The sequence below is a fragment of the Neophocaena asiaeorientalis genome, unplaced genomic scaffold (genome assembly GCF_003031525.2).
Source record: "Neophocaena asiaeorientalis asiaeorientalis breed wild unplaced genomic scaffold, Neophocaena_asiaeorientalis_V1.1 scaffold481, whole genome shotgun sequence".
Lineage (NCBI taxonomy): Eukaryota > Metazoa > Chordata > Mammalia > Artiodactyla > Phocoenidae > Neophocaena > Neophocaena asiaeorientalis.
In genome coordinates, this window is record NW_020174559.1 from 499,500 (window position 1) to 562,273 (window position 62,774).

Consider the following 62,774-nt stretch of genomic DNA (forward strand, 5'->3'; position numbering starts at 1 on the left):
TCAAGAGAAACAGAAATCCCAATCAGTGCCAAATGCATATGGAGGTTTAAATTTACCTGTATGTGCAGACAGCTAGTGAGATAAATTAACAGAAAAATTGGTCCAGACCTTAAAATTCTTAGGTTAGGGCTGAAGTAAGACCTATTAAAATTCTTAGGTTTAGGCTGAAGTGAATTCAAAATAGCTCTGCAGGGATGTTTACCAATCCAGAGCTTGCAGAATCCACTAGAAGAAACAATCCCTGATGAAGCTGCTCCTGAAAAGTATCAAACCACATGAGGAAAGAAATGAGCAAAATGGAGAGTCAACCAACACAACAAACTAGAGAGAAGAAGGGTTAAAATAGAACCATTTAAAAGAGGCTGTGGGTGGGAGGGAGTGTCAAGAGGGAGGGGATATGTGGATATATGTATACATATAGCTGATTCACTTTGTTATACAGCATAAACTAACACAACATCATAAAGCAATTATACTCCAATAAAGATATAAAAAAATTAAATTAAACCTCTTTTCTATTCAACTATAAATAAATAAATAGAGACTGTGGGGACTTCCCTGGTGGTGCAGTGGTTAAGAATCCACCTGCCAATGCAGGGGACACGGGTTCGAGCCCTGGTCCAGGAAGATCCCACATGCCACGGAGCAACTAAGCCCGTGTGCCACAACTACTGAGCCTGTGCTCTGGAGCCCGCGAGCCACAACTACTGAGCCTGTGTGCCACAACTACTGAAGCCCACGCGCCTAGAGCCTGTGCTCCACAACAAGAGAAGCCACCACAATCACACCGCAACGAAGAGTAGCCCCTGCTCACCGCAATGAGAGAAAGTCCGTGCACAGCAGAGAAGACCCAACTCAGCCAAAAATTGTTTCTTTAATTAATTATTTTTAAAAAAGGAAAAAGAAAATTCAATCTAGAAAAATAAGTTAGATGTAAGGAGGGGGACGCAAGTGAGGTGCTAGAGTCAGCTCTTATCAGCCCAAAGAGCGACTGTTAAATTTTAAGGAATTTTGAGAACTGGTTGTAAAACACAGTCATTGCTAAAAATTAAATTATACAAACTTGCAATTAAACGAATTACTTTTAAAATAAAGGTAAAAAATCCTCACAGTGCATCATTTCTTAATTATTTTACTACAATTTTTCTATTATCTATGCACTTGAGGTTATTATCTCCCACATCTATATGGTAGAAATACTATAGAATGGTGTGCTGCCGTGCATCCTTTTCCTTCTCTATATTTCAGTGATGTCACGTTGGTAACTTGAGTATTTGCACCTCAGAGCTCAACAAATGCTACAAGCCAGGGCTCCCTTACTCCTACTACATGAGAACTGGTTGTTAAACATCTAAACACCACTGAATATAAGAAATAATGGTTTACACTGCTAGGTATATATCCAAGAGAACTGAAAACATATGTCCACAAAAATACTTGTACACAAATGTACGTAGCAGCCTTACGTATAATACCAAAAAGTGGAGCTAACTCAAAAGTCCACCAACTAATGAATAGATAAATAAAATATGGTTTATCCATGAAAGGGAATATTATTCAGGCATAAGAAGGAATGAAGGACTTATACATGTTCCAACATGGATGAACATTGAAAACATTGTGCTAAGTGAAAGAAGCCAGACACAAAAAGCCATATATTACATGATTCCATTTATATGAAACACCCAGAATAGGTAAATCCATGGAGACAGAAAGTAGATTAATGGTTGCCAGGGGTTAGGGATAGGAGGAATGGGGAGATTTCTTTTGGGGATAATGAAAATGTTCTAAAATTAGATAGTGGTGATGGTTGCACAATTTTGTGAATATGCTAAAAACTATTGAATTGTATCTTTAAAATGATGAATTTTATTGTACACAAACTATATTTCAATAAAAAGAAAGGACTAAAGAAAGGTAGGCAGAGAAATTGGTATGCGTGTTTGTAAATATAAATAAATTCTGGTTGTTAAAACATCTAATGGAGGGGGGGGTGAGTAGTTAAAAGTCAGTTGGAACTAAAATACTAAAAACCGAATTAAGTGGAAGATAGAGGGGGTGGAGAACAGAATTAAAGAACTCTAAAGTTCCTGAAATGTTCACAGTGTGCTAAAGATAGTGATTAACGTAACAATGTTAGGTTTGAGTGTGCACATTGATAACATAAGAACACCCACCGAAGGAATGTAATTAGAATGTATAACTTCCAAACCACTAGTGAGGCAAAAAAGGGAGTAAAGAAAACCACCAAAGTAAAAGAGGGCAGGGTAAGAGAATAAAGCAAATAAAACACATGGCGAAGGACAAAACAAAGGGGGAAAATATCCACAATGGGTCATAAGTAGAAGAAATGTAAACACCCTTAAGGAAAGACAAAGATTCTCAGATTGGATTTTTAAAAATCCAGCTGTATGTTGGTTACAAGAATGCATTCGGGCTTCCCTCGTGGCGCAGTGGTTGAGAGTCCGCCCGCCGATGCAGGGGACGCGGGCTCGTGCCCCGGTCTGGGAGGATCCCACATGCCGCGGAGCGGCTGGGCCCTTGAGCCATGGCCGCTGAGCCTGCGCGTCCGGAGCCTGTGCTCCGCAACGGGAGAGGCCACAACAGTGAGAGGCCCGCGTACCGCAAAAAAAAAAAAAAAAAAAGCATTAAGAATGCATTCAAAAGATAATGACACAGAAATGTTAAAAGGATGGGGGAAATATATTAGGCAAATAAAAAATGAAATAATGCAACAGTAATAGATTTTAGGCCAAAAAGCATTATTAGGGATGGATATAAGATATGATAAAAGAGACAGTTTCATCAGGAAGATATAATGAGCAGCACATATTTGTACCAACTGGAAACATTGCCTCCAAATATATAAGACAGAATTAAAAGGAGAAATGGACAAATCCACATAGTGGGAGATTTTGACACATCTTCCTCAGTAACAGATAGAGGAAGAAGACAAACTATTTGTAAAGCTATAGAAAATTTGAACAACGCAAAGATCATTTTTTCTTTCCATCTTTCCATACATCCATTCCTGGGCATTGAAAGTTCCTCCTCCCTGTAGCTATACACTGAGTAAATTGCCAAGCCTTGTGGATTCTCACTGTGCAGTGGGCTTGTTCCCTGCCAGTACACTCTCATCCTGGAGTTAGTTCTTTGGCTCAGGCTATAGTTGTCTTGCCTGAACCATTGTAATTGGTTCCTAATTGACCACCCTATATTTATGGAGAACTGCCCGAATGACAAGTGGTTCAGTAGTTTTATGTTGACACTATACATTTTATCGTTGGATTAAGCCAGACCAAAGGTACTACAATATTTCAGGCCCAGTGGAGTCACTTTTACTGAACGGAGCTCTGGTGTGAAGCTATCAGCTATTTGGAGGGATGGTAAAGACAAAATCCTGGGAAACTCCCTCTGGCTGGTATATTATTCCAGGCACACACAGTATCCTCTTTATGAGGAAACATTGGGAGGAAACATTCTGAAATCTGTACTTTGCTTATACAAGAGTTCGTATATATTTTATGGACACTAAATCATGTAACCAATATTTCCTCTTTGCTAAGGTCACTAGAGGACTCACAGCCAAATTTGCTGGCTACTTTTAACAAGTACATAGTCCCCCCCTTATCCGCTGTTTTGCTTTCTACAGTTTTAGATACCTGTGGTCAACTATGGTCAGAAAATATTCAATGGAAAATTCTAGAAATAAACAATTCATAAGTTTTTTTTAAAGTAATTTAATATTTTATTTATTTATTTATTTTTGTCTGGGTTGGGTCTTTGTTGCTGCGTGCAGGCTTTCTCTAGTTGCGGCGAGCAGGGGCTACTTTTCGTTGCGGTGCGCAGGCTTCTCATTGCAGCGGCTTCTCTTGTTGTGGAGCTCAGGCTCCAGGCACGCGGGCTTCAGTAGTTGCAGTACGGTGGGCTCAGTAGTTGTGGCTCGTGGGCTCTAGGGCACAGGCTCTGTAGTTGTGGCACACGGATTTAGTTGCTCTGCAGCAAGTGGGATCATCCTGGACCAGGGCTCGAACCCGTGTCCCTGCATTGGCAGGTGGATTCTTAACCACTGCGCCACCAGGGAAGCCCAACAACTCATAAGTTTTAAATTGCACACTATTCTGAGTAGCTTGATGAAATCTTGTGCCGCCTGCTCTAGTTCACCCAGGATCCCCGACCATTAATGTCATCCACTCCTTACATCCAACCATCAACATTGTCATGATCTCAATGATCATCTCAATAATCCAGTATCACCTGGAGCAGATGATCCTCATCAATACATCAGAAGGTCAATAGTAGCCTAACAATGCATCACAATGTCAACTTTATTCACCTCACTTCATCTCATCACATAGAGGTTTCATCATCTCACATCATCGTAAGAAGTGGGGTGAGCACAGTACAACAGGATATTTTGACAGAGACCACAGGTACATAATTTTTATTCTAGTATATCATTATAATTGTTCTATTTTGTTATTGGTCATTGTTGTTCATCTCTTACTGTGCCTAATTTATTAAAGTTTATCACAAGTATGTATATATAGGTAAACAGTACATATAGGGTTTAGTATTATCCATGGTTTCAAGCATCCAGTGGGGGTCTTGGAATGTATCCCCTGTGAGTAAGAGGGGGAGACTATTGTATTCAGAATAGTAATAGCCAATATTTATTGAATGCTTGCTCCGAACCAAGCACTGTTCCAAATGCTTTACATGTTAATCTATTTAACCCTCATCTCATTCCAATGAGATAGGACCATTATGATCCCCATTTAAAGATGAGGAAATTGAGGCCCAGAAAGATTACACAACTGGTCAAGGGTTTATAGCTAGTAAGATGGAAAGCTAGAATTTGAATCCAGGCAGTCTTTTTTCCAGAGTCCATACTCTTAACCACTATATGATATTACCTCTTTAAGTTTTATGATATGCATGCCTGTGTTCTAATCATAACCCCTAGCTCTATTAATTTTCTATGCTTATACTGTTGCTTCTGGCCCAGATGTAGTAATAGGGTTTGGACTTACCTCTGGACAAAACATATGAAACAACAGTTTTTAAGACATTGGATATCAGACAACTAAAGATAGTGATTCCTAAGAGACAGGAAATAAGTGAAGTAAGCCCTATGATTGTCCCTGCTTACCTCCTGGAGAGGATTTCCAGGCCATGGTACCAAGAGAGTAAACCGAGGCAGAGCCCAGTAGTTTCCCTGAGTTCAGGAGATGGAGTTAGGAATCTGGGCAGGTCAAGGTGGTGAGTTCACAGGGAAGAATGCCTAAGGGAAGAGAGGTGCACAAAAAGGAAGCTGTGGCTATCTGCTGAGGGTCCCCCTTGAGTCTTCAGCATGCATGTGAGGAAACTACCTGAAGCCAGAAAAAGAACCATCCAAAAGAATTAGAAGGAACAATTCTTGGAGATCACACAGGTCCAGTTCCTGTTCCCAGCATTCAGAGTGGCAAGGCATATTTCACAAGGCATCAGATCGGCTTTGCCACAATAGTGGGGCAAAATTAGCCCTAGGCTAATTTAGTACTTTAGTTCCAACTAACAAAGCTTAAAAGCTCTTTCCAAAAAGCCAGAGGGCCCATATAGAAGGAACCATGATGACAGTGAAAAAATCAGTCACTTTAAACTGACCAAGATAGGTAGAATGGATAGATAAGGACATTAAAATAGTTATAACTATATTCCACATGATCAAGAAGCTAGAGAAAAGAGTGAGCTTGTTAAATAGAGACGTAGGCAATATAAAAAAGACCCAGGGACTTCCCTGGCAGTCCAGTGGTTAAGACTCCGTGCTTCCACTGTAGGGGGCATGCGTTCTATCCCTGGTTGGGGAACTAAGATCCTGCATACCACATGGCATGGCCAAAAATTTGAAAAAAAAAGACCCAACTTCCAGTAGTAACAAACACAGCCAGTGTCCATGTCCTGGTTTCTAAATACCATTCTCCAATAAAAGGAACCAACGTTCTTTAGAGAAATGGTTGATTGCAGATCTGGAACAGGGAAAACGCAAGATGATCCTAGAGCATAATGTAATAGTAGAAAGTAAGGAAGTGTTCAGAAAATGAAAGGATGGAGCATGTCAAAGAGACACAGAAATCAACCTGAAAAGGCATCCAATGGCCAAAGCTGGAACAATTTGACCAATAAAATAAATAACATAGTATTGGATTATAATCCAAAATATTAAATAAATATACGTGAGTCCAAACTGATATTAACAAATAAATTGGGGAGAAAAGACAACTATTCCATATAGGAGAATTCTGAATAATATATGCAGATACTCCCCTTCATAGGAGGTAGAAGTTAATCGCTCCCCTCTCCTTGAGTGTGGCCTGAACTCAGTGATTTGCTTCTAAAGAACAGAGTATGGAAAGGGAAGAATAGTAACTTTACAGTAGGAAAATCTAGCAAAACTACCTTAACCAAGTGTTTAAAGATAACATCACCAATGATGTTGTGTGGATATCATGTGCCCTCTAATTTGATGTAATAAGGACCCTTCACCTCTATGTTATTCTTTCCCCAAACCCATAACCCCAGTCGAATCATGAGGAAAACATCAGACAAACCCAAATTAAGGATATTCTATAAAATACATGACCAGTGCTCTTCAAAACTTTCAAAGTCATTAAAGACAAGAAAAGAGTTAGAAACTGTAATGGGTCAGAAGAGAACGGCGACATAACAACTAAGTGAAATGTGATATCTTTAACTGGTTCCTGGAACAGAAAAAAAGACATTAATGGAAAACTGTTGAAATGTGAATAAAATGTGAAGTTTAGTTACTATTAATGTACCAATGTTGATATCAGTTTTGATAAGTGTACTATGGTAATGTAAGAAAATAACATTAGAAGAAACTGAAACTGGATGAGAGGCATATGGAATACTTTGAAAATTTTCTATGAATCTAAAATTATTCCAAAATTGAAAAGCTACTTAAGAAAACCCAAATCAAAATTCTAGGGATAGAAACTACAATGTTTGATATAAAAAAATACATAAAATGGGATAAAAATAGATTAGATATTTCAGAAGAAAGGATTAGTAATTTGGAGACACAGCAATAAAAGCTACACAAAAAGACACAACAAGGTGGACTTCCCTGGTGGAGCAGTGGTTAAGAATCTGCCTGCCAATGCAGGTGACATGGGTTCCATCCCTGGTCCAGGAAGATCCCACATACCACGGAGCCTGTAGCCCACAACTACTGAGTCTGCGCTCTAGAGCCCGCATGCCACAACTACTGAAGCCCACTTGCCTAGAGCCCGTGCTCCACAACGAGAAGCCACCACAATGAGAAGCCCGTGCACCGCAATGAAGAGTAGCTTCCACTCGCTGCAACTAGAGAAAGCCGGAAGCAGCAATGAAGACCCAACATAGCCAAAGATAATTAATTAATTAATTAATTTTAAAAAAAGACACAACAAGAGGAAAAAAAGACCAAACAAATTGAATAGAGCATCATTGAGTTAAGGAACAACTTCAAGTGGCCTAACATACATGTAATTGAAGACCCTAAAGGAAGTAGAGGCAAAAAAATTCTTTTGAAGAAATAACAGCCATAAATTTTCCAAAAATGATGAAAACTTTAGGACCACAAATTCAAGAATCCCAGTGAACCCCAAGCAAAAGAAACATGAAGAAAACTATACCAGGTCATATCTTAATAAAACTGCTAAAGTCAGTGATAAAGAAAAGGTCTTAAGAGCAGCATGAGAGGAAACAGTACATACAGGGGAACAAAGATAAGAATTACAGCAGACTTTTCATCAAAAACAATGTAACCCAGAAAATAGTGAAGCAAAATCTTTAAGATACAGAAAGAAAAAAAAAAAGAATTGTTAACTTATAATTTGAAAATATCTTTCAAAAACAAATGTGAAAATGGGGAAAGAATAGTCTTCAACAAATGGTGCAAGGAGAGCTGGCTATCCACATGCAAAAGAATGAAGGTGGGCACTTACCTCATACTATACACACCAACAAACTCAAAATGGATCGAAGACTTAAATATAAGAGCTAAAACAATAAAACTCTTGGGAGAAAACATAGGGGGAAATCTCCATGACTTTGTTTTTGGCAATGGTTTCTTAGCACAAGCAACCAAGGGAAAAAATAGATAAATTAGACTTCATCAAAATAAAAAACTTTTGTGCATCAAAGGACACTATCAAGAAAGTAAAAAAACAATCCATGGGAATTCCCTGGCAGCCCAGTTGTTAGGACTCTGCACTTCCACTGCAGGGAGCACTGGTTTGATCCCTGGTTGGGGAACTAAGATCCCACAAGCCGTGCAGCTTAGCCAGAAAATAAAATTAAAAAGTTTTTTTTTTTAAAAAGAAAAAGTAAAAATACAATCCACAAAATGGCAGAAAATATTTGCAAAGGATGTATCTGATCAGGGTTTAGTATCCAGAATATATAAAGAACTCTTACAACTCAACAACAAAAAGACAAATGACCTGGGACTTCCCTGGTGGTGCAGTGGTTAAGAATCTGCCTGCCAATGCAGGGGACACGGGTTTGAGCCCTGGTCCGGGAAGATCCCACATGCCACGGAGCAACTAAGCCCGTGCACCACAACTACTGAGCCTGTGCTCTAGAGCCCGTGAGCCACAACTACTGAGCCCACATGCCACAACTACTGAAGCCGGCGTGCCTAGAGCCTGTGCTCCGCAACAATAGAAGCCACCACAATGAGAAGACTGTGCACTGCATCAAAGAGTAGCCCTGCTCGCTGCAACTAGAGAAAGCCCATACACAGCAACAAAGAACCAACACAGACAAAAATAAATAAAATAAATAAATTAAAAAAGACAAATGACCCAAACATAATGGGCAAAAGACTTGAACTGACATTTCTGCAAAGAAGATACACACAAGGGCCAAAAAATACATGAAAAGATGCTCAGCATCATTAGTTATTAGGGACATGTGAATCAAAACCACAAGATACCACTTCATACTCATTAGGATGGATATAGTAAGAAATGAAAAGTGTTGGAGAGAATGTGGAAAAGTTGAATCCCTCACCTTGTACATTGTTGGTGGGAATGTAAAATGGTGCAGTTGTGGAAAATAGTCTAGTGGTTCCTCAATAAGTTAAACATATAATGCCATATTACCCAGCAATTCCATTCCTAGATATTACTCAGGAAAATTAAAAACAGATGTTTAGGGACTTCTCTGGTGGCACAGTGGTTATGAATCCTCCTGCCAATGCAGAGGACATGGGTTCAAGCCCTGGTCCAGGAAGATCCCACATGTTGCGGAGCAACTAAGCCCATGCACCACAACTACTGAGCCTGAGCGCCTAGAGCCCGTGCTCCACAACAAGAGAAGCCATGGCAATGAGAAGCCCATGCACCACGATGAAGAGTAGCCCCCACTTGTTGCAACTAGAGAAAGCCCGCAGGTAGCAACGAAGACCCAAGGCAGTTAAAAATAAATAAATTTATTAGGAAAAAACCAAAAAAGCAAGTGTTTAAACAAAAACTTGTACACACGTTTATAGCAGCACCATTTATAAGAGTCAAAAGGTGGAAACAACCTAAATATCCATCAGATATTTAAACACCAACAGATAAACAAGAAGTGGTATATCAATACAACAGCCTGTTACTCAGCCCTAAAACGTAATGAAGTTCTGATGCACGCTACAACATGGATGAATCTTGAAAACATTATGCTAAGTGAAAAAAGCCAGACACAGTGGTACATATTGCATGATTCCATTTATTTGAAATGTCCAGAATAGGCCAATCCACAGAGACAGGAAGTTGATTAGTGGTTGCCAGGGGCTAGGGGAAAGGGGGCGAATGGGGAGTGACTGTTCAATGGATACAACGTTTCCTTTTGGAGTGTTCTGGAACTAGATAGCAGTGATGATTGCACAACACTGTGAATGTGCTAAATGCCACTGAAATGTACACTTTAAAATGGCTAAAATGGTGAGTTTAATCAGAAGTTTAAAGAAGCAATTTCCATAAGTCTATTCTTTCATTCATCTATCAGACATTTATTGAACAGCTCCAGGGAAGCTTTATTCTGGATGCAGGCAATACAGAGAAATCAGATGTGGTCTTGGCTTTCAGGTTCATGGGTTGGTAGGGGAGGAAAAGCATTCTGCAGACAATTAAGTTCAATTAAGTGTTAGGGTTTCCTTCACTTAAGAATGGGCATTGTATATAAAGCAGAAACTAACACACCATTGTAAAGCAATTATACCCCAATAAAGATGTTAAAAAAAAAAAAAGAATGGGCATTGTACACTGTGGGGACTGCTTTGCCAAGAAGTGTGGGGTAGAGAATAGCAATGGTAAGGCTGAGGCTTGAGTGCTGAGTATGAGTTTTCTAGGTGGATGGCAGCAAGGATGGATTTGAGACAGCGGGTGTGACTTGAGCAGGCTCAAAAAGCTGGCATCAAAAAGCCTCCGGTTTTCAGCAAACTCCAAACTAAATAGCACGTGTGCAGCAGCACAGAGGATGTACTTCAGGACAGTGACGTGAGAGGTGGGTGACCACCCTGTCTGGTTGCAGTAGGTGACGCTAAGACATGTTAGGGGAATGACCGGGACTTGACTGCATGTGAGAGTCAAAGGAAGTATGATGCCAAGATTGGGCTACTTTGTTGGTAGTGGAAACTGCCAGTCCCTAAAGTGGGTCTGCAGGACATTCTGTTCTCAGGGGACGTGAAACTAGAATTTACACTCCCCCCCCATCTTATGTATTCTACTATTTTTTAATGTTTTTTTTCTTTTTGTATTTATATTTGAGACCTACTTCCCTTTTCTTTGGGCTTCCTCTGTTTTCCTGTTTGAAATATGTTACTCTGGAAATGTCATCGCATAGTATAGTGGCATTTACAAGTGAAGTGTAAAGAATTTTCAGAACATCTAGAAACGCAAGTCTAGGGTTTAGGAATATAAGCCCTAACGATGTGATAGCGTTCATGCCTTCAGACACTGTGTCATAAATATAAACACACCCGGAAATTTGAGACAGCATAGAAGAGATAGTTGAGAACTTTATTAGGATTTATGTGCCCAGATTTTTTAAAATGTATATGAGAAATATTAAAAACACAAAACATAACACACTACTTGGGAAGAACATCTGGAAAAAATGAATGACAGAATGCCAACATTTACTTGTGAATACACAGTCTGGGAGAAGGACCAGGGGGCCTGGACACTCCAGGAAAACTTGGAAAAACCTTTGCACCACCTTCTCTGTCATAAATATGTTCCCCACAAACTGCATGTAAATCAGTTGTTGGTAAATCATATTTATCAAATGCAAGGGTGACCATTATTTTAAAGTTATCTTAAGAATGTACACTTTAGTAAAGGATATTATTACCAATGGAATAATGGAAAAAAACCTCACTGGACCGAGAGAAATTCAAGGTCCTTCATTATTATCCTGGCTCTGCCACCAACTAGATGTGTGATTAGAGAAAATTCACTCAATCTCCCTGGGCCAATTTCCTTATCTAATCTGGGTTGTAACTCTGAATTTTCACTTATTAGATTCTTAAAGCAAGATACAGGGGTACTGGCCCACAGCCTAATATCTAGTTTCTTCTGAAAGGTGATACTGCAGGACAGAACTGAGGGCCCTTTTACATAAGAGGAGCTGGGGATGGCAAGGCCAGCAGGCCAGTTACCAATGCTTTACCAATGCTTTGTGTGTTTTGCCTCTTTATACTCCACTTTCTCATTCCCACAATCACCCTAACTGTGATGATAACAACTTTTGTTCCAAATTCTTTACAAAAGCTTGCTCCTTAGAGCTGTGCTCTGGGAGAAACTGACAGTCTAAGGTAGGAGCCCATTCCCAGTGGTCTCTCCACCTCTGGCCCTTTCCCTACCCCCACAAGGCCGGTACTGCCTAAGGGCAAGGGCTATACCCTCTGTGCCTAGTACAGGCCCAGGCCTAAAGAAGGAATTCAGTAAATGACTATTCACTGGATGTTTTTGAAGGAGCAAGCTGAGGCAGAGAGATGGGTCTGGTGAAATAACTGAATCCTAGGGGTGAACTTTTGGCTGCTTCTTTAAACATTTCTCAACTTCCCAAATTTTCTACAATGGGCAAAAATATATAGAAACCACAAGTATTAAACCCTCTTTTTCCAGGCTTTTAGTCAATGCCCTGGTTTCCCATAAATAATGTAAATTTTGTCCAGTTCTCCGATGTTTGGAACAGAACAAAGGTCACACATCTTTTAAGAGAAACAGCTAGTACAGTTTCCTAGTTCATTTTGCTTAAACAGCAAAGAAACAATGCATGTCTTTGTGGACAAATGCCGTCTAGCTCCAAGCAAGGACCCCTGCCAACTGGCTTCAGAAAAGGCCATTTATCAACAGTGTTTAGGCACCACCTTGATTAATCTGCCATACAGGAAGTACAAAGCACATCTGTAAGCATTCTTTTGTCTTCTTAAGCAAAATAGGTTTAGGCCGTATTAACTTGAAAGAGGTAGAAGGCAATGGGTCAGGCCTTCCGCTGATTACTACCATGCTGTAGACTAATTCAGGAACTGTTCGGAAGACTGAAGAAGCACAGGAAATTACTCTCTGTTGAGTACGTACTACATGCCAGATATTGTGCTGGACACCCCATATACATTATTTTAATGTAAGCCTCACATCTAACAATCACTATCTAACATACTATATTTTCACTCATTTATCTTATTTCTTGTCTGTCTCCCCCACTTAAATGTTAGCTCATAAGAAGAAACATTTTTTTTGTCTTGTTCACTGCTGTATCCTCAGTGTCTACAACAGGGTCAGATACATATAAACAATCAATAAATATTTGTTGAATGAACAAAGTGAACATCTCCATGAGACAGGTTTTATTATTCTCCTTTTATGGATGAGTAACCTGAAGTGCTCCAGTGGTGCAAATGAACTGCCCAAAGTCCCATGGCTTGATAAGGAGCAGGACAAACCCCAGTCTCACTCCTTTGTTCTTTCTATAGACCAAGAGACTTAGACCTTGAAAAACTTTTCCAGCTTGACAAATCTGTAACCTAGATGCCTATAAAACATGTATTTACTTTGGGTACTCATTTGAAAATCTGAAATTTCACCGAGGAGATATATTTGGCATTTTAACGGTAAACATTTTGCTAAAATAACAATGAAAGACACATTTTCCCAACAGAACAATTTCATCTATGGATAGACAGGAATTATCTACATCATTTCATACCTGAAAATCCTGTGAATAATTACTCTTCAGATATAAATAAAAGCACAGTAATTCTGGACACCAACAAAAACATTTGCAAACCTTCGAGTTTCCTAAGTTACATCATTAAGATGACTATTGACATTCATGTGGTATTCTCAGTGTGGAATATCAAATACTCCCATGTACATCCGTGTTGAGTGTCCCAGCATGGGAAGAGGTAGACTCGGCACATCGAAAGCCATTCCTATCCTAAAGAAATTATATGGGAAGCTCAAGGATTCTTCAGAGAATCAGTTGTAATAAAATCCATCTCAAGAATATTCATTTTGTATGAGAGAATGCAAGAATGAGGTTAATTTTACCCAGGAGAATACTTCAAATCCTTTCCATTTGTCAGAATATACTTGATCCATATGTGCTCCTTTACCTCCCTAGGACCACATAACAGGAACATGCCGTTTGTGGTGTCTTCTCATATCACTTGGGATTTTTGTAGGGATTCTGGTCCCCTTCTCCTTCGGGGAAGGTACCTTTCCCTTCTGTCCCACTCCTGCTACCAATACAATAGTATCATACAGTCTCCATGTGGACCCAGCCAGTTAATTGTTCCTGGACCAAACTAATGGTTTGGCCCCATTCTCTCCATTGCCAACTTTTGGTGCTATTGTTTTATTCTGATAATAAAAGTATTAATATTTTAGAAAAATATTTTTGGATTTATGTATATAATTTTGTATGTCACTCTTTTCACTTATAAGTATTTTGCCATGCTGTTTTAACACTTCACAAACATTAATTATAATGACTGCATAATAGTCTACTGTATCATCATAGTGTAATTTACTTAACCAATTTTCTACTGTTGGACTTCTGGATTGTTAAAGCATAAACTCTGCCCACATTTCAGACTATTTCTTTTTTTTTTTTTTTTTTTGCGGTACGCGCGCCTCTCACTGTTGTGGCCTCTTCCGTTGCGGAGCACAGGCTCTGGACGCGCAGGCTCAGCGGCCATGGCTCACGGGCCCAGCCCGTGCTCCGCGGCATGTGGGATCTTCCCAGACCAGGGGCATGAACCCATGTCCCCTGCATCGGCAGGCGGACTCTCAACCACTGCACCACCAGGGAAGCCCCAGACTATTTCTTTAGGACAGATTCCCAGAAGTAAAATTAGAGGATCAGAAGTTATAAACATTTTTAAAGCTCCTGATAGATATTGCCAAATTGCTTTTCAGAAAGCTGTTGCCAATTTACACTTCCAACATTGCCAGCGTGTTTTTCTACCAATACAGATTGGTCTAAAGAATAATAAAATTTAAGTGGAACATATAGTCCCTAAATTATTAATGCAGCTGGAGAGGCATCATGACCACAGCAGAGAGGCCTGTGGCAAACGTCATACCTTTTTCCAGGTATGCAATTAACAATGAGTTAGTGTGAGCACATGGAACAGAAGTTTTGCAAGAGTGAACAGCAATATAATTAGATTTCAGACTGTCAAATCTAAGGCTTGTGTCTGCTTTGTCTGTTGCTGTACCCTAGCACATAGGACAGTGCCTGGCACATAGAGCCACTCGATAAAAATTTGCTGAATTAACACAGAATCTCCTTTCAGATGCAGTTTTTCAGCAGCTGTAGGATTTAGCCACTCCTGGATTCAAAGGAAACATGACTGGCTGGATTAAACATCCTTGCAAAGGTCTGTTCAATCCTGAGATTCTATTTCAACTTTGGAAAATCAGTTTAAGTGAAGGTGACACAATATGGCACTCTTTAGGAGAAAAACAAGTAAACATATCTAAAAGAACATAGCTTGGTACCAGTTGCCTATATATATATATATATATAATTTTTTTATAAGCATGCAAAAAATATAATTCAATGAGTTTTGTCACCTCCATAGTAGTCACTTTCATAGGTGATAACAAACTTATTCAAATGCTGTTCATGGTCAAGGCAATTTTGAAATTACCTTCAGTTCATTCTGTTATCACTGGTTGTAACTTGGCACCATTTTCAGTATTGCCAATTTTTTTTGGAAATATTACAAGGGCAAAATATAGGTAGTAGTTTGTGTACTATAATTTTTAGCCGAGAACAGCACAAAACTTATTTTGTAAATCAGAATATGGTCAAGGTAATACAGTCAATCATTCAGCTCTAGTTCACGCTCCTGGCACCATAAAGACTACCTTCAATATTCCACAATTTCTATAGTAGTAAATTGTCAGACATTGCCAGATCAGTTTGGCATTAACAATGTTACTGATGGATCAATCATCTGTCATTTTTATATACACATTTTATATACATTAGACCAGGGGTCAGCAAACTATGGTCCATGGACCAAATCTGGCCCACCATCTGGTTTTCTATGAACTTACCGCAAGCTAAGAATTTTTTTTAATATTCTCAGTGGTTTGAAAAAAATATTTTGTGACATGTGAAAACTATATGAAATTTAAATCCCCGTATCCATAAATGAAGTCTCATTAGGACACAGCCATGCTCATCTGTTTCCATATTAGGTATGTCTGGTTTTGCATTAAAATGTTGAGAAATTACAATAGCCACTGTATGGCCCACACAGCCTAAGACATTTCCTTTACAGAAGAAGTTTGCTGACCTCTTCACTAAATGCAAGTGGGACCTAAGAAGTACTGAAGTTTCCCACTACAGATTTTTTTGTTTCTGGATATTAATACTGGGAGAAGGGTGATGCAACTGGGACAGTATTTGCAAGGATCTGATAAGACAGAGACTAGAGAAGATAAATATGAGTGTTGCCTCAAATAGGATGTCAAAGCCTGGCAGAATCTGAGGGGTCTGATCCAACTAAGGAGTTAGAGAACACAGGGTTACATATACAATCCCAGCAGCAAAGAAGACTCTTATTGAGCCACATAGGACCCTGGTGACCAATCCCAAGGAGCCTAGTGAGACTTGCTGGCAATGAGGTCTGTAAACGGCAGGCTGGCTGATCAGTAGATGTGATACAGCGACAGTTCCCAATAGTACCCCACTCCTGTACTAGATATCCTCAAGTCATTTAGCATCCAGATTTATCCGGGCACCTCCAAAGTCTGAACTCTAAGAAATGGATCTGAAAGGAAGACTCTGGAAAGCAGGCCCCATGTACACATTCTTCCCAAACAATAACATTTCAGTGAGAACTCAGAGCCAGGGGCAGAATTCAGAAGACTGCAGAACTACCCACGTTTTTCGAAATCAAAGATTGGTGAATACTTTATTCTTTCTGTTTTTGATCATTACCAGTGGGACAGGTGGAAGGTGGGATGATGGGTGGAGAATGGACTGGATAAACTCAATGATGAAATGATCTGCCCTGGAAAGTGTTTATTCCTCCCAGACTTCCAGCTGTAGTGTATAACATTCCATGTAGATTTTGAACCAGAATGGGGAAGGGGAAGGTCAGTCTGAAACCCAGAGAGATTCCTTGACTGCGTGTTTAGCTTGAGAATTATGGTCAAGGTTTGCAGATGGCCAGCTCTCTTCCTGACATCCTACAGAGAGCCAGGCTTCATCTCTTATGGTTAGATGGAGCTTCTCCTGCCAGGGAAAATACAGTTGCTGGGAGAGTACGATTTGCATATTATATCTCTGAAAAATTTTCATAACTCCTGAGTACTAGAGGTAACCAAATTGCCTCAAGAAACTGGTAATACTGGTTGCCTCTGGGGAGTGGAACCCCTGGTGGCTAAGGGTGAGAGGGAGCTTTTTTGTTCCCTCCCAGTGTGCCCCTTATATATGAAGGCAATCTGGGGCCAGGGATGGAGCAATTTCTTTACTCAAGACTATAGGGCTGGGAATTCCCTGGCGGTCCAGTGGTTAGGGCTCTGTGCTCTCACTGCTGAAGGCCTGGGTTCAGTTCCTAGTTGGGGAACTAAGATCCCACAAGCTGCGTGGCACTGACAAAACCCCCCCCACAAAACAAACAAAACAAAAGACTATAGGGCTGAAGTGGGGAGCTGGAAGAGGGATCTAAAAATCAGAAGAGAGAAAAGTTGCAGTTGAGTGGAAAACCATGACCAAAAGGGGAATTCAAGGTAAGCATACCAAAGTGGCCAAAAGCAGCTATTGGAGGGTGTGGGCCAGAACCAGAAAACAAAGCCCAGGGAAACAGAAGAGCAAGAGCAAACTGGAGAATAAACTGAGTGATATCTGAGAAAAGTCAAGGACAAGGGCCTAGGGCATGATGGGTGGAACCCTGAGATTATAGGATCAAAAAGCTCAAGAGGCCTAGGCAGCAAGGTGCAGGCCGGGCAAAATTCATGTCAGAAATAAAACAGATTTGGCAGGTGGACGGATAAGGGGTACTGTTACATGAGAACCTCTTGTCTGAGGACAGTCTTTTGAGATGCTCTAAACTGGTGTGTAGAGATTATGAGCGGCCATGTGTGAATGGTTTGCTCTGCGTGAATATTTTCACTTCCCTCCAAACTTGAGGCTTCCTAGGGTTTATTATCATCTTATTGAATATTTTCTGAGAAGCCTTGCAAATGGGCAATGGGTTCAGGTAGTGCAGTTCAACCTGACTACTGCCCAGGACATGATCTAAGGTAATAAGGTAAGTCCTTTTCATTACAGCTACTTGTAACAATTTGAATTCACCCTCCTGATTACCTGCTTCTGGTTGCTTTGCGTCCAAACCCTGTCTGGGACAACATGGCTTCCAGTATCCTACTCTCCAACATGGTCTTGGTCCAGCACCTTTGGCAGGGTCACTCCAGCCCTGTTTACAGGACAGGGATAAATCCAGAAATAAGTTCTCTCAGGACCTCTGTGTTATCACAGGTTGGAAATAATGCCTGTAGGTACTGTTGTGGGAACCTGGCCTGGGCATAGGGGCATATAATTCTGCAACAATTACCCCCTGGGCTGAGCAAGGATTAATATTGGTTCAGTCACCAAGTGGCCAGCTGTGGCGGCTTTCTTCCAGAAGTGCAGTGTCCCTGTTGCAAAGGCCTTATGGGGAGCCCAGGGCCTTATCCGATGTAGGAAGATGTAATGGTCCTGAGATGGAATGTCTAGAAATTGCTAAGTAGGCAGACGTCTGTGAGCTGTTGCTTGGTTTGAGAGCTTTCCTGAACAATATCTTTTGTGAGATAAGGTCTAAGTTTCAGAGTGCCTCAAAGCTGACAGGTATTAGTGGGAAACTTGTAATTTTTTGAAGGTGATAGTGAAAAGAACTAAAAACAGCTGTGTTGAATAAATGTTGGGCTTCTACTATCAAGCAATACTGTTTACTAACTTACCAGTTAAATAAGAGGAATGTAAGAATCCTTGGGTTAAAACATAGACATTGGCCAATCCTGTGAAATGCTGTTACTAACCATTCCCCCCACCCAACACACACACACACACACACACACACACACACACACTCCTCCACCAGGCATTCTGAGATGTTTCCAGTCTATGTGGTATTACTTGGAACCCAATTGGGAAAAGTTCCATTCCATAAATCCTGGCAGAGAGCCAGAAAGAGATAGGAGTCTCAATTAGGAAAGACTGCTTTTTTGAAGGTTTGATGAGAAACTTAGATAATCAAATAAGTAGGTTATTATATAAACCTATCCACAGACTCAGGGGAAGCAATTTATAAACTACTAGCATAGAGTTGGGGGCGGAGAGAGGAAGCAAGTCATCCCAAATTATTCATCTTCTGTATAACACCATTATCTTCCTCTTTGGCCTTTGCTATTTCAGCCAATAGTGCCCTCATTGTCCTACTGACGGAGGTTCGGAGCCTCATGCTGTTCTGCCCGCCTGGGAAGCATGCCCTCATTTCCTCGCCTCCTTGTCCCATCCTTCCTTACGGATCCAGTCCAGGAACTACCTCATCCATGGAGTCCACCCAGCCCTTGGTGACCTTATTTCATAATATCACACTGTCAATGCTCAGCAGCGTTCTAACACTGCAGGTGCTCAAAAAAAACACCTGACAAGGTTGATATTAGTTACTAGAAACAGGCTGCTCTGTGGGAATCAGCACGTAGGCAGCAGACTCCCTTAATTCAAGGTCTAGAGTGTCACCTCGTCTTCCTCCTCACATATCACAGCCTGGACCATAGTGCTCTGGTTTCTATTTTCCAGGACCAGATCCTCCTCCTCCATCAGAGGGGATACACCCAAATGGGGGGGGGGCGGGGTTCCAAAGCACAAGACTAGAATGAAACAAACCCAGCACTTCTGTGAGGGGTAGGTCTGTGAGAAGGTCAGGATGGGTGGCCAACTCCTGAGTTCTGAGGGGCTCCCACTGAGTCATTTGGGAGGGATCGGCCCTTAGCATTGCTCACTATGTCAGTATGCCACTGCCTCCTGTACCATACCTCAGGCCCTGACTGTGAAGCAGGCTGGAACTGTAGGCCTTCTTTTGGGGTCCTCCCAGCAGAGTATGCCTCCCTGGGCACAGAAAGAGAGACTCCAAGAGGTCCTGCTCCCACTTTTCATTCATATGATCCCCTGAGGCAGAATACTGAGAACAAAGGAAGAGGACAGTCACAACAAGCTAAGGTCTGGACAGTGAAGAAAAAACTTGGTAAGGAAAAAAAAAAAAAGAAAAATCAAGCACAAGCAAGTACCAGAAGCCAACAGCCAGAAGTTCTTCAAAGTTGTGGAGAACAGCAAGGAAGATGGCCCAAGAGTCCAGCAAAGAGTAAGTTGCAGGGCCATGACATGTAGAGAGGAGTCGTAAAGAAGCTGAAAATAGATGAGCAGCAAATGAAGGTGCCTAACCTTGAGGCAGCTTTCTAGTTTGGGTTCAGCTACCCCAGATTCCTTTCACCACGGTGTGAAACAATCCTGAGCCGCCCTGCTGGGAAGGCTTGTTGAAGATGAAGTCTGCAGCAGCTGGCTGGCAGGAGGGATTTGGGGATGGGATACAGGCAGAGGCATTTCCCCACCAGCTTCGCACTGGAGATGACTCCATGGTTCAGAATTTGTTACTTTTTCCCTCACACATGAGCTGTTTTTCCTAGTTTCCTTTAAATGATCAGACCGAAAGTCAAGTTTTCGAGGTTTAGGCTCATCCTTCAAAATACCCGATATAACTTTTGCAGATACCTTCCTCATATTCAAGTTTTCTTTCAGAATGAGCCTAACGGTTTCTTTATCTAAATTTAACTCTTCAGCCATCATCCTCACAGTTAACTGCCTATTCGAACAAAGCAAGTCCTTGACCTTCTGGATATTTTCATCCGTCCGGTGGGTGACTGGACGACCACTTCGGGCATCATCTCGAATGTCTTCCCGCCCTTCTTTAAACCTTTTATGCCAGTCGAAAACTCTGGCCCTTGACATGACTTCATCCCCATAAGCTTCTTTTAAAAGATGGTGGGTTTCACTTGCAGACTTGTTCAATTTCACGCAGAATTTGATACTAATCCTTTGTTCTAGATATCGGTCACTCATTTTGGCACTCAAATAACACAGGAACGTTAAAATGCCACGAGTGTGAGGGGAAGACAGAGGGACCAATCTCTATAGGGCTGCAGGTGGAATCATGTCGCTATTCTTGCTCCTCTGAAGCCTCATCAGGGAAGAGTAATTGCTTTTCTGAGTTTCAGCCCCTCGGCTTCCAATCTAGAAGCTAACGGGGCCAAAGAGTTGCTGCAAAGCTGGGGAAAATGAAAGCTCCTAGAACCCACGTCTGCGTCCAACTCCGCGGCACGGAGATCTGCTGGGGGTGTGAAAACCAGTTACTGAGGCCGTCCCGCTCCGCGGCCCTTAAGAGTCTATGGCGATTTCCGCAATAAAAGCCTATGTGGTGTTAATTTAAGCAAGCAAGAAGCGATGCACCGGTGATGTAACGTGCAAGCTCACCCCAGACCTGCAGAAACCCGCGCACGCGAAATCTACCGGAGCTGCCCCGGAATAGAGGCCGGGAGACACGCCCGCACGCGCCATTCCCTCCACTCTCGAGGTAGGCCGTGCGCAGGCGCACTGCGGCAGCCTGGGCCAAGCCCCGCCTCCGCCTCCGCCTCGCCACACCCGAGCAGGCGCGCTTCCTTGCGCGTGCCCGCCTGCGGAGAAGTCGGCGGAAAGGAGGGGGCGGGGGAGGAAGGCTGAGGGAAGAGAGGGCACCCACGGGCGCCAGGGTGCATTGTGGGAAGGAGGCGGCAGCGTCCCGGGCGGGCGGGAGGTGCACCAGCGGCGGCGGCGGCGGTAAATCCTCCCGGCCGACGGCGGGCAGACAACGATGCCGAACTTCTGCGCGGCCCCCAACTGCACGCGGAAGAGCACGCAGTCGGACCTGGCCTTTTTCAGGTTCCCGCGGGATCCAGCCAGGTGAGCGGTGGGCGCGGAGCTGGCAGCCCGGGCCCTCCTCCGCGATGCGCGCTGCCAACCGCCGACCCCGGGCAGGCTCCGGGGCTAAGAGGGGCTGGGGGGGCACAGTTGTCGACCCCAGTCCGGCTCCGAGGTGGGGAGCGGGCCTCTAGCCGTGGGCGGGGTGGCGCTCTAGGGCCTTGGAGCACGTGCGCCCGCGGGGGCTCGGCGCGTAGGGCTCCACCCGAAATTAGAGGCAACTGGGGCGGCGAGGGCGGAGTAAGGTGGGTTCTCGCCCTGATGAGCTCGTGTGACCTCGGACAAGTCTCTGTCCTCTCTGGGCTTTAGTTTCCCCAGCTGTCAAAAGAGGGACTTGGATTCTATGGTTGTGGTCACCGGGACCCTTCTACCCCCGGGACAGTGTTTCTTTTTGGAGTCCGGCCACCTTTGATCTCAAGTCAGGTCACAACTACTGCCTCCTTCGGACTTGTTCATGGTTCATATTCTGGCTCTGACCGTTACTCATTATCTCACTTGGTTAATGTGGGGATAACGGGGGGTGGGGCGGGGGCGGGGTACGCGAGAGGGCATGGGAGTTGGTATTGAAACCTCTTCTCTGAGGTAACCCACACGCTCTGACTTGTATTTAGAGAGTGGTAGAGTAGGGACTGTGTTTGAAAGGCTGAGGATTTTTTCCTTGGCATCCCTTGTTGATTCATTCATTTCAGATCAACACCTACTGTGTGCTAGGGCACTAACATTAGGGTTACTGGAAATTCACAGTGAACGAGGTAGCGGTGCTGCCTGCAGAAAGCTTACAGTCCATTAAGGAGGCAGATATGTAAGCAAGCGATTATAATATAGCATGCTGTTTATTAGTTCTACAAATATCTATCGAAGGCCTGCTAGGTACTAGGCATTATTCTGAGCACTGGGAGGGTACAGATAAATAAATCGAAGTCCCTGCTGTCATGGAGTTTACGTTCTAGTGGGGTGAAATAAGTAAATATACCTTGTGTCAGACGGTGATAAATACTATGGAGAAAAAGCAAGTGTTTGTTGGGGGATAGGGTAGGGGAATAGGAATAGCAGGGGAGGCACGATTGCTATTTTAAATAGGATTATCAGAGAAGGCTTCACTAAGAGGGTGTATTTGAGCAAAGACCAGAAGTAGGTTAGGGGGTCAGCCATGGAGGTATCTAGGGGAAGAGCATTTCAGTCTCTGGAAACAGTAAATGCATAGGCAGGGCATGCTTGTTAGAGGTCAACCAGAAGTCTGGTTGGACTGCTAAAGCTGGTTTAAGGAAGGAGGGAGAGGAAAAGATGAGACCAGAAAAATGTGTGTGTGTATGTGGTAGGGGCAAATTGTGTAGGCCATTGTAGGCGGTGGAAAGCACTATGGCATTTATACTGAGTGAAATAGGAAGTCGTGGAAGGGTTTAGAGGGGAGAGACGTATGCTTTAAACAGGATCACTGGGTACTTGTTAAATACATTGTAGGGAGGCAGAGGTGGGAACAGAAAGGCCAGTTAAAGGCAATTGCGATAATCCAGGTTAATAGAGGAGGAGGTGGTAAGTAGTTGCATTTGAGATATATTTTGGAAGGTGAAACCAACACGATTTGTTAATGGTGTAGATGTAGGTTGTAAGAGAAAAACTGAAGTCAAGAATGACTCTAAAAAAAAAAAAAAAAAAAAAAAAAAAAACTAAAATTTTTTTATTTAAAAAAAAAAAAAAAAAAAAAAGAATGACTCTAAGATTTTTAATCTGAGCCTTTATTGAGCTATGGAAGACAGGGAGGAGCGGGTTTGGTGGAGGAATATTAAAAGTTTGGTTTAGGACATGTGAAGTTTGAGAGGCCTGATAGATATTCAAGAATAGATGTCTTCATACTATATACATCAATGAACTCAAAATGGTCCATATTTAGATCAATGATCTAAATATTTAAGAGCTAAAACCATAAAAAGATATACAAGTCAGGAATTTAGAGACTTCCAGACTGGAGATTGTAAATATGGGTGTTCTCAATTTATAGAGGGTATTTAAAACCGTGGAACCAGGTAAATAAAGCAGAGTAGGTATGAGGATTGAGCCCTGGGGTGTTCCTAGTGTTTAAAATTCCGGGAGACGAGGAGGAACTAGCTCAAGAGAGTGAGGAAAAGCTGTTGGGTTCTGTGGGAGCAGAGAAGAGGAGCATCTTAATCTGACTGAGCTTCACTCCATTCAGCATTATCTTCCTTTGAGACAAATTGGGGGTATATTTCACTTGCGTAATGAGGACACCACTAGTCAATTCTGGACCACAGGTTGTTCATGTTCATAGGTAGTGGATACTCTTTTCATTATACTTCTTAGTCAGGGAGTATGTCCTTTAGGGGCTTACAGTCTCAGATTTGGAAGGAGTTTTTAGATCTAGTGCAGTATCCTTTGAAGTGTCAGAATTCCCTCAAGAATAGTGGCTTTTAAACCTTTTTTGGGTCTCTGTCCCCTTTGGGAATCTAATGTAAGGACCGTTGAGAAAAGACATCGACACAATTTCATATCAAATTTTTTATGGACCCTTTAGGGATCCTGCGCATTTCTGACAGGTGAGCCTTTGCTAAAACACCCCCAGTGCCAGTTTCTCTGCTTTGTGAGGGGATACTTGAGGATTCTGGACAGCATTGGCTATTGTTTCTTCCTTTTATTGAGTGGAAATGTGCCTCCCTATAATTTATGCTTGGGAGGTCCTAGTTTTGTTCTTAGGGTGACAATGAACAAAGCTGTTCCCTGTTTTATTTTTAAATTTTATTTATTTTTGGCCTTGCCGTGCAGCATGCGGGATCTTAGTTCCCCAACTAGGGATCAAACCCGTGCCCCCTAGAGTGGAAGTGTGGAGTTTTAACCACTGGACGGCCAAGGAGGTCCCCGGTGCCCTTTTTATGTAAGAGCCCCTTGAGTATTTCAAGACCAAATTATGAACTTTTCTTAATTTTTTTAAGAAAACATCTTTATTGGGCTTCCCTGGTGGCACAGTGGTTGAGAGTCCGCCTGCCGACGCAGGGGACACGGGTTCGTGCCCCAGTCTGGGAAGATCCCACATGCCGCGGAGCGGCTGGGCCCGTGGGCCATGGCCGCTGAGCCTGCACGTCCGGAGCCTGTGCCCTGCGGCGGGAGAGGCCACAACAGTGAGAGGCCCGCGTACGGCAAAAAAAAAAAAAAAAAAAAATGGCAGTAGTATAACATAAAATTTGCCATTTTAACCATTTTTTAAAAACTATTTTTGAGTGTATAATTCAGTGGCATTAGTTACATTCACTGTGTTCTGCAATCATCACCACTCTATTTCCACAGCTTTTTCATTACCCTGAGCAAAAACTCTAACCATTAAGCAATAACTCCTCATATCCCAGTCAACTTTTCAGTCTCCATGAATTTGTCTGTTTTAGGTACTTTCTACTCATACTATGAGTGGAATCATACAATAATAGTCCTTTTGTGTCTGGCTTATTTTACTTAACAATGTATTAAAGGTCTTAACTTTTTTCTGAACCAAAGGTCAATACTATAGGATTTCAAATTCTACTGAATTTGACAGTTTTTTTCCACTGTGCCCAGAGTTAATTATAATAAAGGAGTACAGTAGTTTCCAGAGTTGTTTATTGAATTAATAACAGTATTCTTAGGGTTAGTGATTATAACTAGTTTTTTTTTTCTGTAAATGCGTTGTAGGGAGGGTTGATAAAAGGTGACATTGCCACCCTACCTATTATTCAAAAGTTAACTCACATTGTTAACTAACAATAAAGATAAGTATATTTAATGCTATTAAATAGTACATTTCCCATTCATATTTATAAATGCCTTGCACACTTTTAGAAACAGCTATTTAGAGGTAACTTAAAATTCAAGAGTGTAGGGCTTCCCTGGTGGCCCAGTGGTTGGGAGTCCGCCTGCCGATGCAACAATAAACGGCACTATGTGGGATTTCATACTCTAATATCTCATATTGGTTTAGAAAAAGTGGCATTAATGTACTTTTTAAAAAATATAAAATAACAGAATCAACTCACCTTAGGGTAGTGGCAGGGAGATAGATTACCTAAAGTTAAAGTTTAAAAAAAAAAAAGCCTAAATCATGATTGCCCCAGGATGGCTTGACTAATGCCCAAGCTTGGCAGGAACCTGGGGGCAGGTTACAGTGGAACTCATCCCAGACCAGGTAAAGGTAGAGCTAATGAATTGCTCTTATTATTAGAGAGAGTTGGGCAGTTGAAGGGCTTTCCTTCCTCCTCAGGCAGTTAGTACTGACTCATCCCTGAGCTAGTGAGGTCTTCCAGGTTTCTTTGGTAATTTAATCAAAGTTAATTGAGAGTTGATGTGCTCTAAGATGTAAAATGTAAAACGGTGGTTTCCCAGGCACTTGTGAGGGTCTCCAAGACCCTTTCAAGGAGTCTACAAGGTAAAAACTACTTCATAATAGCACTGATATTATTTGCTTTTTTCAAGCTCATCCTCTCAGGAGTGTACAGTGGAGTTTTTTAGGGGCTACGTAACATTGTGAAGTCACTGCTCAGATAAATTATATTTTGTGTTCTATAAAATTTTCTAACTGTGATTATTCAGATGCAGGTGTTTGGTAGATATTTTCTTGGAAATGAACAAAAATAAGCCTGCCACTTCAGGGAAAGCAACTGACAGCCAAGCATTCAAGGAAAAATTAGAATTTTGGAAAATTTATATTCATCACTTTGAGCTTGACAGCTCTCTAATATTTAGACTTTTCTGATGCGATCAGTGGTGATATTGATAAATGTGACTTTTAATATATTGTATAGTGAAATGTGTTACCATTCCGATGGTCTACCTAACTCAAACTGATAAATTCATGATTTTACAAAGACATGCATGGATAAAAGTTCTATTCAAAGTGCAAGTTAGACTAATGGATTTTAATGAAACAGTGTGAAAAGGCTCATTGGTCTGGTTTCAGATTCCACATTGCAGCTAATCTTTAAGAAACCACCACTTGTGGACTTCCAGTGTCCTATCAAAGAACATCCACAACTATATGGGAAACAGAGGAATATTGTAATAACCTTTTAAACTACATGTCATTGAGGAGTCATTGTCTTTGGTTGAAGTCAACCAGAATAACATTTGGCAACAGATTAAATACAAAAGCAGATGTGAGAATCTAGGTATCTTCTGTTAAGTTAGACATTAAAGAGATTTGCAAAGATGGTGAACAGTGCCATTCTTTTCACTAAACGTTTTTTGTTTTGGAAAAATAGTTATTTTATTAAAATGTTATCTATGTTAACATGTAATGGGATTGCTATTTTTAATGAATTAATAAATATTCTTTAAAATTCTAAGTTTTAGTTTCTATAATTATGAACATTGTTAGGTAAAATGCACATAAACAAAAGTTCTTTAGATAGTTAATAATTTAAGAGGTAAAGGGGTCCTGAGATTACGAAGTTTGAGAATCACTTCTGTAAGGTACAGTCTTAAAGTACTTTCATATGCTCTCATTTAATCCTCCAGACAATGCTGTGAGTTGTAATAATAACAATAATACTTAGAGAATACTTTATTCTGTGTGCCAGGTACTATTCTATGTGTTTTATGTACACTATTTCAATTAACCCTTGCAATAAATTTTGAGATAGTTTGAAACAGGAGGTGAGGGGGCAGGGCACAACCTTTAAAAGAATAACATAGCCATAGGACATGACAAAAACTGGTTAGAACCAACTAGATCCAAGATGGTGGAAGATTCAACTTCCAGTAGACCTTGAGCCTCATTATATGCTCATTGTAATATATTACAATATATTGTAATTGTAATAAATGACACACCCACCAGTGCCATGACAGTTCGGAGGCCAACCATAAAAGGCCCAAAAGTGGGAGGTGGCCTAATTTCTGGAAATCCCAGCCCCCTTCCTGCCCCCCCCCCCAAATAGTTGGAATAATCCTCCCACTTATTAGCCTATGAAATTACCGAGCCCATAAAAACTAACGATGCCATATTTTGAGGTTCTGTTGCCTTCTGAGATGGCCCACACTCTGTCTGTGGAGTGTGTTTCCCAAGGCCTCTCGCCTTCTGAGATGGCCCACACTGTAGAGTGTGTTTCTCTCTAAATAAATCCGCTTCTTTTTAAAAATGTATTTAGTTATATTTATTTTTGGCTGCATTGGGTCTTTTGTTGTTGCACGTGGGTTTTTCTCTAGTTGCAGCGAGCAGGGGCTACTCTTTGTTGTGGTGCGTGGGCTTCTCATTGCAGTGGCTTCTCTTGTTGTGGAGCACAGGCTCTAGGCACACAGGCTTCAGTAGTTGTGGCTTACAGGGCTGTAAAGCACAGGCTCAGTAATTGTGGCGCACGGACTTAGTTGCTCCGCAGCTTGTGGGATCTTCCTGGACCAGGGCTCGAACCCGTGTCCCCTGCATTGGCAGGTGGGTTCTTAACCACTGCACCACCATGGAAGTCCAGTAAATCTACTTCTTACCTATCACATCATCTTCACATTCTTTTGCGAGGAGGCAAGAACCTTAAATTCAATGGGAACACTTTCAGATGAGCAAAGCAGACACAGAGAGGTTAGCTAACTTATTCAAGGTCCTACAGGAATATCTAAAACCCCAAATGTAGGATAAAGTATGTAATATTATCCAAACTTATTTGACCGTGAAACCTTTTTTTTTTTTTAATTGGAACAGTTCTTTGACTAGTGTTCCTTGGAATATGATTTTGAAATTCTGCATAAGTTGAAGACCATTGAAGGAAAATATTACAAACAAAACTTAAAACTTAAAAAGGAGTGGTCAATGATGGTTGAATAGTACTGAAAGAGTGAAAGTTGAGGATAGAAAGTGACCATTGGATTTGGCAGGATGAAATTCATAACTTTTAGCTGTCCTGGGTAGCCATGACGAAATCTTGCACCATCCCACTCTGTCCTGCCCAGAATGTGAATCATCCCTTCGTCCAGCACATCCACACTGTATACACTACCCACCCGTTAGTATTGGAAAAACATAGTATATATAGGGTTCGGTACTATACGTGGTTTCAGGCGTCCCCTGAGGGTCTTGGAATATATCCCCACGGATAAGGGGGAGACTACTGTACAGAGAGGTAGAGGAGTTTTACCTATCTGGGTGTGTGTGGGGGGATACATACTCTTCAAATCTGAAAAGTTTTCCTCAATAAGTGACGTTTGAGCTAAGATCTGACGGCTGATGTTTGCAAAGGCTTTGGAAAGGAAGTGAAAAGCAATGAAGAGGATTCTAGGTTGAATAAACAGCATGGGGAACAGCTCTAGGATAAAAGGGATCACAGTGCATTCATGAAACTGAAGTAAGGCATGTGAGGGGGCAGAGTGCAAGGGTGGGTGCGATATGAAGAGGGAACGGTCGACAAGATCTAGATTGTACAGAATCTTATGAGACGTGAGGTTCTTTATCCTAAGGGTAACGGGAAGTCACTAAAGGATCTTAAGCAGGGAAAGATATTCTCAAATTGGCTTTTTAAAAGCATTTTACACTTGGAGAAGGGGTGAGAGAAAGGGAAGACTAGTTTGGAAGTAGATGGATTTGGGGAGTCATTACACTCTGCCAAGGGAAAAAAAAAGTCTACAGAATCTGGAGTACAGGGCACAGAACAGCGACAGGGAGAGCTAGGACAGGGAAGACATTGGTTAAAAAAAATAATTGAGAGATAACTGTAAGTGCGTATATACATCTTAACACATACACAAATACATGTATGAAAAAAACCCCCAAGATCTAGCCACAAGTCTCATAACTACTACTAAAAAAAAAAACAGATACATGTATGCATGTAAAAAAGGCTTGTGGTTATATTTAATTTTTATAACTTATTGATGTAAAACATATATATACAGAAGATCACAAATCATAAGTGTATGGCTTGTTAGATTTTCAGAGTAACACGTCCATGAAACTTTTTTAAAAAATGGAATGTTACTAACATCCCAAACTTCCTCTCCCCTGTGGCCCTTTCAGTCATTATCCTACTCTCCCCCTTAGTAGACACTGTTTGACTTCACACACATTAGATTAGTTGGTTATTGAGGAGAAGGGGAAGAGTGATGGGGAGCTGTTTTATTGGTATATGACATACATAGGAAAAAGTGCAAAAATGGTAGTCTAGAACTTGATGAATTTTTACAAAATGAATATACCCAGGTCACATTCGAGATATAGAACATTACAAGCACCTCAGAAGCCTCCTTTGTGCCCACTTGTAGTCATTACCTCTCCCCAAATGTATCCACTGTTCTCACTATCATTACCGTTTTGGGGGTCTCCAAGCCACCCCCATATCCAGAGATTTACAAGGACTCATGGAACTCAGTGTTTAATTGTACTCACAGCTAAGATTTATTACAGCAATGTAATAAGAACACACATCTGGATCATGAGAGGAAAAAGACACAGGTAGAGTATGGAAGGATCCATGTGTAGGCTTCCTTATGCTCTCTCCCTCCCATGAGAGGTCACTCAGATCCCACTTTCCCCACCAATGAAAATGCAACATGTGTGCTATGTTTCTGCCCAGAGAAGCCCGTTAGAGACCCAGTGCCCAAAGTTTTTATTGAGGTCTGGTCATTTAGACACACTCTGCTTAGCATATGCTAAAATTCCAGACTCCCAGAAGGAAGGTAGGTGCTCATTAAAGGTCATACTGTTTGCACAGTCTAGGCGCCATAAGTCACCTTATCAGTTAGAAGAAGTTTTATGTCAGTGTAGGAAACTGTTTACTAGCCAAGTTCCCAGACATCAGCCAAAAGACCAGCCTTAAAAACAAGCCTTTCTGAGGATAGCAGTCTCAGGCCTGCTGTGTTAACTCTTTTTCTGTACAATCACCATAGATGAGTTTTGCCTACTCTTGAACTTAATATGAAAGGAATCACATAGTATGTACTCCTGGCTTATTGTGCTCAACATTATGTTTGTGAGATCTAGCTAGTTCATGCATTCCCATTGCCATGGTAGTCTATATATAATAGTATACCACAGTTTATCCTTTCCACCCTTGATGGGCCAAGTTGTTTCACCTTCTCATCAACATTTGGTATTATTTCTTTTATATCATAGTCATTCATATGAGTATGTAGTAATATTTACAGTTTTAATTAGTATTTTCCTCATGACTAATGAGATTGAGCTTTTGAAAAAATTGTTTATTTTTTTTTTAAATTTATGTATTTATAGTTTATTTTTGGCTGTGTTGGGTCTTCGTTGCTGCATGAGGACTTTCTTTAGTTGCGGTGAGCAGGGGCTTCTCATTGCGGTGGCTTCTCTTGTTGCGGAGCATGGGCTCTAGGCACGTGGGCTTCAGTAGTTGCGGCACGTGGGTTCAGTAGTTGTGGCTCGCACGATCTAGAGCGCAGGCTCAGTAGTTGTGGCACATGGGCTTAGTTGCTTCGCAGCATGTGGGATCTTCCCTGACCAGGGCTTGAACCCGTGTCTCCTGCATTGGCAGGCGGATTCTTAACCACCGCTCCACCAGGGAAGTCCTATTATTATTATTTTTTTTTACTGAGCATTTTTTTTATGTGTATTGACCAGCTTTTTATTGTTAATTGCCTGTTCAAGTCTCTTGCCCATTTTTATATTGGGTTGTCTGATTTATTTGTAGGAGTTCTTCATATATATTTTGGATATGAATTCGTTGTTGGATCTGTGTATTGCAGATACCTTCTTCCATTTTGTGGGTTGCCGTTTCACTCTTAAGTGACTTCTTTTAATGAAGAAAAGTTATTAACTCTAAAGTAGCCTAATGTATTCATCTTTTCCTCTAGAGTTTATGTTTTCTGTTGCCTTTTTAAGAGATCTTTGTGCCAAGGTGATGAAGATGGTCTACTGTGTTATCTTTTAGAAACTTTGTTTTACCTTTTATATTTAGATCTACAGTTCACTTGGAATTTATTTTTTTGTATATGGTGTAACAATACAGGTCAAGATTCATTGTTTTTCATATGGATATCCCATTCAGCACTATTGAAAAAATTTGACTTCACTGCTGTGCAGTGTTACCTTTGTCTTAAGCATCCACAGCTCTCGATTTTGTTCCATTGTTTTATCCTTGTGCCAGTACCAACCACGCTGTCCTAATAACCTTTATAATAAGTCTTACTGTCTGGTAGTATAAGTCTTTCAACTTTTTTTCTGCAAGGTTGTCTTGACTATGCTTGGTCCTTTGAATTTCTGTGTAAAGTTTTAGAATGATCTTTGTCATTTCTCTCTGTATCTCTCTCTGTCTCTCTCTCTCTGACTCTCACACACACGCACACACACACACAGAGACATGCGCAAAAGAACTTGTTGTGATTGTATTAAATCAGTAAATCGTTTGGAGGAGAATTGATATCTTTTTTTTTTTCTTGGCTGCTTTGGGTCTTCATTGCTGCACGCGGGCTTTCTGTAGTTGCATCAGGTGGGGGCTACTCTCCGTTGTGGTGCGCGGGCTTCTCATTGGTGGCTTCTCTTGTGAAGCATGGGCTCTAGGCCTGCGGGCTTCAGTAGTTGCAGCACGAGGGCTCAGTAGTTGCGGCACGTGGGCTCTAGAGCGCAGGCTCAGTAGTTGTGGTGCACGGGCTTAGTTGCTCCGCGGCATGTGCGATCTTCCTGGACCAGGGATTGAACCCATGTCCCCTGCATTGGCAGGTGGATTCTTAACCACTGCGCCACCAGGGAAGTCCAGTATCTTTAGGATTCAGTGTACCAATCCATGAACTTGTATATCCCTCCATTTATTTAAGCTATTTAAAAATTTTTTTTCTGTTAGAGGTCTTACACATCTTTCACTAGGTTTATTTCTAGGTATTCGATATGGAACATGTAGGTATAGTTAATTGGCCTCTCTGCTCAACCTTTCTCTCTTTTTTTAAAATATCTTTATTGGAGTATAATTGCTTTACAATGGTGTGTTAGTTTCTGCTTTATAACAAAGTGATGCTCAACCTTTCTTGATTGAATCTGAGTGTTCTTTTTACCAGAAAGCTACTTCAACTTAGTTCAGAAATAATACAGACAGTAGTGTTCTGTGTGGAAGGTCTTCAGAGATTTAAGTATTAAAAAACAAACTTAACTCTAGCAATATGGCAAATTATTTTATGGTGAGAGTTTTTATACCAAATAATTTAGATGTTGAAACATGAAATATTTATAATCATATTGTACAGCTGTGTAAAACTATGATTAAAATATGGACATCTTAGTCATCATTACTGTGTATAGTATTACTTCTTTGTCAAATGAGATGCTAAACAATTTAGGTGTGGTTTTATTTTAGGTTAGGTAATCGACATTTCACCATGGTTTTACATATTGAGAGTGGAGCAAATTAAGTGTCAGAGTATTGTGTGTGTTTAGGGATAAATTCGTAATGTTAAGACATAAGAAAATATACTATGATGTAATTATAAAATAAATATGTTTTCAAGTTTGTGACACTATATATTCATGGTGGACTTTTATTCTTAGAAGCTTGAAGAATGAAGGAAAGATCTAGTTGTAACCTTTAACAAATTACTTAACGTTTCTGTGCCTTCGTTTCTTCATCTGCACAAGGGGGATAATAATAATAGTACTCCCTTTGTTTTTGTTTCTTTTTTTAAATCAACTTATATTCAATTTTGTTTTCCTGAAATTTCTACCAGTAGGGCTTATTTTTGCCTTTTTAGGTACATAGAACATTTCTATCCCCTTTGGAAATAATTTAGAATAGTGTCTGGCTCTTAATAAGTGCTTAATAAGCATTGTGATGATGATGATGATGATGAAGAAGGAGAAGAAGAAGCATGATGATGAAGAAGGAGAAGATGATGATGATGTTTTTTTGCAGATATTTAAGCATCAAGAGGACGTGGACTTTGTCTCATTCACTATCTTTAACATTGTCTGTGTACTAGATTGTGTAGACACAATCCATGCATTCATGGAGCTTGCAATCTAGTTTGTACATCATTGTAGATAATCATGTTTATAATAAAGCAGATGAATACAGCCATCATGCTTCCATAATCAACTAGTTATTTATAGAACATCTACTTACTAATTTTCTACAATGACCATGTCTTTTCATGTGCTTGTTTAAGTTGAAATCCTGAGGGGAATGTTAAGCCATTGGCCTCATGGTTGTGCAGTGTTTTGCTGGTATTGCTGATGATTGAGTCCTCTCTGATGCTAGGATGTCCTGGGAGTTGAAAGATTCAGGTTTAAGTTCTAGTTTTGCTGCTGATTTTGTACATGACTCTGCGTGAGTTACTTCTTAACCTTGTCTTTAATTGAACGTACTAAATGATTTCTAAGATTTCTTCCAGCTCTCATTTTGTTATTAATCAGCTTCTCCAAATTATGTTATGTTCTTTGGTTATAGGGGAGCAGGAATCCATTGTCCATAATAGATATTTACCTTAAAACTGAATGCTGAAATTTACGTGTTGAGCTCATATTCCATTATTGTATTTTGGTTTTACTTTTATAGATGCCAGAAGTGGGTGGAGAACTGTAGGAGAGCAGACTTAGAAGATAAAACACCCGATCAACTTAATAAACATTATCGATTGTGTGCCAAACACTTTGAGACTTCTATGATCTGTAGAACTGTAAGTAACTAGAGGGCTTGTTTTTTTTTGTTTCGTATTCTCTCACTTACTATTTGGTTGGAACGTAAATCTTTATATATTAATGTTGGAGAGTATCCTTACAGCCTGCTACTTTTTTTTTTAAGATGAAGACAAATTTGGAGCTTAATAGTATCTATTTTGTTCTTAAAAACCTGTTTTTATTTTCTAAACCCTTCTGTTTCTGATGCCCCATTCCTACTCACCAGAGGTAGCCACTTTTAAACTTCTTTTGTAGCCTTCAGAAAATTTTAGATGAGTATAAATGTGTATGTTTAAAGTAAAGTTGGCATTTTTATTTGGATCAGCTTCTCTAGAGCTTTTTTATGAGTGAAATCTTCATCAAGGAATAGAGCTCTTTGTTTTCAAAGTTTTGTATGTACTGTTAGAACCAGCCCTTAATTTTTATTTGCTGGACACAACAGGAAGCAAATCATGCAATTAATGTGAAAAAACGTTTCCGTCAGTAATTTGCAATTTCATATCAAAACCTGACTCTCTCAGCCTTGCTACCGTTAACTGTGATTTTGGCCAAGTCACTTCCCCTCTCTGAGCCCCAATTTCTAATGAAGAAATTAGATCAGATAATTCTTGAGGTCTAAGACTTTTAACCCTCTGTGATTTTGTTATTGCTATGATTCATAAAAGGCACAAATAGGACAGATTTGATTGAAATGAAGCAGACTTGAAACACTTAACTAGTTAGGAAGACAGTTTTGTTAAACAAATAATATATTCTTGTTTAGGTATTAAAACATGTATCATCTCAGTTATTGGGATAGACATAAACTTGATTTGAAGGTACACTATATATTGTTATGCAGCAATTTATTTTGATATTTTTTTCAGATACATTTTGCAGAGGCATCAGAAAACTAAAGAATGATTGGGTTATTTTATTTCTCAAAATTAATTGAAGCAGATACTTGTGAAGTCATTGGGAGGTGAGCCAATTCCGGTTCAACAGTTTAATCACAAATATTTGAGGGATATTTTTGCCTTGCTTTGTTAAGAGGGTAATAATGATCAAAATAAGAGATTTCATATGTTTAAAAGGCAAACTTTATGTTCTTGACATTAAGTAAAAATATCCCAAATTAAATACACAAGCCGTATGCATTTTTACATTTTTATTTTATTAATAAATATGGTCTCTTAATTAGTTAATTCCAATAAGACTAATGTGAGAAATATAAAATATAGTTCACTCATATTCTTGTTTATAGTTAGAGGATAGAGCAGAACTACTTTTGCTTTTTAAATTTCCACATAATTCTTTAATCTTGGATCAATTAGTGCAAATGTGAGACATTTTCTTTCTACACATGTAGAAGATATTGCTGTTAAATCTGGATTATCTAATACTTATACCCAGATGTTTTAAGAGTTTTGACTTCATTAGTTTGGCATTTAAGATCTCCTCAGTAAACATTTGTGGCTAGTTCAACGAGAGCCAGATATTATCTTTGATGCTAGAGTAAGATCATTACTTTGTGCTCAAACCTTAAATCAGCAGTTAAAGATTAAATCTTGATACTGAATAAAAATTATCATGCACACGAATTGAATATAACCCTTATTGGCATGTGTACTTATAAATAGATGTAAAAAATTGCATGTTTTTTATTCATATATTGTTTTCTGGTCTATAATATCTTTCCTTGGTAGCAAATTAATTTTATTTGAATTTTTAAAGTCTTTACAATGTTTGATCCCTCCTCTCTTTATTTAATTGGTAAAATATCAAGAATTTACTGTGTATGTGGATATCTTTGCTTTTTGAGATGTTTGCTAAGTAGGAAAGATGAGACACTTGGGGTATGGTATAGTTTTTGTTCCCTTCACTGATTGTGTCCAAAATCAATCCCTGATTCAAACTCCATAGTAGACTCAGGATATTTGGCCCAACACTAGAAGCTGAACATCCTTAAGGAATAGATTTTCTTCTTTGTGTTTTCTATGAGGCTTAGGATTGAACTAGAAAATGTTGACTGTAAATAGAAATTCTTCCCAAATGTGTTTAACAACTCTTCAGATGAAACCTAAGATAGTGTGTTCTCTTTAATTATATATTTTTCCATCATATTTTCCTAACCTTTCCTTGGGTGCAAAAACATAGGAATTGTTATTTTTGTTTGGCATATACTTTGAATACACTTTATTAGTCATCTTTGAGACAATCACTGCTCCTACAAAAGCTTTTTAAACTGAAGTGTATTTTGTTTTTATCAGTGCAAATTTGGGAATAAATTTCAGTGCAAATTTGGGAAGAAATTAAAGGCACTGTTTCTTTGGACTAGCTACGGAAATGTAGTAGCAGTTATTTATCTGTTACTCTACCTCTTAATAAACTTCTTGTCCCTACCTGACCTCCTCTGGTCTGGCTGTGGAAGACTGTCACCATCTAAGTATGCATCCAGCTTCTAGCCAGGTTGGATTAGGTTAAGAGGAATTAAGATAGAGAATGGTCATCCTTCAATGATAAGAACATTAGAATTAGAAGGGAATTTAGAAATACCTAGTTCAGTGTTTGCAGAAGTGTGATTATGTATATCACTTGTGGTATATGAGTGATTTCAGGTGGCACATGAACTAATTTTTGTTTTAGAAGTTTTGTAATATGTGTTAAAAGTATAACTAGCTCATCAAATCATTATTGTATAGTTTTTATTGCTTAAGATAATGTTAACTAAAAAAGTGAGTGGATTATGAAAAAGTATAGATGGTTGTGTAACTGAAATGGCAAACATTATGATCATTAGTATGTGAATAACTTCATTTTGGGAAATACTGATCTAATTCAGTACCTGAGTTTTATTCAGAAGAGGAAACTGAGTCCAGAAAGGGAAAGGATTTAGTCAGGGTCTGAGAGTGAGTCACTGGTAGAATTTGGACTAGCCCCTAAGTCTCCTGTGTCCTAGTCCAATATTATTTCATGGTACCTTGATGCTTCTCAGTAATAGTAGCAAAGGTGGAGTGAACAGCAGGTAAAGGAGGGAAGAATTATTATAAAACATACAGGCGGATAGATTATTTGAGAAACTTTTGTGCCTGCTGTGTTTTGTGGGCTCATAGAAGAACAGAAAAGTAGCTGGGAGATTGAATCAGAAAAATATATGTAAAGTGCAAATACATTTTATTTTTTATGCCTACCATCAATTCAGTTCCTTCATTTATAGTGGTAAGATTGCCAGAAGGGCAAATGCAAAAAGAGTTAGAAATAATAAGTGGATCTGGACTGACATCATCCATTCTACAAGTCTCTACACTTTAGAATTAGAGTTGAAGGAGTACTGGGGAAATCATTAACACTAGAATTTTATTTATGTGTGATACATTCTTAAGGACCATCTCTGAATTAACACATCTTTCTTTTTCAGAGCCCTTATAGGACAGTTCTTCGAGATAATGCAATACCAACAATATTTGATCTTACCAGCCATTTGAATAATCCACACAGTAGACACAGAAAACGAATAAAAGAATTGGTATGTCAGTGTGCTTCCAGATTTCCTATCCTCTATAATATTATGAAATCAAATATAGATGCATTCATGTAAAAATGGAACCAAGTTACTGTCTACTCCAGAGGTAGCATTATGGGAAATTAATGCTATGGTTATTGTTGAAGTAGTGTGGACATAAGGTGATTAGTTTGTTTTAGTATTTACGTTGGAAAATCTTCTTCAAATTTAGCCAATTGATACTCGTTGACTTGAGCCAAAGTATGCTGTTAATTACAGGCTCCTAACTCATTCTCTTCCAGGGAAGAAAAAAAAAAACCCACCTTTTCTTTTGTAGTAAAGAAAATGGGGCTGAGGTATATTTCCAGAATTAAGCACAAAGGGATAAGTGAAAGTTAAGACATGGGTAGTTTTACTAGAAATAAGGATTCTATCACTATTAAGTACTGACAGGGTTTACAAAAAGCTTTTAAATCTTTGTATGTGGCATCTTTGTGCATGTTTTTACAAACCTTTGATATCCTTGAAACCTGTCTGTTTTTTGTTGACCTCAAATGAACAGAATTAAATTACTCAGACTCCTCAGACCATTGCTTTTTGTCATCATTGCCACCAGGAAGCCCCTTGTTTGTTTATTTTCTTTCCTTCTTCCATTATTACCATTTCCTTTCCTCCCTTCCCTTTTGTATCCATGCTAGTGCACTTAATATGTCATTTCAGTTCACCGACTATGTGCTTTTTTAAGATAACTGTCCAATTTTCCTCATTTTCTTCTCTGTTTACCTTTCATATTTAGATCTGTGATCCATTTTAATTTGTATGTGTGGTGTCCAGTAGAGACCTAATTTTATTTTTCTCTTAATAGAAATCAAGTTTTCCCAACATGGTCTGTTAATCCGTCTGGTGTAAGGTGCCACCTCTGTCGTATACCAAGTTTACATATATGCAAGGCTGTTTCTGGGAACTCTGTTATGTTCCATTGGAAGATTTGTTTGTTTACAGCTATACCACACTTTTTAAAATTACCATCGCTTTATATTATATCTTATTTTCAAAAAGGATGATTTCTTAATTCTTCTTTTCAAAATTGGCTTAGCTATTTGTAGACCTTTATTTGTCCATGTGAATTTGAGAATCCTTTTGTCATGTTCTAGAAATTCTGTTGAGATTTTCATTATAAGTACTTTGAATTAATATTTTTCCAATGTTAATTAGTCTTATACATAAACTGAAAAAAAAAAACCCCAATAGAATAGCTATCAAGTAGTAGCAATCATTGACAAAACTACTGGTTCTTTGAAAAGACTTAAAACACTTTCAGGAGTTCAAAAAGTAAAAAATTTGAAAAACATTCAGGGTTTTTGTTGCAGTTCTTTTTTTTTTTTTTTTTTTTTTTGGAGCCACCAGGGAAGCCCTGTTGCAGTTCTTTAGAAGAGAACGTGTACATCCTTCCTTAGATTAATTTTTTTAATTTAATTTAATTTTTATACAGCAGGTTCTTATTAGTTATCTGTTTTATACATAGTAGTGTATATATGTCAATCCTAATCTCCCAATTACCTTAGATTAATTACTTCCTAAATACCTTATGGTTTTTGTTGATATAGAGAATGTATTTCTGGTTGAGAGATTGTTTCCACCAATTTTGAAGATCCCTTTTTATTAATTCTAATAGTCTACTGAGTTTTCTATGTAGTTGATTGTATCATCTACAAATAAGGACAAATTTGCCTCTTCTTTCAGTTCTTCCAATTTTAATTTTTTCTGTAGCCTGTCTTATTGTTTAGTCAAGATCATCTCTAGTACTGTATTGAGTAGTCCCAGTAATGTCACTGCTGGTACACTTGCCTTATTCCATTAAGTATGATAGTTTTGTTGGTATTGTTAGATAATTTTTATCAAGTTAAAGAAATTCCCTTCATTTCCTTCTAGTCCTCACATTCACAGTTTTTATCATAACTTGTTGAATTTATCAATACTTTCATTGCATCTGTTGAGTTCTCATTTTTTTTTGTTCTTTAATGCTGTGAATAACATTGATGGATTTTCTGTTGTTGAACCATCTTTGCATTCCTATGATGAACGCTAATTGATTGCAGTATATCTCCCTTCATTTTCATACACTGTTTGATTCAGTTGGTCAGTATTTTATCTTCGGTTTTGCATTTATAAGTGTTGGCCTATAATTTCTTTTCATGTATTCCTTTTATCCAGTTATGATATCAAGGTTCTGTTAGCCTCATAAAATAATTTAGATAGCTTTTCTTTTTTTCCTCTCCTAATTTTTCCAGGAAAACTTGTATAAGGTAGCTATTGTCTGCTCTTGAAAGTTAGGTTGAACTTGGTAGAACCATCAGAGAGCTTTGGGTGGATGAGGGAATATTTTGATTACCATTTCTGTTTGTTTATTAGTAGTTTCTCTTTCTTCTTGTGTTCTATATGTTTCCAAAAGTTTATGAACTTCATCTAGGATTTTAGGACGCTTGCCTTTCTCTGCTCCTAAAATTACTTTAGTAGTCTTTTCGAAGAAACAGTAGTGAGTTTTATCACTGATTGCCTTACTTATGAGCTGTTTTATTGGTTTCTTCTTGATTTGAAGGATTTACTTTTTGGCTCTTTTTTAACTTCTTGAATGTTTAACTCATTTATGTGTATTCAAAGCTATAAATGTCTAAATATATTTTAGCTATATCCTACAATTTTAGACATGTAGTGCTTTTATTGTTCATCTGTGTTTTGTAATTTCCCCTATTTCTTTAGTATAAGATTATTTTTGTTCTTAGTTTCTAGACATGGGTTTATTTTTTAAAACTTTTTTCCCCCAAATGTTGTTAACTGATGCATAGAGGGTATGTATAGTCTATGTGATATTCTCTCTAGTTTTTTTGCATCCATTATTGGTATTGAAGTCTGATGCCAGCCTGACTCTTGTTCCTTTTTAGGTGATTGCGTTTTTCTTCTTCACAGCCTTCAGCATTTTTCTTTATATTTGATATTTCAATTTTCACTAAACTGTATCTAGATGGGAGGTTTTTTTCTCACCCAGATGTACATCTTAAAGTTCTGAGAAATCTTCAGTTTTTATTTCTTCATGCATTTCTTCTCTTCTATTTATTTGTTTTTTTCTGGGATTTCTTATAGTTGAATGCTGACACTACACAACAGTCTTCCACCTCAGCTTTTTTCTTAGTCATATGAACCAGGGGTGAAGAGCTCAACCACTTCCCATCCTGTAGCTGCCATTTCCCTGCTCTGCCCCTCAAGGAACCTCAGATATCTTACAGCAGGCACACTCTAACAGATATGCCATCCTTGTAACTCCACAGCCCATAGGATAAGGAGGGAATGTTCCAGATTGGCTAACCTGCTGACATTCTTGTTATCAATATCATGTCCTGTGCTACCCAGCAGGTACCTTGATGTCTCCAGCTGTCACTGGTACTGCTGCTTTCATGCCCCACAATAGTAATGGGATGGGTTATGATCTAAGAATTCTAGTGGGTTAGAGGGAGAGAAAAGGACATAATTGAAAAGTTCTTCCTCAGTCTAACCCTGTATATGCCACTTGGCTCTCTATGCTATATGTATCCATTTTTCTTCCATATTGGCACTGTCACTTTCTGCTTCCCAGAGGTTTCTCATAGCTTTTGTATTAGGTTCTGGGATCCAGCAACTCCCTTTTACATGGCAATCCCTGGGATTAGATTGGGCGGGGGGCATGGTTTATGGCCCCTTGGATTTGACCTCAAATGCCATCATATACTTTCATGCCTTTTATCAATATTAGCCAATACACACTTGTAACCCCAAATTATGATGATATAGGTATAAAAGTAAGTTAAATGATGTATTCTTTACCCTCTAGTATTTTATTATAAACTTGGAATCGTTAACAAATTATTGTTCCAGTTTTCCTGTCATCTGTCTGTTGGAAGAATGTATTCTTTATGAAGAATTCATGCTCTTAAAAGAGCTAAATTTGGGACTTCCCTGTTGGTCCAGTGGTTAAGACCCCACGCTTCCACTGCAGGGGGCACGGGTTTGATTTGATCCCTGGTTAGGGAACTAAGATCCCGCATGCCAAAAAAAAAAAAAAAAAGAATTAAATTTGACTCATAATATGCTTTTTACCTGTGAGTCTGTGATGATAATACTAGAGTTCAGTTTTCTCAAAGATATTTTTTTCTTGTCATTTAGAGTGAAGATGAAATCAGGACACTGAAACAGAAAAAAAGTAAGTGATAGTGTTAATGACTCAACTTCTGAATGCCTTTTTAAAAGGCCTTGACCTGGTAAGGACAAATAAATATGTTTTATGTCCAAAAACCTACTGTGAGAATGATGTAAGAGTGTGATAGGCATTGTCCTGTGGTCTGAATTGTCTGTGAGATAAAGTCTTAGTTTGTCTTTATTGAGTGCCACTATGGCATGCACTTGGCCTTCTCTCTCTCCACTAGGTGCTCCCAGTGTGGTAAGGATGGCAGGCACACAGGCAGAGTGTCCTAGTGTAGGGAAAGAAAGGAGCAGAATCTCTGTCCACCCAGTGTGTGGTGCATACTAAGTTCTTGGTAAATATTTAAGGAATAAATGCTGTTGAGACACTTGGGCTTACAGAGAGTAGGAGTCACAATAGCTGTTCTCCAGGTACTGATACCTGAGCTGTGTCACTAAAGAATGAGGACTGGAAGGTTTTTCTGTTCTTGTCAGTTATTACTATTACTCTTCCTTTCCTATCTCCTCCTCCTCCTACTATTATTATTAACATAACTTTTTTTATTGAGTGCTTACTGTGTGCCAAGTCATTATTATAAGTGCTTTACTTATATTAATTCATGTAATTCTCATAGTAGCCCTGAGGAAAGTACTATTATTTTCCCCCTTTATAGATGATGAGACATGGACTCAGGCAAAGAAAGGAGGGAAAGATAGTCTGTGCAGTGCCTTGAAACAGGATGCCAGATTTGGGAAACTACACACATTTTGTTGTTGGAGCGTCTAATAACCCATGATGGTTAAAAAATAAACCTAAAGGGACCACAGGGGCCAGGACTTTCAGGGTTGTGTGTATGACTATGGTCAGGACCCTTATTAACCTCAGGGCCGCAGTTTTCCCTTCCAAATATGAAGAGATTAGGCTAAGATTTCTAATATTCTAATATAGCCCTAAAAATTGCATGAATATGCTTTATATTGTATTATCTCATCTCCCATATAAAAGCGTAGATTAATGGTTTGATAGAAACAATGTCAGCATGTACCTTGGAGCTAGAGAAGCTTGGATTTGAATTTCACCTCCATCTGTGACCTTGGACAATTATTTATTGTCCTCATTTGTCAAATGGGGTTGATACCACGTGCCTGTACAGGGAGCAGTGTGCCACGTATAAAATGCCAATGCAGTGCCTCAGTACGTATTAGTTCTCTTCCCCTTCCTTTTTGGGAGGACGTGGGCTATCTTTTATTACTCTGTATATATGATGTGCCTTATTAAGTTTATAAGAAATTGTTCCTCTCATGATAGCATTGACATACAGGGTTAAAATATATCCGTTCACAGTGTTTGTCTCCTCCACTAGAGTGTATCTTAACCTGTGTATCCTAGTCTGTGGTCCAGTAGATACCCAATGAGTGTTGAATGAATGCATTTGTGGGTTTTAAATATTTAACCAATCAAAAATGTAATTTTTTTGTTTGTATGATTCCTTATGAGCCTGTTTATAAAATTAATTCTTTGTTTTCCAGTTGATGAAACTTCTGAACAGGAACCAAAACATAAGGAAATAAACAACAGCAATGCTCAGAACCCCAGTGCAGAAGAAGGGGGTGAAGAGCAGGATGAAGACATTTTACCTTTAACCCTTGAAGAGAAGGAAAAAAACGAATACTTAAAATTTTTATTTGAAATTTTGATTCTTATGGGAAAACAGAACATACCTCTGGATGGACATGAAGCTGATGAAATCCCAGAAGGTCTCTTTACTCCTGATAACTTTCAAGCACTGCTGGAGTGCCGAATCAATTCTGGTGAAGAGGTTCTGAGAAAGCGCTTTGAGACAACAGCAGTTAACACATTGTTCTGTTCAAAAACACAGCAGAAACAGATGCTAGAGATCTGTGAGAGCTGCATTTAGGAAGAAACCCTCAGGGAAGTGAGAGACTCTCACTTCTTTTCCATCGTCACTGACGATGTGGTGGACATAGCAGGGGAAGAGCACCTGCCTGTGTTGGTGAGGTTTGTTGACGAAGCTCACAACCTGAGAGAGGAATTTGTGGGCTTCCTGCCTTATGAAGCTGATGCAGAAATTTTGGCTGTGAAATTTCACACTACGATAACTGAAAAGTGGGGATTAAACATGGAGTACTGTCGTGGCCAGGCTTACATTGTGTCCAGTGGATTTTCTTCCAAAATGAAAGTTGTTGCTTCTAGACTTTTAGAGAAATATCCCCAAGCTATCTACACACTCTGCTCTTCCTGTGCCTTAAATATGTGGTTGGCAAAATCAGTGCCTGTTATGGGAGTATCTGTCGCGTTAGGAACAATTGAGGAAGTTTGTTCTTTTTTCCATCGATCACCACAACTGCTTTTAGAACTTGACAATGTAATTTCTGCCCTATTTCAGAACAATGAAGAAAGGGGCAAAGAACTGAAGGAAATTTGCCATTCTCAGTGGACAGGCAGGCATGATGCTTTTGAAATCTTAGTGGACCTCCTACAAGCACTTGTTTTATGTTTAGATGGTATAAATAGTGACACAAATGTTAGATGGAATAACTGTATAGCTGGCCGAGCATTTGTACTCTGTAGTGCAGTAACAGATTTTGATTTCATCGTTACCATTGTTGTTCTTAAAAATGTTCTATCTTTTACAAGAGCCTTTGGGAAAAATCTTCAGGGGCAAACTTCTGATGTCTTCTTTGCAGCCAGTAGTTTGACTGCAGTGCTGCATTCACTAAATGAAGTGATGGAAAATATCGAAGTTTATCATGAATTTTGGTTTGAGGAAGCCACAAATTTGGCAGCCAAACTTGATATTCAGATGAAACTCCCAGGGAAATTTCGCAGAGCTCAGCACAGTAACCTGGAATCTCAGCTAACCTCTGAGAGTTACTATAAAGAAACTCTGAGTGTTCCAACAGTGGAACACATTATTCAGGAACTGAAAGATATCTTCTCAGAACAACACCTCAAAGCTCTTAAATGCTTATCTCTGGTACCCTCTGTCATGGGACAGCTCAAATTCAATACATCAGAGGAGCATCACGCTGACATGTACAGAAGTGATTTACCTAATCCTGACACACTCTCTGCTGAGCTGCATTGTTGGAGAATCAAGTGGAAACACAGAGGGAAAGATATAGAGCTTCCATCCACTATTTATGAAGCCCTTCATCTGCCAGACATCAAGTTTTTTCCTAATGTTTATGCATTGCTGAAGGTCCTGTGTATTCTTCCTGTGATGAAGGTTGAGAATGAACGCTATGAAAATGGGCGAAAGCGTCTCAAAGCATACCTGAGGAACACTTTGACAGACCAAAGGTCAAGTAACTTGGCTTTGCTTAACATAAATTTTGATATAAAACACGATTTGGATTTAATGGTGGATACATATATCAAACTCTATACAAGTAAGTCAGAGCTTCCTACAGATAATTCAGAAACCATTGAAAATACCTAAGAGACTTTTAACATAGGCTTTCTCTTATATTTGATATTTGAAAAAATCTGTAAGAAATTTGAAAATATCTTACAGAAAAGTTGTAAGGTGTACGTAGGCCACTTAATCACTGAATATCTTGACCTGTAGGCCTCCCATTGAGTACATTAGTCATTGATAATCTGCCTGTTTAAATGGCCCATTTGAAGGCCCACGCTTTGGAGACCTAACTGTTCTTCCAGAAGATAGCATTGAAAGTACCATGTTACACTCTGTGTGATCTCTGCTAATGGCACTTTGAAATTGTATTAGTTAAGTCATTTTAAATATGACGTTTGTCACTGTGGATCCAGTTGTCAGGTACTTAGTTATCATTTCTTTGAAGAAATAAATTTTGAGGAGGTATGGGAGGAAGGAATACATTTTATAAAACATTACAGTGAAGCTCATGACTGACCTTTGAATAGTAGGAACTTTAAGTATGCTGTTAAAAATCTGTAAGGGACCGTTCAAATGATCAGACTGTAAGAGAAACGTGTGAGCTCACCAAACAGGGATTTCAGTGTAGATTTTGCCTTTATCAAATGAAGTTGAAGGAACAAGTTATAGTTAAAGTTTGAATGGAAGAGCCTGCCATTGTCGTTCCACATCTGATTGTTGCTGTTTACATTCCTTTATTGAGCCTACATCTTCATAAGCTTTTTGACAGGTATATGTTGAACACTTCTGTTTCATGGTCAAGACAGGATCAGAGACCATGGATACTGACAACTGATTTGTCTGTTTTCTTCTGTCTTTTTCCATGACTATATCTACTGCCTCATCTTGATTTACAAACAAAACCTAGAAAACCTACAAAAATAAGTGTTTTGTGGTTTATCTAGGAATAATATAGAAAATATTGCTGTTATTTTTGGTGAAGAAAATCAATTTTGTATAGTTTATTTCAACCTAAATAAAATGTGAATTTTGTTTAAAGTTCAGGTACATTGTTTTTGATGGGGACAAAACAGATTCTTGTGGTAAATTCTCTTTTCAAAAATATTTCTCACCTTCACAATTGAAGATCAGGTCTTTTTTTTTTTTCTTTTTGGTGTATGGTTTACTACTTGGGGGGATAAAAAAAGCCATTTTAATTGTGAAATTATTAAATGTAAGATTTATCTAACGTTTTAAGTATTATATGCTGTATGACCCCTGATATAAATTGTTAGTGTTTGCATAATTGTTGCTGGCTAAAATGTAAATGAATGAATATTGCAAAGATGTCATTGCATTATTTTATGTTGGGATAAGTTAGTGTTATTTGAGTTTCAGAAAACAGGATGGGGGTATATTTGCGGAGTGCTGGGTCTTACTGATAGCAGTGCATTTCCCTGTTGTGGACAAACCTGGCAGATGTGTCAAATCAGGACACATTTCCCATGCAGGCTGTAAAAAAGATAACAGAGTTTATCTTATATCCAGAGCTCTGAGAGGTGCCTCTGTCCTTGACAGAAAGAACTGAGGGGTTCATGATGGCAGGATGACAGAAAAAGAGACACAGAGCTGGCCTTTTAATAGCTACATACAGTTCTTAGGACACTTAATAGTGGTGTGACCTTGGCAGGTTATATAATCTGGGTATATTTCCTCAACTATAAAACCACACTTAAGCTTGTGCTATGAGGGTTAGGTAATTTATTATCAATTATCTATTACTACTTAATTGGTGCCTCAAAACCTAGTGGCTTAGAAAAAAAGTTTACAGTTTTGTGGTTTAGTTGAGTGGTTCTTTTGCTGGTCTCATCTGGACTCTGCATTCAGCTGGTAGATTGGCTGGGGGCCTAGATGGGACAGCTGGGCCTGTCATGTGGTCTTTCATCTTGGGCTTATGGCACGGTGGTCTCAGAGTACCAAGAAGGCAAAGGCAATAGCTTCAAAGCCTGGGCTCAAGAACTCACAGAACGTCACTTTCACCACATCTTTTGGTCAAAGCAAGTCAGGAGGCTGGCCCAGAAGGGGTAAGGATAATAGACTCCTTGTCTTGATGGGCGGAGCTATAAAATAGGGCCCTGTTTTCAGTCTACTGTACTAATTTATCCAAAACATTCATGCTGCAAGCATTGGTTAAGCTTTAAAGGTGCCCACCACTTGTTTTTATAATCTCTGTATGTTCTCAAAGTTAATTTGAGAATTTATTGAAAGCTTGAAAACCCTAATTGGTTAAGAAGCATCTTCACAAACCCTGGTCTTTGAAGATAGATTGAGTCAATGGTAGTCTCCCCATAGATGAAACAGAGATTATCGTTTTTGCAAGATTAGATAGTTAGAAAGAGGTTGATGTAGTGACTGTTTATTCCTCAAATATTAGTTGAATGCTTACTGTGTGCCAGGCTTCTTTCTGGGTTAAGTGCTGGCAATAACATGCACTTTCTTACAGAGCTTACAGCCTAGGGTTGGCCCATAGGACTACAGTTGTACTTATTTATAACCACACACACACAAACACACATACCTTACAGTTAAGTGGATCAGATTATTGAAATTAAAAGAAAATAACACATTAGGGTATCTATAAAAGCCTTGTGCGATTTAAAAAAAAATTCTGGGGACTTCCCTGGTGGTCCAGTGGTTAAGAGTCTGCCCTCCCAATGCAGGGGGCCCGGGTTTGATCCCTGGTCGGGGAATTAGATTCCACGTGCCACAACTAAAGATCTCACACATGGCAATGAAGACCCGGCGTGCAGCAACTAAGACCCGGCACAGCCAAATAAATAAATATTTAAAAATTTCTGTATCATATCTAAACAGTTTTCAAAAGATACTAGGAAATACATTCAAGATTTAATATATATAATTGGAGGGATTTTTGCTTTTGACATATCCACTCTCATTTTTGGGGAAAAAAAGCTGAAGCCTGACATAGGATTTGTCACCTGTAAATTGATGAGAACAAATGCGTTATTAGTAATTTTATGTAATTTTTATTTAATTCTTAACAATGGCCCCTTGAAGTAAATAGTAGTTGATTGAGTTGAAAGAGACCCCCCACTGCCCACTCCTCTTGTGGCCATTTCCTCTGCAGTAACTTTGTTGGATCTGGTTTTTGTTTCATATTAGGGACAGCCACTTTTTAAGTGCTATTTAAAGTGAGTAATTCATAAAACAGGAAAATTGTACTTGCAGTGTTTATTAATATTTATACGATACTCTAGAGCTTACAAAGCACCTTGATTGTATCATTCAAGTTCTAAGAAAAATTCAGGCAAGAATTATCCCCATTTTTCAGTTGAGAAGTTCAAGCTCACAGTGGTAAATGAATTGCCCCGAATTAGAGCTATTGAGTGCCAGAGCCAGGTACTTCAATCCAATCCTTCAATCTTAAAACTGATTATGAAAGCCACTTCATTCTTAAGGTCTGTAAGAGAAATATTTGCTTTAGGAATAGGCTGCTTTTATGTTCTTGCTTTATGCATTGCCAACTTTCAGCACAGCATCTCTAAAATGTGCTCATTATAGTCAGCGTGGGTTCCTTGCAAAACAAAAAAACAAGCCTGAAACTTCTGAGACTTCGCAAACTAGGTGTAGAAATGCTGCCACCTTTGTTTGGCTGCCAAGACACTACCACAAAGGGCTGTAGATCCAGGTCCATTTACTTCACTAGAGTGGCTGCAGCTGTCTTCTTGCTGTAATCAAATGCTCCTCTGTAGCCAGCTTTTTGTGGCCAGAAAAAGCAAAGTAATTTTTAGTACAGATTAGCATAAAAATCTCTACTAGATCAGTTTCAGGAAACAATTACTAGCTTAGAAACAAGTGTGATCTATAGGTTGGCTAAAATGGCAGTTAATTTCCAGACCTTTTAAAATACCCCTTATTTCTCACCGTGAATACTATATAAATAGAATACACTACCTGCCACTGTATTTGGTTTCATAAATTATTCGGACAGGGTGAACAACAGACTTCAAAATTAAGTAGAGGTAGTAAATCTGCCCTTTTTAATGAGTTTGAATTTACAGTAGTAGTTTAAACATCTGGAAGTTTAAAGTCTTAATTCATTCCAAATGTTCAACAAGGATATACTGCAAAGAGGATATTGTAATTGAGGGATAAAGAAAACTACTGTTGACTCAATCTGAAGCCTTTTCTAATTTTCTCTATATACATTAATCACATAAAACTTGAGAGGCTGACAGTTCAAAAAGAGAAGAGATGGACCAAAATATCCAAGTTGGCATGCTTGTAGAAAAATAACTTTTAAAAGAGGTCATAGTTATAACAACGATGAAGTTTAAATGCTGTTAATTAACATGTCTAGGATATGGCCAGATAGTGCTGCTGTGTTGTATGTTCTGTTCTTGTGGATATGAGGTGTGGTTTTCTTTTGTTATTATTTAAACTGGACTTAGAAGAGTCAAACCTTTTGACTTATAAATTGTAATTTTTTTCTTTTTTTTTTTTTTTGGCCGCAGCATGTGGGATCTTAGTTCCCCTGCCAGGGAATAAACCCGTGCCCCCTGCAGTGAAAGCACGGAGTCTTAACCACTGGACCGCCAGGGAAGTCCCACTAAATTATAATTTTGATTAATGCATTTTGTAATCCAAGAATCTGGTCTGCTGCCAGCTTGGTCTAGCATAAGACCAAGTATTCGTTTAGTGCACACTTATTGAGTGCCTACTGGATGCTTGTTAGGTGTTGGTTTGCGTTTCTTAGAGCAGAGTTGCGGCAGCAGGAGGAGTGTTCATCATTGTCTGGTAGCAGCTGCTGCTAGGGAAGAGTGCTCGCTGTATTCCACTGCTGTGCGCAAGCACTTTACCTGAATTATCTCATTTAAACTTTTCCACCCTATGAAAAAGGTAATATTATCCATATTTTTTTCAGGTGAAAACCTAACAATTAGAAGGCCACACAGCTAGTGAAAGGTGGAACCGTGATTCTAACATGATGTAGAGATTTGCAAATCTAATTCCTTGTCTCATTTGCTTTTCATTCTTATTTCAAATATTGTATTGAATGCCTGTGGTGCTTAATCTAAATTTTGCCTCAGGCATGAGGCTAGGGTCATGGATACAAAGATGAATGAGATGAATCCCATGCCATGGATGCAAAGGTAAGACTGAGCCCGTACCCTCAGTGAGCTCAGTCACATGGGGGAGCCAGACATGCAAGCCAGGAGCTGCCAGGATCAGGGCTAAGGGTAGGGTAATCCTATCACTGATCATCCCAACCGGGACACTTTTGATAGTGTAAGGGTACGATTATTAGTTACGCCAGAACAACAGATAAAGCAGGACTGTCTGGAACAAACCAGGACGTGCGGTCACCCTAGCTGGCGGAAAACCCACAGTGTGAAGGGAGGGCCCTGAGTGACTAGAGGAGGTGATGCCCTAGCTAGACCTAGAAAAGTGTGAGACATGCTCTTGTCTCCAGTCATCACCTGCTAGTTAAGGCTTTCAAGATACCTGATTAAGTTGTGATACTTCTTCCTTAAACCAGTATTATACATATTAAATTAAAATCTGCATGGTAGAGTTTAGAGCAGTAGAGTTACACAGATGACGCTTCATTTTACAGAGAACTAGACAGGACAGCTTGCTCAGGATCACACCACTCGGTGGTGGCAGAGGCCAGGGGAGAATCAAAGTGTCCCAACAGTGCTGTGCTCTGTCCTACCACACAGACGAAACTGAAGATGGAAAGCCTGAAAGAATCATTTCTTGGCAGGTGAGCAGTGTCCACCCTTCAAACTTATTAATGTAAACAGTAATCCCATAAGTATGTCAGCTTTATAGGAGAGAGGTTTATTAAACAGGCCAGGGTCTGGGGTTAGTTCTTGGCACACTGCTGTCTTGCATACCGTAAAATTTTGGTTTTAAAAATATTTGATATTGCTACATCTTATTTGGCAAATTCCTATTCTTGGTATGATTATTTTTCTTTGGAAGGATACATGTGGTTAGAGTGTGGGTTTTCAAAGCCTTTTTCCTAAAAAATGAGATGTTGAAAGCTTTCCTTATAATTGTGCCTTGTGGGATTTGGACTTCCTTTTATTAATAGCAGCTACTATGTACTGAGCACTTACTATGCTCCAAGCGTCATATTAGGTACTTTGTGTGAATCATTTTATTTAGGCTCACAGTAACCTGAGGCAGTAGGTGTTACTATCCTCATTTTATGGATCTGAAAGTGACTTGTAAAAGGCCCTGCAGCTGTGGAGTGGCAGTCAACCCGGCCGACTATTGCTGGTAGAGCAGGCTGCTCCTCAGAGTGGAAATCCTCACCTTTAAAGAAAAATCTGTGTGAAAAGGCTGGGGTGGGAGGAGGTACACCAAAATACTAATGTTTGTCTCTAGGTAGGTGGTGGGAGTATGGGGGATTAAAATTTTTCCTTATTTTCTACAATGTATTGATTTTTCTCATTTTCAGAAGGATTGTATAGCATTCCGAAATGGAAAACTCAAGATTAGTTACATGAAAATATTTTTCTTCCAAAAGATTTGTTGCTACTTTTCCAGTTCCATTTAACACACATCATGCCAAGCATTATTCCAAGTGTTTGGGCTACAAAGATAAGTCATTGGCCCTGATGGCAAGTTGTTAGGCTGCTGATTCTTCAAGGCCCAGCTCAAGTGTCTGTCGCCAGTGCATCCCCATCACCTGTGCCCAGTTGCTTCTCACCACCTTTGCTGTTACCACCTCAGTTCAAACCACTATCACCTCTCACTTTGTCTTTTTCTCCAAGTCTGTTTTCCATGTAACAGGCAGAGTTATCATGAACCTCCTTTTCTCAGACCCTTCCAGTGGTCTTAGGCCAGAATCCAAACTCCGACCATGACCCTAAGGCCCTACGCAATCTAGTCCATGCCTACCCCTGGCCACTTCTCCTAGTCTGATTCTTGTTCACTCTGCCCAGCTACTACGGTCTTTTTTGTTTCTCCCACTCACCAGGCACATTCAGAGAAGCTTGTTCATGACCTTCACACTTGCTGTGCCATGACAGCTGTTAGCCCAATTAGTTCCTAGCTCATTTTTCACATCATTCAGATCTTTGCTTAAACATTATCTCCAAAGAGCAGCTTTCTCTGATGATGCTTTTGAAACTAGCTTATCTTTTCTAAAAATAAGTTGACTTCCTGCACTAGTATATAAGTTCTACAAGGGCCGGGACCTTGTAATGTTTGCTGTGGTTGTATCCCATTGCCTTTAATAGTGCCTGGCAGGTAGCTGGTGCTCCATATTTGTTGAATGAATGGACAAGTGATGTGTTCCAGGACGAATGGGAAATTCAGAGTGGCTGGAAGATTGAGGGAAGGGGAAAGCAACTGAAGATAAAGATGTAAAGGCAGTTAGGGGCCAATCCATGAAAACCCTTGAAATTCCCACTCAGGAGTTGGCCATCACCCTCTGGTCAGGGGAATCTTGCAAGAAATGCTGAACCTCAACCCCTTGTCTGTGTGAACTGGCCATAGGAATAGAGCCTTTCAAAGGTGAGGTGTGTGGTGAAGTCTGGCCTGCAGTTTCTGGGCATGTTTAGAAAATGAGAGAACATGGTTGAACTAAGAAAGCAAACCCCACATTGGTCACTGTTAATCATAATTAGTAATGTCTGTGATTTGTATAATCTTCCAAAGTGTTCCAGGTCTTGAGACGTGTTCCCTTTGGTACCCCCAGGCCCTGCCACAATAACAACCTTGGAATGTGACTCACCACCCTCCCCTGCCATATAATACCCTTCTATTTATCACCTGTCTTACCCCTTCCTTTCCATGTCAAGTAATTTCTGCCTTGTTTTTTTCTTCTCTTCCTTCCCTTCTCAAACCACAGCCCATATAATTTTCATTGCCCTCTTTAGAACCTTCTTGTGTCTCAGCTCCAGCCTTTTTATTTTTTTTATTTTTTATTTTTTTATTTTTTATTTTTTATTTTTTATTTTTTTTAACATCTTTATTGGGGTATAATTGCTTTACAATGGTGTGTTAGTTTCTGATTTATAACAAAGTGAATCAGCTATACATATACATGTGCTCCCATGTGTCTTCCCTCTTGCATCTCCCTCCCTCCCACTCTCCCCCTCCCACCCCTCCAGGCTGTCCCAAAGCCCCGAGCTAATATCCCTGTGCCTTGCGGCTGCTTCCCCCTAGCTATTTTCTCCCATTCTGAGGGTTGTCTTTTGGTCTTGATTATGGTTTCCTTTGCTTCAGCTCCAGCCTTTTTATAGGGAAGCGGAGCAGACCTGAAACAGTGTGGAGAGGGAGATGTACATTGTTAATTTACCTCCATTACATCGTGGCGTTTTCCTCTGGACTGCAGTTCCTTTTCCAGCTTTGCAGTCCCCCTGGAAGATAGATGACTAAACACAAAGGTGGTTGCTGGTGCTTTAAAGTCATTGGTAATCTCAGTGCTCATTTGAGGTTAGCGTCGCTACCCATAGCATGAGATTTGTCAGTGTGCTTCAATAATAGAATTAAAGTATTGATTTCTGCTGTGCTTCATGTAAAGCTGCTTATACTTAGGGAGGCATTTAATATTTATTGAGTGCCTCCTGTATGCCAGGCACTGTGTGAGATGCTTTATGCGTATATTCTCATTTAAGACTCATATTTTGATGAGGTTGATATACTATCCCCATGAGAGAACTGAATTTCAAAGAAGTTACTTGCCCGCAGTCACACAGTCCATGTCTGTCTAAAGCCAGAGCCTGTGTCCTTGCACACACTGCACAGCCAGCCCCAACCCTGCCACAGCGCTTGAAAGTGCAGAAAGGGTCTTCACAGGCATTGTCATTTCAGTCTTCATAACAACCTGTAGGGTTGGCAGGGTCGTCCCCAACTGACTTGTGAAAATGCACCATCACGGGGACCGCCTGCAGCCCTATTGCTCTCTGGTTTGGAGTCTGGGGCTTGGGCAGGGTCCTGTGCTCGTCACTGTGCTGGATGCAGGATTCGAATCCAGCTCTAGAAGAGTTAGATCATTGGTGGGCAATGCTGGAGGGGCCAGACCACAACCCCTGTGACATCATGAGAGCAGGGATGCGGGTGCTCGTTCTCTGAGGGAGGCCTGGAGGAGCTGCTGTCCTTTTCCTGCTTGTGAGAGTGGATGCAGGCCTGCCCGGGAGCTGGAAGCATCGGAGTGAGAGAAGGTTGGACAAGCCAGCAGTAAGGAACAGGGGAAAGAGCAGAGGTTTGGTGTGAGGAGACCCAGTCTGAAGGCTGCTACTTGGGAGTTGTGGGGCCTTAGGCAAACCACTTCACCACTCTGAGCACAGATACCACGGCGTTTATTGTACAGTCATGGTCAAACCTCACCACAGCATGGAATAATACTTTCTCCAAGGGAAAGTCTCTGCTAACCTGACTGCTAACCAGCTGGTTATGGTTAACTATCCCAGAACAAGTTTGAGTACTGATACGAAGGACCTGGAGACTCACTTCTCTTCCCTGCCCTTGAGAGAGAGGCTAGGCAAGTTGCTGCCCCTCTCTGGGCCTCAGTCTTGTCATCTGTAAAGCAAGGATACTAGTATCACCCATGATTAAGGAGAAAGTGTTTAGTCAGCTATATGTTCTATCACGTCCCTGAAATGCTCTGAAAGAAAAAAAGTCTGTAGATGAAATTAGAAAGGGTGAGCTTCATGCCAAAGGACCTGGAAAGACTTCTCAGAGGAGTGTGGTATGAGCTAGGTTACAAAGGCTGGATAGGGGTCAGCAGGGAAGGAGGCAGAGTTTTGGTGGAACGGCTGGCGTAGAGGACCAGGCAACATCCCAGTACAGGAAGGGCTACTGCTCTGTCTTTCCTTCCCGTCCGACTCCATCAGCATCTCCCACATTCACAGCTCCTGCCCTCAATTCTCAATTCTAAGAGGCTATTAGTTATGAGACACAATTTTAATTAAATAGCAGCTTTGGGGAGAATAAAAAATTTTCTATGTAAACAAATATTGGTTTTAGTTGCATCTCAATTTCCAAACTATTAAATTGTGGGGAGAAAATGTATCTTAGAATTGAGAAGATACAGAATATGTCACTTTAGAATGAATACTACCAGAAAAGTTTGTCATGTGGACCTTGAGACTGATGTTCGTGTTCTTGTTCTGCGACATACCAGCTTTGTTATTCTGGGCAAGTTGCCTGATTTTCCTAAGCATCAGTTCATGTTTTAAATGGTCTATAAATTGCCTGGGCATAGGAGGTGAGCAGTTAAGGTTGTTTGAATCTGAATGTTGATTCATTTTGGAAAGAGGTCTACAGAACATATTTTGTCTGAAATCAGAGGTTGCTATATTAAAAAAAAAAAAAACCATACATATTATCATTTTAGAATAGCACAACAGAGCAGTAGTTTTCAACCAGAGGCGATTTTACCCCCCAAGTGACACTTGGCAGTGTTGGGAGGCATTTTTGGTTGTCACCACTATGGTGGTAGTGGTGGTGGGGAAGCTACTGGCGTGTAGTGTGTAGAGCCTAGAGATGCTGCTAAACATCCTACATCGCACAGAATAGGCCCCCAGAACAAAGGATTTTCTGGCCCCAAATGTCCATAGCACAAGGCTGAGAAACCCTGACATAGAGATTAAGAATGGGGATTATGGAGCCCGCCTATCTGGATTTGAACCCTAGCTCTGCCACCTGCTAGAGCTGTGTATCCTTGGGTCAGTTACTTGTCCTCTGTCATCTGGGAAAGAATAGTAAGTTTCTGCCACAGAGGGTGCTTGTGAGGGTTACCGGGACTTAATGTTGGTAGAGCATTTCGAATGGAGACTGGCTTCCATGAGGCACCTAGTGAGTATCCGCTTTTATTTTAAGTAATTGAATAAACGCTAGAGTTTGTGAAAATACCTTGCCTGGTACCAGGACCTCAGATAAGTTACTTAACTCCTTGTGCCTCAGCTTCTCCATCTGTTAAAAAATGTTGTGGAGGTCAGATGAAATTAAGGGTATGACAGCACGATGGAATCTGGAAAATCTTACAAATACACTTGTATCATTATTATTGCCTCAGACTCCAGTAAGAGAATGTTCTGGGGCTGAAGTAATAAACTCTCCTGGGCCAGGCTGTAACTCAGCAGAAGGGACAGCCAGAGAGAGGAGGTGCTCAGAGCAGAATATTGCAGGCCCAGCAGTGGATTGCATCTTAAGTACATCCTCAGCTGTGAATCCCGGAAGTTGCCTTTATTGCACTGTTATGTGCAAGCTGCGCCCCAGCTTTACATACCACTTTCCCCAGAGGAGTACTTGGCGAATCGGCATACATGCCTGCTCTGCAGGCTCTAAACTTAGGGAAAAACAACAGCTCAGATGGAAAGAGTGCCCTGAAAGCCCCTGGGCAGGGATCTGTTCCTGTTCCTCCTCTGTCTTCTCTGGTCCCAGTTTTTTCAGCTCTCAGATGAAGGAACTGGATTGCTGGCCTGGACTCCAAGGCTTGTTGGAGCCCTGGCTCTACCCACACAGGATTGAGTCAGGATTATTATTATCTTTAACAATTATATCTGTAAACAGTAATCTAGCAGGAACTGTGTCAAGCAATTTACATAAATAAACTGATATAATTCTCAGAACAGCCTTGGGAAGCATTGACCTTATTGCTGATGCTGTCACTGAGGCTCAGAGACGTTAAGCAACTTGCCTGAGAACGCATAGAGCCAGATCCACATCACTCTTGACCAATACCCAGTATCACAAGGCAGAATGTGCAGAGAGCCTGGCGAACACTAGGCACTTAATATTTGTTCATTGTGTTGAATGAATGAATGCCCAAGGGTAAATCACAAAGTAGCTTGTCCCTCATCCAGCTCTGTCCATCCCTGCCTCTCACAACCTCATCCCTTCTCCTTGCCTGGGCTACCAGTGCCTGCTCTCTCTTGCCGAGAGCTTGGCACCCTCTCGGCAGCAAGTAAAACTGTTCTTTAAGGGACCTTCAGTGACAACTGAAGAGATTAGCCTTTTCCACTGCTCCGTCTGGTGAGCCTGCTCTGTGCCAAGCACTGAGTGGGGCTTGGGGACCTAGAGGTGAGTCATCCCCAGCACCTGATCTGAGGGGAATCTACATCTGCGGAAGCTGGGTGGGGGTGAGAGGGGAGACTGACGAGAAAACCAGCTGGTCACAAGCCGAATGATCAAAGCAGCCCTTGAAGGGAAAGGCTCAGGGAAGCCTTCCCTGGGGCTGAGGCTGCTCTTGAAATTTGCCTACCTGTACTTGGCACAGACTGGGCCACAGCTGCCTTCTCCCATCCGTCCCAATTTATCCTTCATTCAGTGTCCTGACACCACACAATGGAAAATGAAGGAGCAGTCTCTAGCAGCTCAGAATCCACACTGGGGAAAAAGGGAGAGAGAAACTGCTGCAAAAACCCTACTATGTGCCAGATACTTTCATCTACTTTGTTTAACTTAATATTCATAAGTAGTCAACGAGGTAGACATGCTCATTGTGGAGTGAGGGGAAAATAGGGTTCAAAGAGGTTAGGCAGTTTGCTGAAGGTTCCAGAGGAAATTGCTCATGAGGAAGCTTGCTTAAAGATAAGCAGGTGAATTGGCCTCTCCATTTTGGATCCCTGTGCCGGTCTACTCTCATAGGGCCCCCTAGAGGCACAGTGTTGGGGTGTCTCGCGGGCTGCAGAGTCGGGTGGGGAGTGAGGAAAGCTCAGTTTCTACAGACCCCCACAGGTTCTCTGTTCAAAACAACTCAGGGGATGCCCACCTCCTAGGGAGTGCCCATGCAGACAAGGGCAGGAACACATAATGTGGCAAGACATCCCCAGATCCACATCCAAAGGTGGGCATTTTTCTTGGTGGGGCTTTGGATAGGGATGAGGGCCCAGGGGAGAGGCTTGGGAGAGAGGGACCTCTCCCTTCTTCCTGGGACTGCCCAAGAACAGGCCAACAAGCTGCTTTGGGGCAATCAGTCAGATCTACAGAGCTGAAGTTCTGCCGGCGCCATCCATGATGAACAGATTTGTGGACACAGGTATAACATTAACCCACTCATTAACCCAGTCACAGTCACCCACAGCAGTCTAACCCTCCACCCATCCAGCCCTCTGTCCCTTTCTCCTCCCTCCCTCAGGCATTCCTCTATTGCACTCAGTAATTTCTTTCTTTCTTTCAGCAAGGGTCTGGGACACTTGTCAGGCATCTCTAGGATTTTGCCAGGATCCAAGAAGTCTTCGTCATGGTGCAGAAAGCATGAGACCCAAGCCTCGACAGATGAGCTGGAACTTTGGCAGGAAGAAGTGGGTTAAAACAAAGAGCAGTCCAGATGGAAGGGATGGTGTGAGCAAAGGCAGAGAAGCTGTAAAATCTGTGAGAAGTGTAAGCATAATTTATCATCCGCATTGGCAGAACAGCGTTTCCCAAGAATATGTGACCACAGAGCATCTCATGAGATCAGTCACCTGAGGAATGCCCTTAAGGAAGTTCTTTGGTACCTTATGTGTGTGTGAGTGTGTGTGTGTGTGTGTGTGTGTGAGAGAGAGAGAGAGAGGGAGAGAGGGAGAGAGGGGGAGAGGGGGAGGGAGGAGGGAGGGAGAGGGAATATAGTGAGGGTGAAGGCATTTGTGCTTGCTCTTAGAGGTCTAGTCACAGAATAGTAGACCCCAGAGATGCTCTGTGGAAACGTGGTACCACAATAAGCGTAGGAAGTGCCACATATAGTGTCTTCCTTGGGAGTCACAAGGCACAGCAGCATATTAAAGGCCACATACACCCCCACACCCCTGCCCCAAGTCCTGCGCAAAGACACTTTAACTTTGCTTAGCCCTGTATGGACCGAACTTATTTCACCACAGGTCCGTTTATTTCAGGGAACATTTTTGTTTGGGGGACTAGGGGACTAATTCTGTTTTTAAGTTAATGTGTGTTTACAGTATGCATACATTTCAAACTGAGCAATGGGGTATGCTTTGCAAAGCTTTCCTCCCACACTTGCTCCCTTGGACTCCCAGTTTCCTCCTTCCAGAGGAAGTTATCTGTGGCTCTTCTGTATTTTCCTAGGGAATTCTAGGTTACACAGGATGTGTTCCTTTCAAAATGTAGTTGGAGACAACTGATGAGCACATTTCTTCTGCAGGCATGTTCCATCCTAGGGATATGTCATGTGTGTTTAGCCATTCTTCTACTGATGGACATGGAGATCATTTCTAATCTTTTATTAATCTGAACCAGGGGTTGGCAAACTGTGGCCTGCTGACTAAATCTGGCCCACTGCCTATTCTTGTAGCAATGAGCCCGTATGGTCCTCAAACCTAAAATGGTTACTATCTAGTCCATTATTGTTCTAAAAAATACTGCAACGAATATCCTTATCCATTATTGCAAACACATGCAAGTAGATCTCATAAATAGCATCCTATTTCATCTAAGCCAATCTGAGGGCCATAGCTCAAAAAGCACATTTCACTGTTATTTTTAGTTGATTTTTCTTTTGTTTTGAGTGAGGTTAAGCATCTTTTCACAGGTATAAATGTTTACTTTTCTCTTTTTTGTAGGTTTTACTTCTTTCCAATTGGATAAAAAAATATGAACAGAGGTATTTTTCCTATCACTTTATAAAATGTTAAGGGAATTAGCATTCTGGCTTGTGTATGTTTTCTCCATTTGTCATTTGTCTGACTCTATGATTTTTTTTCATGTTGAAATGCTTACTCAACAGTGACGTGAAGGTGGGTTTGGATGCTGACAACAAAGGGGGTGCAGGTCCTGGGCCAGGCAGGCTGTTCTTGTTTTTGAGCCCCTACCTTCTTCTAGGCCCTGGGAATCCAGTGGTGAAGGAGATAGGCAGAGGCTCTGCCATGGCGGCAGTGATGGGCAGTAGGGCAGTGTTCAGCGAGAATGTCACAGGGGCACCTCCGCAGCTGGACCTGATGAATGAGGAGGGACTACCCAGGGTCCAAGCTGCAGGGGGAGAGTTCTGAGCAGTGACTCATACAAGCCTAAACCTCAGAGAGATGGAGGTTTCAGAGTCAGGTTTCTGGAGCCCAAGCTGTCCTTGGGTGGTGATGAGGCACCTGGCACAGCCATTCCTGGGTTGGGGTGGAGGGGGCAAGGATAGAGTCTAAGGGGTCTCCTCGAGTCCCTGAGTGGACAGAAAGCTGCTCCACTAGGTCCTGCTCTAGGCAGGGATTTTCTCTCTCTGTACAAGGGAAGAAAGAGACTCTCGGGCCTGAAGCCATCCAGCCAGTGGAGACTTCAACTGAGGTCTGAGTGGTTAGGACTGGCCAGGGTGGCGGTGAAGTGTGTTGTTCTAAGAGCAGCAGAGGATGGGGACACAGTGCTGACCTCTCCTGGAGTGACGGCCTCTTCCTGCCTCTCCACAGCCCTGGCCCTGTGAACACCTCTCCAGAGAATCAAAGACCAGGTGGCAGCCTGGGAGGGGAGGAGGGGCCCTGAAGGGAGATGTGACTGGAGGACGGGCCGAGACCAGACCCTCGAGCCTTGAATGCCAGGCTCAGGCAGTTGGCGATTGTTGGAGGTGATGGGGCCCAGGGAGCCTGGGAACTGCTCTGCTCCCCTGCCTGGAGCCCTGCCCCAGGGCTCCTTGCAGGTGATGACAGGATGAGGTGGGGAGCTGTGGGGAGAGCCAAGAGCTCACAAAGGTTCTGCTGTGCTTGGCCAGGGCCTCCACCAGGGCCGGCTTGCTTGCTTGCTTGCTTGGAGGGAAGGATATGATTTAGAAAGGTGATTGCCGGGGGCTCAGGGCCAGGCCTGCTGGCTGCCAGCCAAGCACAGCACCCTTACTCCAAGCTCCGCATCTTGGGGCCTCCTCATTTCCCTTTACTTTGGTGCTCCTTATTAGACCCAAGTAGGATTCCACAGCCTTGAACTGAGGACTTACTAAACACAAGGAGCAAGTGCTTACCTGAGGACCTGGGAGGCGGGGGTGTGCAGGGTGTGGGGGAAGGGTAGGAGTACAGCACTGGCCCAGTGGGCACTTCATGGAGAAAGAAATGCATGAAGGCTGCCCTTCACTGAGCACCATATGCCAAACACTGGGTGTTTATAGTGTTCATATTTAATCCTCTCAACTACCCAGCAAGGTAGTTATTAATATCTCCATTTTACAGATGAGAAAAGAGAGTCCTAGAAAGGCTACGTGACTTGCCAGGGTCACATAGTGAGTCAGTGGTAGGGCCAGAATTCTAACTCAGGTCGGCCCTGCCTGCCTGTGAATCTAATTTCCACTTAACCCCTACCCTGCTTTGTGCAAGAAATGATCCTGTGTCTCACATGTGTCTGGCAAAGAGTAAGGGGGGGGTGTCCCATAAATGTTGACTTTATCATGCACTCTCTCTGCTAGAGCTTGTGAACCTCACAGCAGCCCTTCAGGATCAGTAATGTTTCTCTCAATTTAATGATGCAAGCTCAGAGAAGCTGAGCAACTTCCTCAAGGTCACACAGCTTACAGCAGAAGATGGGGAACTTGGGGGAAATTCAAAAGAAGGGGGTGTAGAGTGGAGCAAGCTAGCCCAAGGAATGACAGGGAATTTTCAAGAAGCTCAGGGTGCCCACTGAAGACTGAGAGTGTCCCTGGAAGCTACAGATTTGAGGGTGGAGTAGTGGGGTTGTTCATTCAGCCCTGACCCTCGATGGGCTCTCACCCATCAGAAGAGCAGCACTCAAAGAGCTGGGCTCAGGGCACCTGCCTGGCCCCATGTATTCCCCGTGTGACCTTTAACAAGAAAGGACCTTCATCAGGACTATTTCCTTTTTGTCAGATGAGCACAGCTGGACTAGGTCTTTGATTCTCTCTCTTTTTTTTTTTTTGCAGTACGCGGGCCTCTCACTGTTGTGGCCTCTCCCGTTGTGGAGCACAGGCTCCGGGTGCGCAGGCTCAGCGGCCATGGCTCACGGGCCCAGCCGCTCCGCGGCATGTGGGATCCTCCCAGACCGGGGCACAAACCCGTGCTCCCTGCATCGGCAGGTGGACTCTCAACCACTGCGCCACCAGGGAAGCCCTGATTCTCTTTTTTAAAGTGGCCCCTTTCTTAAAAATAACCTTATGCTAAACCTTAATATTCTTTCATCCATTCGAGAAATATTTATTGAGACCTTCCAGGTGCCTGGAACATATGGTTAACAGGATTTTCTTCCTGATTTGAGGCACTGACCTAAGGTAGAAAAATTAAGGGTAGCTACTCCTCCGCTCAGGGTAGGAATCAGCCATCTGGGCTGCCAAGGGTCCACGTCCTCATCTGGGAGCGCACCCACCACAGAACTGACCTGAGAGGCTCAATGTCTGTGCTGACAGGACCCTTAGAGATATTCCCATGCTCACAACTGTCCATTTCACAGATTAGGTGACGGAGGCCCAAAATGTAGACCAGACCTCAGGTCCCCAGTCAAAGAGGCTTTGTGGAGGCAGGCGTGTCTAAGAGGAAACAGAAGCAGGAAAAAGGCATAGCCTAAGCAAAGCCCTGGAGGAGGAGGGAAAGAAGCCATCTTGCAGAGGCCAAGCCCTCCCACCCCCTTCCCTCCCATACCTGGCAGAGCCTTCTGAACAACCAGGCCCCCACCCCCCTACCCA

The 62,774-nt window shown here is 40.9% G+C and overlaps 2 protein-coding genes across 4 annotated transcripts; one reads left to right on the plus strand and one right to left on the minus strand.

Annotated features, from left to right (window-relative positions):
* Positions 1–20,028: 20,028 nt before the first annotated feature.
* On the minus strand, positions 20,029–20,658 carry GVQW3 (GVQW motif containing 3). Its single transcript, XM_024757515.1, has one exon. The coding sequence runs from the start codon at positions 20,656–20,658 to the stop codon at positions 20,029–20,031; it is 630 nt and encodes a 209-aa protein (XP_024613283.1).
* Positions 20,659–21,421: 763 nt separating this feature from the next.
* On the plus strand, positions 21,422–46,543 carry THAP12 (THAP domain containing 12). Of its 3 annotated transcripts, XM_024757517.1 has the most exons (6): positions 21,422–21,534; positions 34,020–34,140; positions 35,008–35,102; positions 37,539–37,646; positions 41,820–41,856; positions 43,365–46,543. In XM_024757517.1, exon 6 carries the CDS (start codon positions 43,976–43,978, stop codon positions 45,296–45,298), a length of 1,323 nt encoding a protein of 440 aa, XP_024613285.1. In that variant the 5' UTR covers positions 21,422–21,534; positions 34,020–34,140; positions 35,008–35,102; positions 37,539–37,646; positions 41,820–41,856; positions 43,365–43,975; the 3' UTR covers positions 45,299–46,543. The 3 variants fall into 3 exon arrangements, with proteins under 3 accessions (XP_024613285.1, XP_024613284.1, XP_024613286.1); XM_024757516.1 differs by lacking the exon at positions 35,008–35,102; XM_024757518.1 differs by lacking the exon at positions 35,008–35,102 and having other exon boundaries at positions 21,428–21,534.
* The last annotated feature ends 16,231 nt before the right edge of the window (positions 46,544–62,774 follow it).

What these genes read in the sequence shown, in the direction of transcription:
- GVQW3 (XM_024757515.1), bottom strand. Translation starts at nt 20,658, where the DNA reads ATGAGTGACCGATATCTAGAACAAAGGATTAGTATCAAATTCTGCGTG.
- THAP12 (XM_024757517.1), top strand. Translation starts at nt 43,976, where the DNA reads ATGGAGTACTGTCGTGGCCAGGCTTACATTGTGTCCAGTGGATTTTCT.